The 71509-nt window shown below is 44.4% G+C and overlaps 1 protein-coding gene and 1 pseudogene across 1 annotated transcript; one reads left to right on the top strand and one right to left on the bottom strand.

Annotated features, from left to right (window-relative positions):
* The first annotated feature begins 15320 nt into the window (after window positions 1-15320).
* COG2 (component of oligomeric golgi complex 2) lies at window positions 15321-70400 on the top strand. The gene is made up of 18 exons (XM_059170501.1): window positions 15321-15611; window positions 36485-36646; window positions 37989-38054; window positions 40268-40348; window positions 41965-42068; window positions 44410-44518; window positions 45369-45548; window positions 47175-47299; window positions 51460-51586; window positions 53484-53623; window positions 59846-59907; window positions 61617-61768; window positions 63387-63584; window positions 64486-64558; window positions 64851-64993; window positions 66497-66636; window positions 68076-68259; window positions 69794-70400. Exons 1-18 carry the CDS (start codon window positions 15540-15542, stop codon window positions 69893-69895), a joined length of 2220 nt encoding a protein of 739 aa, XP_059026484.1. The 5' UTR covers window positions 15321-15539; the 3' UTR covers window positions 69896-70400.
* On the bottom strand, window positions 20069-21328 carry LOC131830023 (rRNA-processing protein FCF1 homolog; annotated as a pseudogene).
* Window positions 70401-71509: the final 1109 nt, after the last annotated feature.

Below are 71509 nucleotides of genomic sequence, written 5' to 3'. Positions count from 1 at the left end.
TACTGCTTATCTCTTGTGCCTTGTACAGTACCTGGAAATTTATTTATTTATTGCATTTCATTTATTGATATAATAATATAACATTATGATAATATTTCATATATTATATGTAGTATATCATATCATTGGCTCTCTCCTGTGTCTTCCCATAAGGGCACTAATCCCATTGTTAGGGACCCACCACCATGACCTGATAATCTCCTAAAGGCCTTATCTGTAAATGTCATTACACTGGGATTAGGGTTCCAACATAGGACTTTTTTTTAAAGATTTTATTTATTTATTTATTTATTTGATAGACAGAGATCACAAGTAGTTAGAGAGGCAGGCAGAGAGAGGGAGGGAAGCAGGCTCCCTGCTGAGCAGAAAGCCCAACTCAGGGCTTGATTCCAGGACCCTGGGATCATGACATGAGCTGAAGGCAGAGACTTAACCCACTTAGCCACCCAGGTGCCCCTCCAACATATGACTTTTGAGAGGGGACACAAACATTCAGTCTATAGCAGAGCTGTATTTTTTAAAAATTATTTTTTAAGAAAAGGGAAAAATTAACCAAAAACCATTAATGTAAAAAAATGATAAAAGTACGTTGTATTACTGTAGATTTATTTTGTAACAGCAAATGTGTAATATTCACTTAATATGATCAATCACCTGGGATGATAAAAAATGTGGACTCAGCAGCCCTGGCTGACAATTTGAGTCAGCATCTAAACTGCATCTGTGTTTTATTTTGTGCGTACATGTATTTTGTGTCTTGAGAAAAATCTGATTACAGAGATAAGTAACTGTAGATAAAGGCTGACTCATGACAATTTGCCTTAAAAATCTCAGGGCACCCCTTAATTTAACCCAAAGTCCTGAAGAAAAGATGAAAAAAAAAAGTCTTTGCTTCAAAGTTGAGTCACTACGAAGGTCAAATATGTGTTCAGATTCCTAAACAGAAACATGCACATTTTATTATGGCAGCAGAAATTTACACAGTGATGGGTTAGTCCCTCACTTGCTATTGTATAACGCTATCAGGTCCCAGAGGAAATCCCAGGGAGGAACATGAATCGAGCTATGCCCACTGGGGCAAAATAGTGCACATTCAGCATCTTCACCTCATGTTTTAAGGGTTACCAGAAGGAGACACTTTGGGCTAAAAACCAACCTGTGCTTTGCTCCCCAAGCAGTCTTCACAGCACACAGCTGCAACCATGCAAAGGAAGGTGCTTCTTTTCCTAATCCACACCCAGGCATCATACAAAGATAATAAGGCACCATACATTCATCAGTGGGAGGGGTCCTTATGTAATCAGGCATATTGTTTTGATTTTCTATGCACGGATATTCACAGGCCTGAATTTTTTTAAAGAGCAGTCAGAGTTTAAATTTTCCTGGTTAACTGTGTATTTGGAATATCTAAGATAGGCACAATAATGCAGAGAAAAAAACGTATTCAATAATCAGTATGAGGATGAATGAACAATGGCTCCATAAGTGAATGTGATGGTGGAAATTCAGGATATATAGCACACCTTGAGTTTTGTTGTCATCATTTTAATTAAAAAAATGAATAAAAATATTTTTAAGACACATGAGTAAAGACTAGCAGTGCAGTCTTATAGGCTACCCGCATCAAATGAAGTCACATATCTATTACATTGCAATTAAAATCCTTCAAGTTCTCACCCCCTTCCCTCGAAGGAATCTGAAGGTCAAACATTACTATGTTGTCACTTGGGATGCCATTGTTGGCGCTGTCACCTTGCAAGGACAGAAATATGCACTGGTTATTATGGGATCAAAAGGAAGAGACACAGAAACCTGATTTAGGGGAAGAGGGTGAAAAAAATATATCAGGAAAGAATAATTGAACTCTGTATTAGAAACTATTGATACACTCTGTGTTAACTAATTGAATTTAAATTTAAAAAGTTTAAAAAGAAAAAAAAAACATCAGGGGAAACGAGTAACCATGTCCTTTATTTTCCATATTTTTGATACTTTGACCATCATGAGTGCTTGCTGAAGCTGGAAGGACTGCCCCTCCAGGGTTGGTCAGCTCCTAGAGAGAGTTACCCCTCAGCTGGGAGTGAGGTTCTTAAATGCAAATCAATGAATCTAGAGTCTGAATTCCTGACCACCTTCTCTGTGGAACTCTTTCTCAGGGTCCAAATCACCCCAGGGCCAAGTACCAGACAACCAGGGACAGCCGTTATACCCCAGCTCCTGCTGAAAGTGTCCAAATCAGCCAGTCCCAACCTACCATCCCTACTTCCCCCATTCCTTCCTGCAGAAACCACAATAAAGGCTCTTACCCTCAGTCCCATCCTGACAGACACTGGTGCTCCCCTTTGTCCTCCCACACCCCTCCCTGGTGGCTGCACCAGCCCCCTCCTTCCGGGATCTGTGAGTAACCAATTGTATTTTCAACGGCAGTGATCTACTGGTCTGTTGGCCTTACTCTCCCTATAATAATAAAAGCCCTAAGTCCAAACAAAGACTTCCTGGAGGAGGTGATGTATGAGGTGTACAATGTGTGAAGAAGGTCTGGAAGTATTATCTTTGTATAACAAGCCAGCAAATCGGGTTTTAGGCACAGAGAGCAGCAGGTGTGGCCAGATGCAGGTAAGAGAAAGCCAAAGCCATCCAAGAATTCACAGGGGCTCACTGTGGCTCAAGCACAGAATCTGCGGAAGGAGCAGGGAAAAGTGGAATCGAAGAGATCATGTAAATGGTGGAAACTGTGGGCTATGTGTTGTGCCTGACCACTGTGCTTTCTCTTCTTCCTCTTTCTAGGTACAGAACGCCGTTCACTCTGGGTAATTTCCCCTGTGCTTCTCTGGAAAACAGTATGGAGGTTCCTCAAAGAGGAAAATAGAGCTACCCTAGGACCCAGCAATCCCACTGCTGGGTATTTACTCCAAAGATACAAATGTTGTGATCCAAAGGGGCATGTGAACCTGAATGTTTATAGCAGCAATGTTCACAATAGCCAAACTATGGAAAGAACCTAGATGTCCATCAACAGAAGAATGGATAAAGAAGATGTGATACACACACACACACACACACACACACACAATGGAATACTATTCAGCCATCAAAAATGAAATCTTGCCATTTGAAATGACTTGGATGGAACTAGAGGGTATTATGCTAAGTGAAATAAGTCAATCAGAGAAAGGCAATTATCATATGATCTCTCTGATATGAGGAATTTGAAAGGCAGGGTAGGAGGTCATGGGAGTAGGGAGGGAGAAAATGAAACAAGATGGGATCAGGAGAGAAACAAAGCATAACAGACTTAATCTCACAAAACAAACTGAGGATTGCGGGGGTGGAGGGGGTATGGAGGTGGTTGGGTTATGGACATTGTGGAGGGTATGTGATATGGTGAGTTCTGTGAAATGTGTAACACAGATGAATCACGAACCTGCACCCTTGGTGCAAATAATACATTATATGTTAATTAAAATTTTTTTTTTCGCCTGTGTTTTATGCAGTCTGGGGGATGATGGTCACACATATAAACCCACACAGTGATTGGTCCACTTGACACCAATAGGACCAATCAGAGTCTCCCTGGGATTGATATGTAAATGACAGGAAGGCGAGGTTCTCTCTTTAGGCGAGTGACTGTCCTTGCTGGATGGGATTCAGGAGCTGGCAATGGCCATCTTCCCGGACACTTGAAGAGTCTCTGACCACAGAAGAAAGTAGCCATATGGAGACGAGTAAACATGAGACATGGACAAAAAGAAAAGTGTTTTGCCGGTTTCCAGTCCCTAGTTCTTGATTCTGAAATTTTAGTTCTGCAGCTCTTCTTTTGATTTTTTAAAAATATTCTTTCTTTATTTATTTGACAGACAGAGATCTCAAGTAGGCAGAGAGGCAGACAGAGAGAGAAGGAAGCAGGCTCCCTGATGAGCAGAAAGTCCGATGCGGGGCTGGATCCCAGGACCCTGGAATCATGACGGGAGCCGAAGGCAGAAGCTTAACCCACTGAGCCACCCAGGCACCCCATCTTCTTTCCCTACAGGAACCTGGACATTCCTTTGTTTTTTTGTTTGTTTGTTTGTTTGTTTGCTTTTCCCTTTTGGTTCCGTCCAGTTTTCTTTGGATTGCTGCCACTTACAAGCAAAGGGTCTTGTAAAAATACCACACCAAGGAAATTCACACGTCCTTAGGAGCTATTGAGTAAGTTTCTGTAGAGGAAGGACATAATGAGATGCACATTTTAGAGTGATCATCTTGGAATAAGTTTAGAGGATGAATTGGTGTGAGGAGGGGAGGGAAAGGGGCATATTCTTGAAGATGAGATGACAGGTTGGAAGGCTGTTATGGTGATTCTGGCAAAGTATGGTGAGTGCCTGAAACAGAAGAGAAAAAGGGGCCAGGAAAGATTAAACTTACACAAGGTGAGAAGACTAATGAGACTTTATGAAATCTGAATTTGTGAAATCCGAAATTGCTAGGCTTTTTAACACACTTACTTTGGGATCTAATCTTTAAAAAAAATTATATATCTCTGGTGGTGATGACACCATCATCTTTCCGGTGATTAAGAACTCTGAAATCTTAATCTGGCCTGGGCTGTAGAATGTCAGCTGTGGCTTGAGCACAACGAAAAGCTGTTGAAGGGTTTTACACTGGTAGGTGGAGGGTGGTCATGGGATTCCTTTTGCATTTTTAAAATGTCATTTTTGGCTGCCATGTAAAGAATGGATAGAGAAAAGTTGAAAATAGAAACAAATCATTCTCCAATACTAATGGTACATCTATGTGTCAGGTACTGCTCTAAACCCTAAAGACAGAATAGTTAACAAGAGACAAAATAAATTTGATGTCCTCTTGGAGTTTTCATTTTAGTTGTTGAGTGAGAAATGAAGCAAATAAATATACATACATATCGGGGGTTGATACGAGGTAGGAAGGAAACTAAGCTGAGTGAGTGGACATGGAGTGTGGGGGTTTAGGGAAGCAGGTTGGTATTTTCTATGGGGCTATGTCAGGGGAGTCTCCCTCATTTGAGGAAAGATCTGGAGGAAATTAAGGAACAAGCAGTTGTGCTGTTTGGAGAAGAGCATCCCACACAAAGTAAACAGTAAGCCCAAGGTGGGAGCACATCTCCCACCTTGTGTGTTAAAAGGTGTGTTAAGAGAAGTTAGGGTGTGTTAACACACCTTTACAAGGTGTGTTAAAAGAATGACATGGAGATCAGTAATGCTGGACAAAAAGTGAGCAAGAGGGCAAGTGGTAGGAGGTAGGTAAGGAAGGTAGTGGGGTCAGATCACATAAAGTCTTGAAGGCCATTGTAAAGATTTGCCTTTAACATTGTGCCAGATGAGAAGACCTTGGATGGTTTTGAAGAGACTTGACTTGATTTGGATTAGGAAAGGATCAGGGCGCCTGGGTGGCTCAGTGGGTTAAGCCTCTGCCTTCAGCTCAGGTCATGGTCTCAGGGTCCTGCGATTGAGCCCCGCATCAAGCTTTCCACTCAGCAGGGAGTCTGCTTCCCCGTCCCCCTCTGCCTGCCTCTCTGCCTACATGAGATCAATATCTCTCTCTCTTTCTCTCTCTGTCAAATAAATAAATAAAATCTTGTTAAAAAAGAAAAGAAAGAAAGAAAAGAATCACTCAGGTTACTGTGTGCAGAACAGACTTGTGGAGTTGTGGGGTGCGGATGCTACTTGCATTAATGTAGACTGAGATTTCTATACTGCTGGCATTTAAGGCCACATTAATTTTTGCTATGGGAAGCTGTCCTGTGCACTGACCACTAGATCCCAGGAGGGCCCTTTCCCACTCCCAAGTTGTGACAACCAAAATTGTGTTCAGACCCTGTCAAAGTCCCCTGGAGGGGGGCAGGTGCACAAAACTCTCCTGGTTGAGGACCACTGATCTGGGTGAGAGGGGGTATTGGCCCAGACCAGGGCGGTAGATGCAGGGGTGGGGAGAAGGAGGGAGATTCTGGGTGTATATTGAAGGCAAAACACACAGGATTTGTAAATATATTAAGTGTGGAGTGTGCAGAAAAGACAAGAGTTGGGATGATTTTACAATTTTGGGGGCCCGAGGCCCTGGAACAGTGAAGTTGCCACTTGCTAAGATGGGAAAGACGACGGGAGAAGCAAGTTTGATGGGCAACAAGTGTTTGGTTCTGGAGATGGCGGCTGAATCCACATGGGGATGCCCAACCAGCAGCTGAACACACGAGTCTGGCATTCAGGGGTGAGGTCCAGGCTGGAGGCACAAATATGAGCACCGTTAGGACATAGGGTTCAAGCTCTGAGAAGAAGTGGGCTTACCTACGCAGTGAGTATGGACAGAGGTGTGTTTGGCAACACTATAAGGCAGCCTCATGATATCTTCCCCCTGGTGTTTGTCCTGTGAGTATGGACGGGAGTGTGTATGGGACTTAGGACTTGCTTTTAACCAGTAGAATTCGGCAAGGTAAGAAGATGTCACTATTATGATTATATTAAATGAGACCGTTTTACTGATTGGAGTGAGAGGCTGTCCTGGACTTGAAGAAGCAAAGAGCCAAGTTCGAAATCACCCGTGGAGAAATTCATATGGCAGGAAACCGTAGGCAGCCTCTGGGGGCTGAGGATGGTCTCCAGTTAATAGCCTGGAGAATCTCCCTGCCCCGCCCCAGCATGGGCTGCCCCCCAAATCACACAGCTACAAGGAAATGAGTTCTGCCAACAACCCGAGTGAGTTTGGAAGCAGAGCCTTCTGTAGCGGAACCTGCAGGTGAGAACACAGCTTGGTGGGCGCCTTCTCTCCTCCTTTGAGTAAGACCCAGAGCTGAGGACCCTGGTTAAGCTGTGCCTGGCCTCCTGACAGCTAGAGATGGTAGGATAGTAAACTGAGCTGTTTAAAGTTACTAAACTTGTTATTATTTGTTACAAAGTAACTATTAAAAACCCGAGACAAGAGGCCCAAAATGGAGTTGCTTATGCTAAGCCCCACGTCACCCAAACCAGACTTAATTATGATTTCACCTGTCCCAGAAATGGAATCTGAACCCAGGCAATCAGACACCAGCTGATCCGCACTCCCTCGGACCCCTGTCATCCCCGGCAGCCAAGTCACCTGGCCACAACCAACCTGCCTTGTTTGCCTGATGTGACTTCCTTGCTCCTCCTCCCTTCTGCCTATAAAAGCCTTTCGTTTTGTACAGCTCCTCCGAGCTCATTTCAGTCTGCAAGCTTAGATGCTACCCATTTCGTGAATCATTGAATAAAGCCAATAGGTTCTTTAAAATGTAGTCAGCTGAATTTTTTTTTTTTTTAACACAACAGAAAACTCACGCAGAAGGTCCTAGTTCCAGAGCACAGGACTGATGTCTAAAGGTGAGGAAGCTCAAGAAAACCCACCCAGGAAAGGAGCCATCATCACTGCCCAGTGTGGAAGAGGAAGGGAGAGCCAACATCACGATGAAAAAGATAGAATATTTCCAGAGAAGTGGAGGGACTTCTGTGTCTATAGGACTGACAGGTTGAGTCATTTGGATCTGAGGGTTAATCATTGGATTTGACAATTTGGCAGTGATTAGCGATCTTGTAAAATATCTGTGTAGGTGTAGTCGTGGGACCAACAACTGTTAACAGTGTCTTAAGTACAAAACAAATTTCAGGGTTTGGATTCAAATGGGAGCAGTGATCAAGTCTGACTTCTGTTTTGGAGGTCAAATTAGTTGGTTTTGCTGATGGATTAGGTACGAGATAAGGGAAAGAAATTTATCTCAGGGGCTGAGGCTTTAGCCAGTAGGAGGTGGGGATGCTGTTTACTAAGATGGGGAGACCAGGACAGGAGCAGGTTGAGGAGGGAGTGGGTTAGAAATCGTGGTGAAAATAAGATTCCTGTTACATATTCATGGAGAGATGCTGCAGGCAGCTGGCCATGTGATTCTCAGCTCCAAGGGCGGGTTAGGATTAAAGACTTCAGCTTCTACAAAGAACTTAAATCAATGATGCTGAATGGAATCAGCTAAAGCAGTGGTTTTTAAACTGGGGCTGGGAGGCAAGGGGTTTTGCTCCCAGGGCCGATTGAACAACATCCAGAGACATTTTTGGTGGTCATCACTGGGTGGGGTGGTGCTGCTGGCATCTAGTGGCTAGAGACCAGAGATGCTGCTAACTGTCCTGCAGTGCACAGGACAGCCCCAGAGCAGAGAATCACCCACCAGGTATCAATAGTGCTAGGTTGCGAAACCCTGATTGAGGGAGAGAGAGAGAGAATGCATAGCTACAGAAGACCCAGAATCAAGCTCTTCAAAGGTGCGGAGATGAGATAGAGAAGCAAATTGAGAATACATGTCCAGGATGGTAGGAAGAGAAACCACGTGAGGGTTTAAGATTAAGAGGGCACTAAGGAAGCAGGAACCTAGAGACACCAAGTACGTCCACGTTTGCTAGTGGTAGGCGTGTATGGTGCATAGACCGCCTACGAGAATTCATGCACCTTGCACATTTTTAAGTGGACATCTGAAAATTTAAATCATAAACTTTTCATCACAGTATATGTATATTTTATTAACTCGGTGTTGAAAATATTAAACATTTAAAAAATGAGATAGAGGGCACCTGGGTGGCTCAGTCACTAAGCAGCTGCCTTTGGCTCAGGTCATGATCCCAGGGGCCTGGGATGAGGGCCCACATTCCTGCTCAGCAGGAAGCCTGCTTCTCCCTCCCCGGCTCCCCCTACTTGTGTTCTCTCTCTCTCTCTCTCTCTCTCTCTCTGTATGTGTGTGTGTGTGTCTCTTTCTGCCAAATAAACAAATAAATCTTTAAAAAGAAAATGAGATAGGAAAGGATCGACTTCATTGGAATAATATTTGTCTGCTATAAGTTGATTTTTTTTTAAAGCAGAACAGTCTCGTTTTGTTATTTTATTTCCCAAACCACACTGGAAAGGAATGAAACCATTAAAATCCTTTCTTGTGCTTTTTCCTATTATGCCCCTAAAAATATATAGTTTAATTTAAATATGAAAGAATGAGTGTCACTAACCCAAACTGATTGATTTTCTGATTTCAGAGCACTTCCAACATCTGCCCAAATCCCCTTTCCAATGTTAAGCTTCACCCTTAATAAGGAGAGGAAGCCCTAAAGGCAGAGCCCCAGGACTGCCCACAGAAGGGCATTATTTGAAACAAAACTTGTATTTCAACTTTGGTGTCAGCCCAAGACCTACACTCTAATAAGATCTGAGTGGAGTGTCTTGATCTTCCAGGAAGGAGAGGAGTATCCTGATATCAGACCCAAGAATGGGCATATCACCTATCCTGCAGAGCACACATGGAGTTTGGATCTGGAAATGAACTCTCTTAAAATGATCTGCACATAAGGATTCTTTATAGAGATTTTTCAACTACCCTTGGGGTGGTACCCTACACCCACAGGTGTAGACAAATATTTTACAAGCTATGCTGGGAATGAGGTGGGGAGAGAAATATGGAGGTTGTTATAGGAAGATAGAAGGTTAAAGGAAGTCTTTGTTTTGGGTTTTTTCCTTTTGTTTTTAAGAAAAAGGTCATTTGTCTTCTGTCTGGAAGGATCCATTGGAACGAAAACTTGATATTGACCCTGGGAGTGGAGTCCTGGAGAGGGCTGGAGGGAACAAATCCCAGGCAAAAGGAAGAACAAACCCCAGCTGGGGATGTCTGCTCTTCTCAATAAACCTGCTCTGTCTTCAACTCTTTCTGTGTTTCTTGTACATTTCTCCAATTACCATGTAAATTCCATGATGCCAGGGACTTTTCTGTGTTGTTCGCCACAGATTTACAAACACTCAGGGCAGTGTGTAGCACACAGTAGGTACTGACTAAATATTTGTTGAGTAAATGTCTAAAAACAAATTAAAAATGGATACAAATGTAGGTATAGATTTGATTGGGTGGTGGTAAGATAAGGGAAATCCTGCACAAGGGGCTTTTATTTTCTTGAAGTGTGACACTAGTGATGAAGTTTTGGAACACAGGTGAGGTTCGGTGGGGTGAGGTCCGGAGCCGATGACCAAGAAAGGATTCTTGAGACATCTTAGGTGCAAATGGTGGTTTTATTAAAACACGGGGACAGGACCCAGGGACAGAAAGAGCTGCTCAGACAGAGGCGTGGTTGACTGGGAGCTGAGGAAGGTGAGGACAAAGGGGGTGTCCAGAAGGACTGTCATATGCTAAAGAAGAATTTCAGGATAAGGGAGACCTGGTTATTGTCAAGTCAAGGCTGTTTTTGCCTCTAGTGAGGGAAAGCATGAAGACAGTTGGGAGTTTCCTGGAGATATGTTACATTTCTCCTATCACACATCCTTGTCAGTGGGCTTTGGGCTTAGAAGAAATTCAGTTTTATTACACTTCCCTCCCCCTCAGTCTCCCTCAATTTTATGGAGGGGAGGGTGATGTTAGGGCTTCTGGAAACTGAGGTATGGGTCTCTGGAAGTCAGGCTATTGATGAGAAAGCTTCTTCCTTCCTTGTAAGTCGCTAGGACATTTGTAGATGGAGGGAGACTTTTGTCCTGCAGGACTGGGATCTCTATCAGTTAAGCATCGTTTTTCCTTTAGGGCAGCCGGGAGTGCATGAGGAATGTCACACATATGGCATGGGGGAAGGGTGTAGGGCGCCAGCTTCTGCTTTGTCCTCAGCTTGCCTTCTGCTCCCTCATCCCTAGGACAGGAGCTGGGAGTGAGGGGACATAGTTCAGAAGAGGTGGGGGTAGGGGTTGTTGAGGCAAGTCTTGAAGGTGTGAAATGGTCATCCATTAGAGGAAAAGCAAACCCACTGGAGAGACAAGGGAGTTTGAAGCCAGGGTTGAGTATGCACTGGAGAATTGTGCTCAAGTGTTTTAAAGTACAGCAGGTTGGCTCAGCTGTATGATTGCTTCCTGGTTTCTGGTGCATGCCGCTGGCATTGGTGGAATCATTTCCAAAGAAACAAAACAAAAGAGGATAAGCCATTCTTTCACAAACGATGATGAATCAAGTTTTGAACATGCTGGGTTTTGAGGCACAGGTGGGACATCACAGTGAAATAGCATGAGTAGGTAGTCAGTTACACAGGCCTGGTGGGTAGGAAAGAAACAGATGGTCGTGTATCAGTGGGAGAGATGTTGGCTAGGGAATGGGAGCTGAAACCAAGGGCACAGTTGATATCACTACAAGAGAGGGTAGCTTGGAAGAGAAAGGTTAACTGAACCCCCGGGGAAACCCTGATGGGAAAGTCACGTGCATTTCTCAGGCATGCCAATGTTGACACAGATTATTGTAACTCCTGGGGGCCAGAAGCCCCATCTTCAAGCTTCATTCATTCTCTGCCTCTGGCATAGCGTGGGCCACACTGAAAGTAATTCTAAAATTCATTTGTCATGGTTTGCTAGTATATCATCTTCTCGAAAAGATTAAATAAGGACCATTTTACAAATATGAGATGAATGCCTGAAGGGATTTTGTTTAATTCATTCATTAGCTCGAGAACCACTAAGACCTTACCACCACTTCAAGCAAGAATCTCAAGGCAGACACATATACAATCAGTAATACTTAAACGAATTTGCTTTCATAGATGCAAATAGATATGCAAATAGAATGCAAAACTGCCTCCTACCAAAGGAAAGGGGGTCAACTGTACTTCCAGTGGACAAAATTCATTTACATATCACTAGACAAGATCATCTGCATCCATATCAATTATGTACAATCTATAGAGTTGCAAAATAGCTCAAAGACAAGAAAGGCACAGAATATCCCATAGAATTGGTCAGCCCAGAAGGATACATGAGACAACACCTGTTTTCCCTTGGAAGACACTATAATCTTTTAGGTTCATTTCAATGTCTTTCATGATTTTGCCTATGCTTTAAAAAAAAAAAAAACGTACCCTTATCATTCTTATTAGTTTGAAAAAAACTAATAAAATACTAGTCTGTTATAAAATACACATGGAAGAATGTTCTGGCACTATCATATCCAATTTGGGGTACTAACTGATTAGGAAGATGAGGCAGAATTTGGGAGCCCCTAGAGTCTGTTTCTGGTTGGAATGGGAAATATTTAAGAATTAAACTAAATGATCTCAAATCCACTTTGGAATGAAACAAGGTATAAGGAAAATACAGAAGATGTTGAAATGGCCCTGTTGGCTCATTGTGAGCTTTCCTCACAATGAGGAATGGAGGTCAAATGGACACCTCTACCATGATGCTTGTCCTCCATGTCCCACCCGCCCCATACTGGGGTGGGGTGCTATCCTGGCACCAAAGGGCCACCAGACTTTAAGCTCAGTCTGCAGTTCCAAATGGAAACCCTCTATTCCCACAGTAGTGGACAGGATGACTCTGGTTGCTGGTGGAAGCATCAGCTGCTTTAGTCCAATAGTTCAAGAGAGGATCAGAAGAGCATAAGGACGATATTGGAAAAAATACTCGTACGAATTTCCAGAACACAATATTTCTCTTTGCAATTTTTGAGTGTTCTGTAGCCAACCTGCCAAAAAAATGTGAAAACTATAAATAGAGAGGAGTGGGAAGGAGAAATGAAGACCTGTCACAGTGCCAGCAAAAATAGGGAACTGAGAATCTTCCAGAGATTCAGAGTCAAAGGGGGTTAATATTTATTTAGAAAAGAAGTCGTGAGCACAAGCTCTAGGATGAAATGAAGGCAAGAGAGGCAAGTTAGGGAATAGAGAGAGAGAAAGACTTGAAGATAAAAAAAATTCAACTTAAAGTCTAGTTCCTCATTAAGGAAAGTACAGATCAGAGAAGAGGGGAGAGACAGGGATATAGTTGATCACCGATTGTGTCTGGCTCTGATTAGAAGCTTTGTATCCACTTTTTAATTTCATCTTCTAGCCTGTTTCCTGGATTCCAGCTCCTATTTCCTATGAAATAGGTACCATCACCAAAGATGAAAGTCAAACATGTAACAGTAGGCAAATCTTTAACAGCGCGGACAACTAACTAACCAAAAGCTGGCCGGCCCGAGGACCCCTGCAGAGAAACGTGTTATGCTTCCAGTGCCTGGATCCCGAGGCCATGGTAGGGATCTTGGGAAGGGTTCAGGGTAGGGAGACACACAGCAGGCTCTGGCCAGAGGCTAGTCACCAAACTTTGTGTGGCTGAAGGGGTGTGTACCAGCTGAATGTCAGCTCCCAGGTGAAACTGAGGGCAATGTCCTTTGGGAAGGTTTCCGCTGACTCTGCCTTTTCTTCGTCCTTCCCAGGGTGTTCCATTAGCATCTGGGGTCTTGCCTGTTGCTCCTGGCTTTGGTGGGCCACGCCACAACCACAGCCGGGGCTCCAAGTGGCAGCGCACTGTATGGGGTCTTGACTCTTCCCTCCTGACTCTCGGAAGGAGAACAGGCAGCAGGGATTTTCATTCTTTGTTGGCACCTACTCTCTTCAGCATCCCCAAGATCAGTACCCCAGGCTGCACAAGCTCAGGTTCATGTCTTTACCAAAGGCCTGGCAATAATTTCAGAAAGGAATGACAATGAAGGTAAAAAACAGTTCAACTACTCGCTCATCTGGACTTCTAGGGCAGGTGGGGTTCCCAGACACCTTTGTTCCGTCAGTCTGGCACCCTTGCCCCCCCCTCTCGGTGCCTTGGTGATGAGTGTGGGCCTTGCTGTTTGCGCTGCCTGGATTTGCCCTTGTCGCTTATTAGCACTGTGGCCCTAGGCTAAAAGTCATGCCTCTCAGAGCCAATCGGAATAGCTTATTAGACCTATTGATTCTGGCATTGTGGGCCTGTGCGGAAATCTCTCTTCTTCATCCCTCCTCCTTCTCAGTCTTCCCCTCCTCCACCTCTTCCTCCTCCTTCTTTGATGTGTAAACCAAGGTATTTGGGGAGCAGGGAATGATGTGATGTTTGGGATTTACTTTAAAATATATTCCAGACCTCCCCCTCCCCAAAAAACAAAAATACAGGCACTTCGGGGGCAGTAGGAGGAGGAGGGCCAATGAAAAGGTTGGGGAAGCAGAGTGATAAGTACTCGGAAGGGCCGGGATCCTTCCGCTTTACACACTTTGGTGTATGTTTGAGAATTTTCATAATAAGAGTAAACAAAGAAAGACCAAATAACGAGGCTTTCATTCCCTATATCCAAATGACCACAACAGGGCATAGAATGCACTTTCATAGTTGCTCCCCTGGCAATTTATTCTGATTCTCCAAATAAGATTCCAGCACTCATCCTACCTGTCATAGTCTCTGGATTTTGACTGGGAACATTTTCCTCAACAAGGCCTTGCCAGGCCCACTGCTAGGGAATGTATTGTTTCAGATTCTGTACTCACGTTTTTTAAAAAAGTGACCAGTTTCCCATTTGGAGTGACTCGAATGCAAGACTCACTGTAAGCCGTTGTCTTGCTGTGTCCCATCCCTTTCTAAGGACTGCTCCTGCTATCTCTGGGAGATCACAGCATTGGGAGGGGCAGCCCAGGCCTGGGCTATTACAACAAAGCTGCAGCCTGAAGGGCGCGCGTGAGATCTGTGGTTTGAGCTGTCAGAATCTCACGGAGAAAAAAAAGAGAAATGAATCATCATTTGACCATGACATTCCCACTAAAGGGGAGGACAGTGGGAGAAAGAGCAAGGGAAGAGGAAAGAAAAATCTTAAAATAAATGTGGGGAGGATGGCAGGAGGAGGGGGGGGTCTCGGAAATTGGGGGCAGGTGTGGCGATCGAACTAACGCTAGCCGCCACAAACACACGAGTCCGCCCATTCTAGAGCGGACTGGACATAAACATGCTCGCACATCTACCTGTGTTTTGTCGGCCGGTAGCGAGGTGATCCTTTAAGAGCTCTGAGAACCCAAACTTGTGGCCTCCCCGCAGCTGAGCCGAAGTGGAGCTGGGAGCTGCCCAGAGGACCCGAGGCTGCCAGCTGACCACCTTCCTCCCTACAGATCGCTGGAGCCAAGCTCGGCGGGGGAGAAGCCACGCTCGCGGGTGGGCGCGGGGGCTAAGGGCGGAAACCGGGTTCCCACAGAGGCCTCCGCGCCCAGGCGGCTGCAGCGGCGGCGCCCGGGGACCGGACGCCTGACACCGGGACGCGCCCCCCTCTCTGGACAACCGGCGCAGAAGTAAAGGGCCAGCATCCCGCCACGACTATGCTTCCCGCGGGACAATCTCGGGAGAAGGTCCTGGAAGAGGCTCGCAGGCCGTTTCTCTGAGGGAAACGGTGAGGTTGGGAGGGAGCGCCCTTGACCCTCCCCGCCCTCCCCTCTCCCGCTCACCTGGCATCACCAGCGGCCGGGCTGCCCCACAGGAACGTACGCGATGTTGTAGTGCCGCCATCCGCCGCATGGGGGCAGCATCACCTGCTGGCTCGGAGGCGGCGGTCCCTGCGCTTCTCTTGGCGACGGCAGGCGGAGGCGGGCCCGCAGCGTCCTCGTTCATTGGCCCCGGCGCGGGCGCTGCCATGTTGGCGGAAGCGGTGCCTTCTGTGCGGTGGAAACTCTGTGGCTGCACCCGCAGGGTCGGGGCGCGCAGCCTCCTACCTTTCCTCCTCGCTCGAGTGTCGGCGCTGAGAGGCGGCGGCCGGCGGGATGGAGAGAAGTAGGATGAACCTGCCCAAGGGGCCGGACTCGCTCTGCTTCGACAAGGAGGAGTTCATGAAGGTGCGCGCCAGGGCTCTGCTCCCCGGAGCCGGGCCGTGGGTGGCCTGCCCTCCTTGGCCCTCCGGGGCCTCTCCTCGGGCTTCTCCTGCGGGCTTCCTGGGCCGTCCCCGCCCCTGACGGGTCCTCGGCGGGGCCCTCGCTGCACTTCGCAGTGAGTCTCAACCCGAGGGGGTTGGCTAGGTGCAGCCTGGAGAAAGCACTCCTGTGAAATCGTGCACATTGAATGAAAAGGCCTGAAAGTTCAGGGCAGGTGGTTTTGAGCTAATCGTAAAAGCCCCGGACCCGTAGGACCCGCCTCTGGTACCGTGCGGCACAGTCAGACCGCCGCTCCTCCGGCCTGACAGAAGCCTCCCAGTGCCTTGTGCCTAGAAGCTGAGCGACTGTGCGTTGAACACATCTCTGAACGCACGTACTTACCAGGAATCGGGTCAAAAAGGCACTTAACCTAACGTTTATGCCTGACTTTCGTCTTAAGCTCCCGGAATGAGATATCTTAAAGACTGTACTGTCCTTACTGGTTCTGGTCCAGTACTACAAAGCATACCAAGCTCCTTTTCTAAAGTTGCCCTACTTCTCTTGGTGAGGTCAGCCTGAAGCTGGCAGCAGATAACTGTAGGACATAAACTTACAGAATAGAAATTTAAACTGAAAAGACTTTACTGACAGGAAAGGTTCATCAGACATAGCCTTGAAAATATCCCAAGGTTTGAATCAGAGCCAGGAGGAGCTTTATCTGTTTTCTGTATCCCCTGGGTCTGTACTTAAACTATCGAAACGTATATGTTTAATTTCTAAGGATTGGGATTTAGTAGCTGGTTTCAGTGTTAAAAAGTTTTGGCTCTGTAGGTACCTAAAATTCTGAAAAGAGTTTGAATTTCTTACTTTTTTATGGCTTCAAGTCATAATATGTTTTCTTCTTTTTTGGGTTAACCAGCTAGTTCCTTTTTGATACTTGCATTCAGATCACATCTCCCAAACTCTGGCTTTAAAAGTGCTTGTGTCTGGATCCTCTGCAGTGTGGCCATATCATTTTTAATATGTAGGGGTGTCTAGACGAAGGTATATTGTACTCTTGTTCTTGTATGGTGATGCTAAACCACTGTAATAAAAGGTGTAAATTGGAGTTTCTGAAGGAGAGCACAGAGTGAATTCTCTGATCCAGAAACCTTTTGTTAACGAAGGACATGTGATGAGGAGAGAGGTCATTGGAAGAAGAAAAGGCACACACAGAGAGACTTAAAGAATCTCAAAGCACTGAAGTCTCTTTAGCTTGTCTGTCTTTGGACTTCGTCAGGCTTTCTTTGGGCCTAACACTAGCATTTTCTCACACTTCCTAGCCCCGCCATCTTTCTCACTCTGAGCTGACAGAATGCCTTTGGTCAAAGCAGCTTCGGAAAATAGAAATCTCAAAATAGCAGTTTTTTTTTTTTTTTTTAAGATTTTATTTACTCATTTGACAGAGAGAGATACACTCAGAGAGAGAATGAGCAGAGGGCGAAGCAGGCTCCCCAATGAGCCAGGAGCCTGACATGGGGCTCGATCCCAGGACTCCGGGATCATGACCTGAGCTGAAGGCAGACTTTAATCATCTGAACCACCCAGGTGCCCCTCAAAATAGCAGTTCTAAAGTAGGACTTAGAGGTAGGAAGAGAGCAAACTGGGAAAGTGGCTAGAATGCCAGCAATTCCATATTCTTTCAAGGCTCTGACATTTCTGAATATAATGTACAATTTGTAGTGTTAATGAACGTGACCCCTTCATACATAGAAGGAAAATACATGGAACAGCTGTTCTGTGTAAAGTGGTATTGATCTTCTATGTGGGAGCTGGAGATAAAGGTTATTTGCAATTTGTGTTTCCGTCAGAGAGATGTTTTGTAAGTTACAGTTCCAAGGCAGAAATGAGTGGAAAGCTTGCTTTCGGGGTTGTATTTCTACATAGGTGTATTGTTTGGCACATTTTGGAATGAGACTGGGATAGTAGAAAAGGAGATGGGGTGGGGCTGCGGGTTGCACCTTGGACACTGCATACATTGAGGGGTCCACGTTGATGCAGTCTTCACGGTAGAGCTGCAGTCAGGTTTACAGCAGGAAGTTGCATGGTCATATCTGTTGAGTTCGAGCTGACTGGTGGCAGGAGACTACTTAAAAAGTCATGTTTATGAGATCTAATGAGAAATAGAAGGGGAAAGGTATGCAAAAGAGGTAGGTGATCAAAGTGCAGGAATGGCAGATGGGGAAGGGTCACCTGGGGCAGAGGGACTGGTAACATCATACTTTGTCAGCTTAGAAATACGAAAATCCTTTGGGTTGACAGCCAACTAATAGATGAGCAGGACATAAGGTATTGGTAGTAGGGGGAGAAAGTGGCATAACAGATAAATTAGACCATTTACATGGGTGTGCTATTGACATCACACGTAGCCTTCCTCTTCCATCTCAACATATGACTTCATCTCCAGTCATACAGAAAAATTAGCAGCCATTCCACGGGACCTCCTCCATCCTGCTGATCATGATCCCATTCTTATACTTGCCCCCTTCTCCTCCTCGCCTGGTACGGGGAGGGGCTCTCCTTCCTCCTCGGGTTCGGTCTCCTCTCTGGCTCGAAGTCCATGCCCTCCTGCCCTTCCAGGAGCCTGCGAGGATCCTCTCCCCTGCACTCCTTCCCATCACGCGCTCCTGTTTGATTCTCTCCCACTTGACTGCCCCACCTCTAGGTATTGCCCTGTCACTGTCGCGCATCGCAGCTGGTGCTCAGGGGTTGACTTGACTTTCTCACCTTCCACCCTTCAGGCCCTATCGTTCCACTAAAGAGTTCTTACCAAAGCTGTTTGTAAGTCAGCGCACCTGACCTTTCTCTGTCTCCTTACTCGATGTTGCAGTAGACCAAATGCTCTGCATTGCTTCCTGTCTTTCTTCTACCTCTCTGATGTGTCTCCTGTACAAAGTCATGCTCCTGGTAGCCACTGAATGCTGATTATGGGCTCAGCCCCGTGTTCCCTCCTTTCCCTAGATAACCTATCATGCAGCTTCATGACCACCTATCGACAGGTAAGGCAGATTCCTATCTCTGGCCCACACGCCTTCTGAGTATCGGACTGTCTGACCTTTCTTCTCTGTGGCCCCTCAGACTCATCAGGTTCAAGACGGAATTCATGAGCACCTCCTCCACTGAAAACCACTTTCTTATTCTATTGCCTCTCTCAGTAAACACTTCATCCATTTAGCTGAGAGTCGGGAAACCAGAAATCAACTCCTACTCTGTCATCTTTCCAAAATCTAGTCTGTCACACCAAGTCCTGTGGATTTCGCTTCCTAAACCTCTTAAGTCCATATACTTCTCTCCATCTCTTCTCGTACCTTTGCAGTGCGCCCTTGCCATCACACCGTAGAAGCTTCTCACCCAGTTTTTTGCACCTTCCTTGTCTTTTTCTGGCCCCTGGTCTACACTGCAGGCAGGCCACTCTTGTCAGAATGCGGATGTGATCTTGTATGTACCAGGTAACTAGTCAGTCCACCGGCTCTTGAAAAACCATTTTCCCACACACTCGAACTTATTTCAAAGAGAATCAGTCCCCCGTGGGGTAGTTTTCCTTGGTAGACAGTTTGTTTCTGCACTGAGCCAGTCTGCCTCCTTCGAACTTCTCTGTGTTAGTTCCTCTCTGGAACCTGTGGCTTTGTTGGCACCCCGGGTAGGCACATGAAGACCTTTTCCATGAGAAGTGAAGGCAGGAGCCCTCTGGATGGTGAATGTATGTACCGTCATGTTCCATAGGTAAAAGAACCGTGTGTGTGTGGTGGGGGGTAAGTCCTTGAGGCTCCTCCCTGTTCTAAATGGGTGAACTGGGAATTTTGAGACAGGAAGCAGGTCCTGTGTGTCCTTGTTTGCAGGGAGCATGCATTCTGATGGACAAAATGGAAAAGGGGAAGAACGAGCAGCTGCTCAGATCTGTTTGTGCTGTGCTGGCTGATTAGCTGTGACCTGCAGATGTGGGTAACATCCTCGGCTCTGCCCTCTGCCTGCTTATGTCTGACTTGGGGCAAATCACTTGCCTCTGGCCTTCTGTTTGCTTGTTAGTATAATGAGGTGGTGCTTATCTATGTGATCTTTGCCAGCTCCTCTGAAAAGACTCTAGTCCATCCTGGCTTTCAGGTAAGGAAACTGAGGCCTGAGGTGTGATGACTTCCTTTAAAGCCACACAGCTATTTGGGGCTAATCACAGGCCGGATCTCCTGACCCCCACGCATCAGTCCTTGGAAATCCTACTGTAATATGTTCCTTTCCAGAGGCCACAGGTGGGAACTGAGGGAAGTGGGACAATCAGAACATTAAGAATAGCGCAGAAGATGGCACAATGTCCGCACGCCTTGGCGCCTGCATTTCACCAATAGGGCCACCTCTTACCTTAGAAGAAGTTCCCACAGGGCTGGTGATCTGGATTCCTGGCCTGGAGCTTAGCTACAGTAAACAGGACCAAAGGGAAGTGATGGCTGTTTGTGGTGGACTTTGTTGACGGCGGCTGGAAATAGCAGCTGACAGAGGAGGAAGAGGGAAGAGTGACAGACGGCAGATAGCCGCAGGCCCGCAGGTCAGCCACTGTTGCCCAGGGTCCCCCATCCCCAGGAGCCATCTTCGTGTCACAGGAGCTGAGTGCTTACCCCGTGGGTTCTTAGTTTGATGTCACGTCTTGATGACAAGATTCCATTCTCTTCCGCATCAATTTGAGACAGACATAGTAATAAAATTCTAATTAGCCAAATATGGAATGTAAGCCTGGAACTCATAGAGAAATTTTCTTATGTGAACTACTTTCCCTGATGATAGAGGAGATGTGACGATGTAACATCAGATAAAGTTGATCTGATTGGCACTTGGTAAGAAGGGTTCCCGGCAAAAAAAGTGTTTTGTTGTTGTTGTCCTCCCTTTTGATCTTTCCTTTCCTTTTTTCCTTTTGTGAGCGGTCATCTGATTTATAAAAAGATGCAACAAAATGTAAAATGGTACAAGATAATCAGTTTCAAAACATAAAAAAGTGAGTGTCTTTAGCCATAGCTCAGAACAGAGGAACTGGGTAAGGAGAATTGCTTGTATGAACTGGCAACAGGAAACGTTGGTAAAGGAGAGCTGAGGAACTCTGTTAAGAAATAGGAGCGAGGGGCTGCATCATCATCTGGCATTCGCTCAGTGTCGTCCTACGGTTAGAGATGTCCATGATGGGAACTCCAGCAATCTTCTGGGTCTGGGTCAGCTGATGCCACAGTGTAACACTCTGAATTACTTCCGTACTGAGCAGTCATCTGCGTAGTTTGTCTTGTGTGTACGTGGTAATCGTTTGAATCTTGGCTCTTTCGCAATCCTTAGAGCCACTTGATACTTTCACCCCAGTTTCTCAGTTTCAGCCATTACACAGTCAGTTGTACAACTGGTACACTTGGCACACAGCCCGTCCATCATTGACTGTACCCAGTCAAGTTTGGCTTAAATTAAAAAGTTGATAAAGTCAGTACCAACCATGATGTAGTAAGGCGGCCCAGCTGTGTGTTTATACAGGAAAAAGCAGGAGGGATGTTGGGGCACTTCTCTTTTCTGGAGTGCACAGGATATTTCTTTTCTTTCTTTTTAGGTTTTAATCTGTCCTTCTCTCGGAGAAGGATCTCGGAGCTAAGCATTCGCTTCATGGTCACATACTTTCTTGCTTTCTCTTGCTTCCCCATGTTCACACCATGCCCATTTCTCTTTGCTTTTGATTTTCTAATTCACTCTTTGTAGTATCATAAAACTTATTTAAATAAAATGTTGGCCTACTAAGTTATTGATTATTAGTAAGTTCTTTGTTCAAAATTTGAGACCAAGAAGTATTATGTAAATATATCTTTTTGTTATTTAACTAGTCTTACAACATTTAGCATCAGATTTCTTGAAACATTTAAACAAATTAATCACAAACTGGGGCTTGGGCTTTTTCTTTTTTTTTTTTTTTTTTAAGTAATCTCTATACCCAACATGGGACTTGAACTCACAACCCTGAGATCAAGACCTGCACGCTCCAGTGACTGCATGCTCCAGCCAGGTGCCCTTAGGGCTTTTTAAGTTCCTCAGGTGAGGGGGTGCCTTAGTGGCTCAGAGGGTTAAGCTTCTGCCTTCAGCTCAGGTCATGGTCTCAGGGTCCTGGGATCGAGCCCTGCATGGGACACTCTGCTCAGCATGGAGCATGATTCCCTCCCTCTCTGCCTACTTGTGATCTCTCTCTGTGTGTCAAATAAATAAATAAAATCTTAAAAAAAAAAAAAAAGTTCCTTAAGTGATTCTAATGTGTGACCAGTGATGAGAACTCTAGCACTAGATAATTCCTTTAAATAGCTCAAGAAATTAAGTTCAAGAAGCGAACTAAAAGCCTACATAGATTATGATTGGTGCTAAATTGAGGGGTAAAGAGATAAAGAGAAGAAATCAGCTGGAACAGAGTGTAATTAGGTACTTAAATATTTGTTAGATGGATGAATACATTTATGGAATGTAGGCTTGTTGTTTTTTTGTGTGTGTGTCTTCATAAATATGTCAAACAGGTATATAAATTCAACAAAGGAGTTTGATATAAAATTGATTAAAATGTTGAACAGAAATTCCTTAGAATTTCGGTGTTACTATTTCATAATGCTTTTAAGATGATCTCTCTGTAGATGGTGGGAAGATCTTGTTAGCATATGTTTTTAATTTCTCAAGCTTGAATAATTTAGTCACCGAACAAAGATTTAGAATGAGTTTTGGGAGACACAAGTCCTAGATTATATCCCCACCCAGCTGGGTCAGAGATTTGAGAGCAGGGGCTGGAGGGAAGAGCTCCAAGGACATTTTTGTACACATGCTGAACACTCTTGTGCGGGAACACTCTTCCCACACTTGCAACTCATTGTTCTATATTTTCTGGTTCATCCAAGTTAAAGTACATCCCATTTGTCACTCAAACCTTTACGGTGTCCTGTTTTCTTTTTAGCTGTAATCACTATTCATTAATCACTATTTGATCACTCTTTATTAATATCATGTTTGTTTGTTTACATGTTTATTTTCTCATTTCTGCATTAGAATATATGTTCCTTAAAAGCAGAGACCTTGTCTTTTCATGACTGTGTCCCCAGGTCTTAGAGCAGAGCCAGAGTTGCATGATAAATATTTAAGGAATATTTATGGGATGTACAGGGGCATTTATTCGTCTCTGTTGTCCATTGTTTTCAAGAATGGTTGGAAACACACACATACATGAGCTCACACAAACTTTCTCTGTCTTTCAACCCCTATGTAGTGTGCAGATTAGTGCTTAACTATTTTGTTTTTTTGTCTCGATGAAATGGGACGTGTTTCAGGGCAGAAATCATAAATTTCATGTGCCCTCTTAGTACTTCTCATCATTACAAAGTGATAGTTCTGGGGGATTCTGCTTCTCGTGGAGATAGTACATAGTGATTTTATAAGTCCATGTGTCCGGGAAGGAGTGTTTTACTTCTTGGCAGCTTATAGAATTTCAATCTTTCCAAATTCTGTGTTATTTTCATAGCATTAAAGCTACTAATTTTGGATTTTTGGTAAGTTTTAAATGATTAATTCCCAGGTTACTTCGAATTAGTCTTTGTTTGCCATCCCTGATTGCAGCTAGTTAGTAAAGTAGCTAAACTTTTAAACTCTACTTGGTTTTAATTTTGAGTGATGTCACTGCTTCTCTAATGGTTAATGGTTCTTAATTGCCTGCAACTTGTCTGGTTTGTTCATTTCTTTTCCTGTGTTCCAACACCTCTTGTGATCTCCCAACCTCTGACCTTTTGGGGGATTTGTACTTTACCTGGGTTCAGATAGGAAATACCCCTGAGTACAAAGAGAAGCTATTTTTCTTCTAATTTCACTATCTCCTATTATTAATGCCTTGCTTTGTTGTGGTACATGTGTTACAACTGATGAACCAGCATTGATACAGTATTAACTAAAGTCCATGGTTTACATTAGGGTTTACTCCTCTTTCTATAGTTCTGTGGGTTTTGACAAATGTATAATGTTATTTACCTAGTGTTGGTATCTTACAGCCTAGTTTCATTGCCTTGAAACCCCTGTACCTCATCTATTTGTTTCCTCTCCTCTGTTTGCACACTCCTCCCTCACCCCTGCAGCCTGGGATGTTTTTACTGTCTAGAGTTTTTCCTTTTCAGAGGCACCTGGCTGGCTCAGTCATTAGGACATCTGACTCTTGATCTCGGGGTTGTGAGTTCCAGCCACGGCATTGGGTATAGAGATGACCTAAAAAATAAATAAAAAATAAAAATGTTGGTTAATTTTTACCTTTTCCAGAATGCCATAGAGTTGGAAGCATATAGTATTTAGCCTTTCAAACTGGTCTTTCACTTAGCAATACGCATTTAAGGTTCTTCCAAGTCTTGTGGCTTAATAATTTATCTTTTTAATTGCCAAATAATCCATTGTGTGGGTGTGGTACAGTGTACCTGTTCACCTACTGAAGGAGATTTGGATTGCTTCCAAGTTTTGGCACTTCAGAGAATAAAGCTGCTGTAAACATCCGTGTGCAGGTTTTTGTGTGGACACTAGTTTTAAGCTCTTTTGGGTAAATATAAAGGAGTACAATTACTGATTTTATAATGAGAGTGTGTTTAGTTCTGTGAGAAACTGCCAAGCTGTCTCACACAGTGTCTCCCATTTTGCATTCTGACCCAACAGTGAATGAGAGTTCGGTTGTCCCACATCCTTGCTAGCATTTGGTATTACTAGTGCTTTGGATTTTTTATATTCTACGTGATATGTAATAGTACCTTGTTTAAATTTGCATTTTCCTAATGACATACAATGTTGAGCATCTTTTCAGATCCTTTTTTTTTAAAGATTCTATTTATTTATTAACAGCAAAAGCACACGGAGAGGTAGCAGCCGGCAGTGGGAGAGGGAAAAGCAGGCTTCTCCCTGGGCAGGGGGCCCAGTGTGGGGTTCAATCCCAGGACCTGAGCCAAAGGCAGATGCTTAACCGACTGGACCTCCCAGCCACTGCTCTTTTCACATTTTTAAATTAGGTTTGATTTCTTACTGCTACTAAGACATCCTTATATTATATTTTTCGTTTTAAGTCCTTTACCATGGATGTGTTTTGCAGATATTTTCTCTACTCTGTGACTGGTCTTTTCATTCTCTTAACAGTGTCTTTTACAGAGAAGTTTAATTTTAACAAAGTCCCTCTCATCAGTTTTTCTTTCGTAGATCATGCTTTTGGTTTTATATCTGAAAAATCATTGCCAAATCCAAGGATGTCTACATTTTTTCTTATGTCATCTTTAAGAAGTTTTGCATTTTACATTTAGGTTTTGTGAAAGGTGTGAAAAGTTTGTTTTTATTCTTTTCTTTTATTTTTTTTCTTATCGATGTCCCATTGTTTTTTCTTATCGATGTCCCATTGTGGTTTTGTGGTTCCATTTGTTGAGACTGTCCTTGCCATTGAGTTGCCTTTGCCTGTGTGTGTGGATGTTTTTCTGGGCTCTCCACTCTGTTCCAAACACCTGTCTCTTGCCAACCACCTTCTGTCTTAATCACTATAGCTTTAATAGTAAGTCTTGAGATTGGGTGGTGGCAATCCTCAATTTCCTTTTTTTCCCCCCCTTTAATATTTTGTTGACTACTCTGGGACTCTTGGTTTTCCAGTTTTCCATCCAGATTTTACAGTCAACATGTTGGTATCCACAAAACAACTTCCTGGCATTTTGATTGGGATTGCTTTGAGTCTGTCGATCAGTTTGGGAAGAACTGACCTCTTAACAGTATTGAGTGTTCTTACCCAAGATTATGGACTTTCCACTTCACATCTTACCTTGCTTGTTATCTTTCATCAGAATTTTATACTTTTTCTCACATAGATCTTGTGCATATTTCGTTAGATCTGCCCCTAAGTATTAATTTTTTTTTGTCTGCTAATGTAAGTGGTCTTGTGTTTTTAACTTCAAATTCCACTTGTACATTGCTGGTATATACGAAAGCAATCGACTTTTTAAATTTTTTTTATTTAAATTCAATTTCGGGGGGCACAAGATGGCAGGGGAGTAGGAGGAGGCACCTTTTCAGCCGGTACCCCAAAGTGAGCTGATTACCTACCAAAGAACTCCGATCACCCATGAAATCAGCCTGAGATCAGAATTATACACGTCTGGATCTCTACAGGGGCAGAAGACGCCAGTGGGCAGGTAAAGCGGAATGGGAACAGCAGACTGATATCGGAAGATAAACAAAAGGGGGAGGGAGCCACCAGAGGCGACCAGTTGGAAAGTAATACCCCAATACGAGCGAGAGTGCCCTGCGTCTGGGGACCAACATTAACTTGGAGACTGGTTGAAAGCACTCCAAAAGAGCAAAGGATCATGGGGGCGGGGGGATTGTGGGAATCAGGGTGGCTAGGGAGAGGGGCTTAAGTCCCCGGTCCCAGTACAGCCTCCCCGGCACTGAGGCAGAAAGAGTGCGGCGGAGAAACCAGCTCTTGGTCCCTAAGCCACCAGCGTGCCCGAGAATGCGTGGGTTCTAGCTCCTGTGAGGGGATTGGAGCCACGCCAGTGGGCAGAACGCACAAGCCCTACCACAAAGCTTGAGATATGCACGCTTGTCCCTCCTGCTCCCCAGAGTTACAAAGGCCCGGCCGGCACTCTTTGACCCGCGCCATTGTTTCAAAGCCTAAGCCACGCACCCCAAACTCTCCCCTGACAGAGGTGTGCAAAAGCCCAGCCTGATGCTTACAAACCAGCGCACACGGAGAGGTAGCAGCAGGCAGCGGGATAGGGAAGAGCAGGCTCCTCGCTGAGCAGGGGGCCCAGTGTGGGGTTCAGCCCCAGGACCTGAGCCAAAGGCAGATGCTTAACTGACTGGGCTTCCCAGCCACCGCTCTTTTCACATTTTTAAATTAGGTTTGATTTCTTATTGCTACTAAGACTTCTTTATATTTTATTTTTGGTTTTAAGTCCTTTACCATAGATGTGTTTTGCAGATATTTTCTCTACTCTGTGACTGGTCTTTTCATTCTCTTACAGAGAAGTTTTGTTTTAACAAAGTCCCTCTCATCAATTTTTTCTTTTGTAGATCATGCTTTTGGTTTTATATCTGGAAAGTCATTGCCAAATCCAAGGATCCCTGCATTTTTTCTTATGTCATCTTTAAGAAGTTTTGCATTTTACGTTTAGGTTTTGTGAAAGGTGTGAAAAGTTTGTTTTTATTCTTTTCATTTTTTTGTTTTTTCTTATCGATTTCCCATTGTTTGGTTCCATTTGTTGAAGACTGTCCTTGCCATTGAGTTGCCTTTGCCTGTGTGTGTGGATGTTTTTCTGGGCTCTCCACTCTGTTCCAAGCACCTTTCTCTTTTGCCAAGCACCTAATAGTAAGTCTTGAGATTGGGTGGTGGCAATCCTCAATTTCCTTTTTTCCCCCTCTTTAATATTTTGTTGAATACTCTGGGACTCTTGGTTTTCCAGTTTTCCATCCAAGTTTTAGAGTCAACATGTTGGTATCCACAAAATAACTTACTGGCATTTTGATTGGGATTGCATGGAGTCTGTCGATCAGTTTGGGAAGAACTGACCTCTTAACAGTATTGAGTGTTCTTACCCAAGATTATGGACTTTCTTTCCACTTCACATCTTACCTTGCTTGTTATCTTTCATCAGAATTTTATACTTTTTCTCACATAGATCTTGTGCATATTTCGTTAGATTTGCACCTACGTGTTAATTTTTTTTGTCTGCTAATGTAAATGGTCTTGTGTTTTTAGCTTCAAATTCCACTTGTACATTGTTGGTATATGCGAAAGCAATTGACTTTTTAAATTTTCTTTATTTAAATTCAATTTCGTTAACATATAGTGTACTTTTAGTTTCATGGTTAGAATTTCGTGATTCATTGTTTGCATACAACACCCAGAGCTCATCCCAACAAGTGCCCTCCTTAATACCCCTCACCCAGTTACCCCAACCTTCCCCTCTCCTCCAGTAACCCTCTGTTTGTTTCCTGTAGTTAGAGTCTCTTGTGATTTGCCTCCCTGTCTGTTTCTATTTTTCCTTCCCTTCCCCTATTTTCATCTGTTGTTTCTTAAGTTCCACATGTGACTGAAACTATATGGTATTTGTCTTTCTTCCTCTAGTTCCATCCATGTCCTTGCAAATGGCAAGATTTTGTCTTTTTTGATGGTTGAGTAATGTGTGTGTGTGTGTGTGTGTGTACATACCACATCTTCTTTATCCATTCATATGTTGATGGACATCTAGGCTCTTTCCATAGTTTAACTATAAACTTTGGGGTGCTTTTGCCCCTTCAAATCACTATGTTTGTGTACTTTGGATAAACATCTAATAGTGCAATTGCTAAGTCGTTGGGTTGTTACATTTTTAAGTTTTTGAGGAGCCTCCGTACTGTTTTCCAGAGTGGCTACACCAGCTTGCATTCCCACCAACAGTGTAGGAGGATTCCCCTTTCTCCGCATCCTCGCCAACATCTGTCGTTTCCTGACTTGTTAATTTTAGCCATTCTGACTGATGAAAGGTGGTATCTCATTGTGGTTTTGATTTGTATGTCCCTGATGCTGAGTAATATGGAGCCCTTTTTCATGTGTCTGTTGGCCATTTGGATGTCTTCTTTGGTCTGTTCATGTCTTCTGTCCATTTCTTGACTGGATTTTTTTGTTTTTTGGGATGTTGAGTTTGATAAATTCTTTATAAATTTTGAATACTGGCCCTTTGTCTGATACATCATTGGAAAGCAATTGACTTTTGTATTTTAACTGTGTATCATGCAGTCTTGCTATAATCACTTGACTAGTTTTAGGAGGGTGTGGGTGTGGGTGTGGGGTGTGAAGTCTTTGTATTTTCTGTAGACAGTCATGTCATCTGTGAACAAAGTTCTATTCTTTCCCAGGTTGTATACCTTTTATTTTCTTTTGTTATCTTATTTCATTAGTTTGGCCTTCCAGTACAGTGTTGAATAGTAGTAGTAAGAGGGACATCCTTGCCTTGATTCCTTGTCTTCTATTTTCTCAGTATTAATATCATGTTAGCTGTGGATTTTTGGAGACATTCTTTATCAAGTTGAGGAAGTCCTCCTATTCCTAGTTTCCTGAGGGTTAATAATGAAGAGGTGTGGATTTTGTTAAATGTTTTTTTCCTTCCTTCGTTGATATGATCATGTGATTTTTTTTTTCTGTTGATGTGATGGATCACATTGATTTTCTAACGTTGAACCAGACTTGCATACCTGGAATAAATCCTACATGATCCTGGTGTATAATTTTTTAATATACTGTTTGCTTTTATTTGCTAATTTTTGTTGAAGATTTTTGTGTCTGTGTTCATGAGAGATACTAGTTTGTAGTTTCTTTTCTTGCAGTATCGGTTTTGGTGTCAGGGTAATGATGATCTCCTAGAATGATTTAGGACATATTCCTTCTAGTTTTACTTTCTGGAAGAGATTTTACAGAATCACGTAGTATTTCTTCCATAAGTGTTTGCTTGAATTTACAGTGATTGGGATTGTTAGCAGTAGCCCTCCCTTCTTTCATCTGATATTAGTAATTTATGTCTTCTACCTTTTTTTCTTAAAGATTTTATTTATTCGACAGACAGAGATCACAAGTAGGCAGAGAGGCAGGCAGAGAGAGAAGAAGGGAAGCAGGCTCCCTGCTGAGCAGAGAGCCCGATGTGGGGCTTGATCCCAGGACCCTGGGATCATGACCTGAGTGGAAGGCAGAGGCTTTAACCCACTGAGCCACCCAGGCGCCCCATTCTACCTTTTTTTCTTTGTTTGCCTGGCTAAGGGTTTATCTGTTTTATTGATGTTTTCAAAGAAACAGACTTGGGGTTTATTGATTTAAAAAAAAAATTCCTGGTTTTAATTACATTGATTTCTGCTCTAATTTTTGTTTTTTTCTACTTCCTTTAGATTTTTTTTTTTTTAAGATTTTATTTGACACAGAGAGAGTTCGTGAGAGAGGGAATACAGGCCAGAGGAGTAGGAGAGGGAGAAGCAGCCTCCCTGAGCAGGAAGCCTGATGCAGGGCTCTGTCCCAGGACCCTGGGACCATGTCCTGAGACAAAGGCAGATGCTTAACCAGCTGAACCACCCAGGCGCCCCTCCTTACTTTAGATATGATTTTGTTGTTGTTACCTAAAGTGGAAGCTTAGATCATTGACTTTAATCCTTTTTTTCTAATATTGGCTTTCAATACTGTATTTTCCCTTTAAGCAGCATCCCACACATTTTGCTACATTATATTTTGTTGAGACTTGTCTCCTGTGTCATTTAATCTCCATGTATTTTGGACTTCTTCAGCTATCTTTCTGTTACTGATTTTTAATTCCATTGTGGTCTGAGAACATACTTGGTGTAATTTTTATTTTTAAAATTTTGTTGCGTTTTATGGCCCAGAATTACTCTGTCTTGATGGGTGTTCCATATGAGCTTAAGAAGGATGTGTGTCGCGCTATTACTGGGCAAAGTTGTCTGTGGTCGTCTGTTGTACGGTTATTAATGGTGGTGTTCAGTGCGCCATGTCTGGACTGAATGGCTGCATCTGTCAGATCCTTGTTACCCTGCTGCTCGATCGGCCCATTACTGATGGAGAAGTGTTGAAGTCACCAGCTGTGATACTGGAGTTGTTTATTTCTCCCTGCATTCTGTTAGGTTGTGTCTCACCTGTGTTGATCAGGCACACATACGTTAAGGATAATTGTGTTTTCTTGGTCAGTTGATTTCTTTATCCTTATGTAATGCTGCTCTTTATGCCTGATAATTTTCCTTGCTATGAAATCTGCTTTGTCTGAAATTCATGTAGCTACTCCATTGTTCCTGTGATTAGTGTTACTTTGGATTTTTTTTTAATGTATCCTAGCATTTAACTTGTTGATATTTAAGTTGTTTCATTTTTCATCAAAATATAATTCACAAAGCATAATAGTTGCCATTTTAAAGTGTACTCTTCTCTGTGTATGTGGTACATACATCACTACTGTCTAATTCCAGAACACTTCCATCACCTGAAAAATAAACCTCTTAGTTCCAATTCTCCCCTCCCCTTATTCCCTGGCAATCATGAATCTACTTTCTGTTTTTATGGATTTGCATCTTCTGGAACATCTCATATCAGTGGAGTCATTTAAATACGTGACCTTTTGTGTCTGGCTTCCTTTAACCTGAGAGTAGAATGTTTTCAGACTTCACTCCTGTTGTAGCATGTAACAGTTTATTCCTTTTTATGGTTGTGTAAGAGGCTCTTCCACATTTTATGTATCCATTCATCAGTTGATGGACGTTGGGTATATACTCTTCTGGCTGTTACGAGCAGCGCTGCTGTGCACATGCATGTACATGTTGTGGCAGGAACATCTGTTGCCAGTTCTGTCGGTGTCATACCCCTAGACTTAGAATCGCTGGGTAATTGTACATGTAACTTCTTGAGGATCTACCGAGCTGTTTGCTGCCTTTGCCACACTATTTTACATTCTCACCGGCAATGCAGGAAGATTCCAGCTTCTCTGCCTTCTTGCCAGCACTTTTCTTCTTCTTCTTTTCTTTTTCTTTTTCTTATTTTACCATAGTTGTCCTAGTGGGTGTGACATGGCATCTCCTTGTGCTTTTGATTTGCATTTTCCCAATGACTAAGGATGTCGAACATCCTGATGTGTGCTCTTGACCGTCTGTGTATCATCTTTGGAGAAATGTCTATTCAAAAGTCTTTGGCTTGTTTTTAAATTAGGTTATTTGTCTTTTTGTTGTTGAGTTGTAAGACTGTATTTGCATATTCTGCATATTCTGGTTATTAGGTCCTTGTCAGACAAATGATTTGCAGATACTCTCTCCCATTCTGTGGGTTGTCTTTTCACATTCTCCGTAGTATCCTTTGACACATGAAAGTTTTTATTTTGATCAAGTTCAGCTTATCTAATATTTTTTATTGCTTTGTGCATCATGTCTAAGAAAGCTTTGCCCGATCCAAAGTCATACAGATTTTCACCTGTTTTCTCTGAGAGTGTTATAGTTTTTACTCTTACATTTAAATCTTTGATCCATTTTGAGTTATATTTTTGTGTATGTGTGAAGTTGCTGTTCCAAATTCATTCTTTTTCACTTGTCCCAGTAGTAGGCACTCAAAAAGACTGTTTTTCCCCCATTAAATGGTCTTGGCATCCTTGTGAAAAATCAGTTGACCATAAATGTATGGGTTGTAAATACTTTCTTTTTAAATACTTGGGAAATCTACACTACAAAGTAAAACCATTTACTATAAAGTAAAACCATTTACTATAAAGTAAAAACATGCTTGGTAAGTGAAATGGGTCTCTATTATGGTACTCTGTGTTTGGGTTTGCTTTTCACATCAAAAGCTGCCTAACCCAGTAATTACAGATGTTCCGAGTTATTTGTTACGGAACTTTTGTTTATCTGAGAACAAATACATAAATGGTAAGTTGAGTACTAATATTACCTAATAACATTTGTTCATTGAGGCTAAGTTATATGATTTATTTATTTATTCATTTATTTAAGATTTTATTTGAAAGTGAGTGAGTGTGGGAATAGGAGGGAGGGACAGAGGGAGAAGCAGCAGGCTTCTTGCTCAGCAGAGAGCCTGATGTGGGACTCGAACCCAAGAGACTGGGATCATGACCTGAGCCAACTGAGCCACACAGGCACCCCAGTTATACAATTTAGAATGCTATCATGAAGTTCAGAACTTCAACAATGTGTAACTGAGGCAGAGAAAGTGATCGACCTAAAGGTATACAGTTGGTGAGTAGGATGGCCAGGATTATGAACCAAGACCCCCTCCCGTGATGTATTACATAACTATGATGTAAGGTCTGAGATGGTCTCAGGAGAGAAAGGTCCAGGCTAATTTGGGCCCCAGTTTAAGAAGCAGGTGGCTTTCAGTAGATGACTGTGAAATTACGGTTTGGTATGAAGTCCTCCTCTCCGACACTATCAGGGTCAGTCTTTGGTTGATTAACTAAGAAAGTCAGTTTAAACAAGTACTCTTAGGGAATGGTACATGTAGTTTTTAGCATTTTATTTGGAAAAAATATATGTACATTTATTCTCCATTGAAGCAGTGCCAGGTCTTTTTTCTCTGGAAACTGGCCTGCTGATTAGATTTCTAAGTTGTCACGGCACTTGGGTCGCTCAATAGGTTAGGCATCTACCTTCGGTTCAGGTCATGACCTCGGGGTCCTGGGATGGAGTCCTGCATTGGGCTCCCTGTTCAGCAGGAAATCTCCTTCTCCCATTGCCCCTTTCCCTGCTCATACTCTCTGTCTGTGTCTCAAATAAATAAAAAGAATCTTTTTTTAAAAAGCTTTCTATGCTGTCTTTTTTGCATTCAGTTTCAGTTTCTTTAACTGAATTGAGTGAGAATCCTGTGATCACCCCCTCCCTACCTGGTACCTGGTCATCTCACCCATACCTAACTTAGCAAAAATTTTCTTATTGATTTCTTTGTATCAAATCTTTCCAAAGTAGCTGTCTTAGTTTTCAAAAGAACAGTGATTTTTTTTTTTGCAGTCATATTTTGTTGGTTTACATAGTGTTTAATGCAGCTGTATAATTACGAAGTAAGTGTAGGTGTCCTTAACTAGTTTGGGAATCATCACATTTGATTCTTGCTGACTAAACAGGTCAGTGAGTAGCAGAGTCACAGGGGAAATAGATAGTAATTTATTGCCTCTAAGCATATAAGCCTACCAGGGCATCACAGTATTGTAAAGGGTAAACACAGCATAGCTAATCCTGTGAGACCAATACTTGAAAATAGGTTATGAAAGATTTGGAACATCTGTTCAATGGGACACTCAGCATCCACATAAAATATTAATAGAAATGTATGTGTTTTATGAAAAGACATTGAAGTTATATTTTTAGATGGGAAAAAAATTTTTTATAGAATGGGTTTTTATTTTTTTATTCTTTTTTTAAGATTTCATTTATTTGACAGAGAGAGATCACAAGGAGGCAGAGAGAGGGGGGAAAGTAGGCTCCCCGCTGAGCAGAGAGCCCAATGCGGGGCTCGATCCCAGGACCCTGAGATATGACCTGAGCTGAAGGCAAAGGCTTAACCCACTGAGCCACCCAGGTGCCCCTAGATGGGAAATAGTTTAGAAGAGCATGAGTATTTGTGTGTGTGTGTGTGTGTGTGTGTACACATATGTGTGTGTACACACATACATAGAGAAGGTCTGGGGTTTCCGTTCAAGATGGTAGCATAGGAGGATCTTGAACTCATCTCTTCTATCAAATACACACTGAATCTATAGCTCCATATGAAAAAATTTCCTGTGGAAAAAACCCTACAACTAGCTGAGTGACTTGTACACATTAGGTGAGTAAGAAAAAAAACCTATGTTGAAGTAAGAATCAGTCTTGCCATAAACCCCACCCCTGGTACAGCGACCTGGGATTTGGGAGGGTACTCAACACCCCAGGCTTCTCCCTGAGGAGCAAAGGGTTTGATCCCCACTTCTGGCACCCTAACTTTTAAGACCTACATCTAAGAGACAAGACCCCAAAACATCCAGCTTTGAAAGCCATCAGAGCTTGCACCCATGAGACCCACAAGGCTAGAGCAAACTGAGAAACAGTTCTTAAAGCAGTTATGTGAGTAGACTCATCCACCCTGGAACTCAGCACAGAAGCAGCAGACTGAAATGCGTTCAGATTTCTGTGAAAGAGGCTCATTTGCTTATCTTAGGGCCCTGAGGGGCAGGCATCTAATTTAACATGGATCTGGGGGCCTAGTAAGGTATTCCCCAAAGATGGAGCTGACAGGTGCCATCTTTGCGCTGTCCCTCTGCCTCGCTTCTGCTTTCTGGTATCTCCCAGAAAGGAGCTTGAATGCTCGTATGATGCCCCGAGGTTTGCAGTTGCTACCCAGGGAATACCTCTAGATCACCTGGCTCTAGTGGCCAGCAAGACTCACACTCCCGGTAGTGAGTATCCCAGTATTTACAACAACCAAGACTTGGAAATAACTAAAGTGTCCACCGACGGGTGAATAGATAAAGAAAATGTGTGTGTATATGATGGAATATTACTCAACCATAAAAAGAAGGAAGTCTTGCCATTTGCAACAATATGGATGGACCTTGAGGATATTGTGCTGAGTGAAATAAGTCAGACAGAGAAAGAGAAAAACTGTATGATCTCCCTCACATGTGGAACCTAAAAAACAAAACAAAATGAAGTCACAGAGAACAGATTGGTAGTTGCCAGAGGCGATGGGGTTGTGGAGGAAATAGATGAAGGGGCCCAGTGGTATAAACTTCCAGTTAATAAGATGGCCCTGGGGATGTAATGTACATCATGGTGACTGTAGTAAATAATACTGTGTATTATTGTATATTTATTTTATTATTTTTTATTCGAAATATAATGTATTTTTAGCCCCAGGGTTACAGGTCTGTGAATTGTCAGGCTTACACACTTCCCAGCACTCACCATAGTACATAACCCTCCCCAATGTCCACCACTCTCTCCCTACACCCCTCCCCCCAGCAACCTTCAGTTTGTTTTGTGAGATTAAGAGTCTTTTATGGTTTGTCTCCCTCCCAATCCAGTCTTGTTTCATTTTTTTTCCTTCCCTACCCTCAGACCCCCCACTTTGCTTCTCAAATTCCTCATATCAGGGAGATTGTATGATAATTGTCTTTCTCTGATTGACTTATTTCACTCAGCATAATACCCTCTAGTTCCATCCACATCATTGCACATGGCAAGATTTCCTTTCTTTCGATGTCTGCATAGTATATTATTATATATTTAAATTTGCTAAAGCTTAAGAGTTCTCAGCACAAGAAAAAAATGTATATGTTTGGTGATGGATGTTAACTAGTCTTAGGGTGATCATTTCACAACAGATAAAAATATGGAATTTTTATGTTGTACGCCTGAAACTAACGTGTCCATTATATGTCAGTTTCTTTAAAAAGTAATTGATATTTTATTTTTTTAAATATTTTATTTATTTATTTGACAGACAGAGACCACAAGTAGGCAGAGAGGCAGGCAGAGAGAGAGACAGGGGAAGCAGGCTCCCTGCTGAGCAGAGAGCCCAATGCTGGGCTTGATCCCAGAACCCTGGGATCATGACCTGAGCTGAAGACAGAGGCCTTAACCCACTGAGCCACCCAGGTGCCCCAAAAGTAGTTTATATTTTAAAGAGAAAGACTAGGGCACCTGGGTGGCTCAGTCAGTTAAGCGTCTGCCTTTGGTTGAGGTCATGATTTTAGGGAGCCTGCTTCTCCCTCTGCCCCTCCTCCCACTCATTCTCTCAGTCTCTCTCAAATAAATAAAAATCTTAAAAAAAAAAAAAAAAAGTAAAGAGAAAGACCAAAACAAAATCTGGAAGGATGTGAATCGCAGTGTTAAATAGTGAAGAAAAATAAACAAACATTAACAGTGCTTAACTGCAGAGCATAAGAGAGTGGGTGATTTTTTTTTTTTTTTTTTTACTCTCATATAAGTATTTCTTTGCTGGTTGAAAGTTTGACAGTGAACATTTGTTACTTTTAAAATTAAGAAGAAAAATCTGTTTCTATTTTGAGAAGAGCCTCTTTGAAATGTATAATTAAAGAAAGAAAATGCCTGTAGAGTTAGGCAACAGGAGAGAATGGTCTTGGCGAGGGGCCCCCTTTCCCACAGTCTTAGGAAGTGAGCAGACCCCCTGATGTCCCTGTGTGTGCTCCCCTGCAGTAATACGGCCTCTTAAATGAACAGAATGGTGTTTCTCTCTTATTCTTTCTCTGAATTTATTTTTATATGTAAAATGTGGTATCAGTGCAATCATTTTTTCTTTCTGGTTTGATTTTCAGGAAGATTTCGACGTCGATCATTTTGTGTCTGACTGTAGGAAGCGTGTCCAGCTGGAGGAACTAAGAGCGGATCTGGAACTCTACTATAAACTTCTTAAAACAGCCATGGTCGAGCTCATTAACAAGGATTATGCAGATTTTGTCAACCTTTCCACAAACCTGGTAAACCTGAAATTTGCAAGTCCTATAAACACACACACACACTTTCTCTCTCCTTCATATTTATTAAAAGGGCAGAGTTTTTAGATACCTTTCAGTTGATTACCCCACCAACCCTACCAGAAACTTGAAGAAATTACCAGTTTCATTAATAAAAGAACTAAACTTTTTGGAATACATTTTTTTGTTTGTTTTAGTTTTTATTCATTTAAGGCTGCTCTAGTTTGATTATGTTTCAAATTCATTAGTCAACAGTGAAAAGTAAAGGATAATAATACCCAAGGGGTTGTTTTGTTAGTTGCTAAGTGATTACCCTGAAGTCTTCCTTGATTTAGACTAATTTATTTGTAGGAGCAGATATCCACCACTCTTACAGAAATGTTTAATTTACTCCCAGGTGTATCTGTTAGCCAGAGCTAGGTTGAGGGAACATTGGCCAATATTGATATTTAAAAAGTTTGGTTTTATAAAAATATAAGAATGATTTGCAGTGAGCTTATCAGTTGTTTGTAAAAGCTGTTTAGAAATGTTTTTTGTGGGGTGCCTGGGTGGCTCGGTGGGTTAAAGCCCCTGCCTTCTTGGGTCATGATCCCAGGGTCCTGGGATTGAGCCCCACATCAGGCTCTCTGCTCAGTGGGGAGCCTGCTTCCTCCTCTCTCTCTGCCTACTTGTGATCTCTGTCTGTCAAATAAATAAATAAAATTTAAAAATTTTAAAAAAAAATGTTTTTGTTACTTGGCAGAAAATCTCCTTGTTGATGTTTCATTTTGATTTAAATCTGTTTGTCCAGAGAAGCACAGAAAGTTGCAGCTCCATGGGAGTTTCAAGAAGCATTAAAATTAATGATGCACATTTGCTTTTGGGAAATATACCACTAAGATAAATGTCCCAATAGGATTAGAAACCTAGAAAATTTTACTTCTGTTATGTTTAATTTCTGTTTTTCTCAAGGGTTATAATAATGTTTAAGAGAGATGTAGCCCATCAGACTTCACTTCACATCAGCTGGCTGAGTATCATCTTACAGACAGAGAACTGTTCACCTTCTGTGAAAATTTTTCACATTCATTTAAAATGTCATCTAAAGGCAAATTGTTCCTAAGGAAACTTCTGTTTCTCATGACTTCCCTTATTTTTATAGTTTCATGTATTTCAACAGATTTTTTCATATTCTATGAGCAACATTAATGGCCAAATAACACTTCTGTTATTTAGCTAGTTACGTAGCAAAATACGGTTGTGCCAAAAAAATAACTTAAATCTGGTACTACTTTGATCATTAAATAGATATGTCACTATTACTCCTTATTGTGATGTGTTTGTGCCAACCTGGTTTTGCCTTTAGGTTGGCATGGACAAAGCCCTCAATCAGCTTTCTGTGCCTTTGGGACAGTTACGAGAAGAAGTTCTGGTAAGTCCCCAACTAATGAAAACAGTCTACTGTGACACATGTTGTCCTTGTCGGCTTTTCTCTAAGAATTCTTTTCATCTGTTAGTTTGGTGGTACTGGTGGTTGTATTTTAATGATTCTGATTATAATATTCACTTCAAAAGAGTTGTAAATGATTTTGTTTTTGCATATGCTAAAAACCTCAAAAAAAACATGTTCGATTTGAAGAAAATATATTCTCAGAGTAGACAGCCTTAAAATGTTAGGGGAGAGGAAGCATATTTCCTAATTCAACTTATTAATGCCACTTTGGTCATATGTAAGTGGTTTATAACTTACAAATGACTTGTATTTTAACAGTTTATAATCTTATAAATATCCCCCCCCCCCCCATGTAATCTACGTGTGGTTAAGTTCCTGGGCTGATCTACAAAAGCTATGTAATCCCTAATGGAACTGAAGGATAATATAAATAAAATGTAGTACTTAATAAATGTTACATTTGAATGTTCTCTCAGAAAAATCTCTGTTGTGGGAATGGGACTCCCCACCTCTAAGCCATTGGGAATAGGAACTCCACCTGGGTGAACAGTGGAGGGGAAGTTGTGGCATCACATCTAACAGAATACTGTGCTGCCCTGTCCCCCCCCCCCCCCCCCCCCGTCTGTGTCTGGTGCCCTGAACTTACAGCCTCTGTCCGTTCTGATGCCCTGTCGTAAACTTGTCATAAACGACACCATCCTTCCTTGTGTGTCTCCTCTAGCTTGAGTGGCCTTGTGCATCCCTCCCCTAAGACAGTGCCTGCATCCTAGAGAGAATATAAGGAGAACATAATTTAAGGGAAGACACAGTACACGGTTAGAACCAAGAAAAATGCAGAGTAACGGAAATATCAGTGCTGAGAAGCCTAGGGGAAGGGCAGGCAGGAAAGAGTTCGTGAAAGAGGTAAAAATCTTGAGTTGTGTCTTGAGCTAGCCAATACTTTCCATGGCTTATGTCTCATTTGAATTTTACAAAATCTTGTTAAAGATACTTTTCCTTGGAATGGAAGGGATTTTCATGGTCCGCTGTTGGATTCCACACCAGCCGCTGTGTGGCTCTCCCGCCACCTCCTTGGTGTGCCTCTTCCTCCCGGGGCCTCATAGTGGTGTTGTTTCCCAAGCCTAGCCTTCCTTTGGCCTCCAACTCTTCTCTCAAACCCCCTCCCTGGAGGCAGATGTGCTCTACTGGAACAGGCTCCCATCCCGCCTCACCCCCTGCCATCACCGTATCCCCTCCCTTTTCCATGGCCCGTCTTTATGGCCACTTTGGTCCTGCTCAGCCACAGGCCTGACCTCCCTTTCTGGTCCCAACTCTGAAGCTGTTCTGTGAGATTCTCAGACCACTGAGGGATACGACTATATCTGTCTTCATTGTATCCCTGTGGGCTTCCACAATACTGACGTCCAGGAGGGGTTTCATAATGTTGATTGAGTGAATTAATTCACCTTCCTGTGGAATTTTTGTGATATGCCTACTTTATTCTAGTTGTTACTGTTAACCTTGGTTTTGGCCCTAATTCCTAATTATCTCTTTATTCATTAGCTTCTGGACAAGTTTCTCCACCTCTGCGCTCTGCCTTTTTCTGGTCTTCTGTTCTTCATTCTTGATTCCTGGTATTTCCATACCCACATTTCATCATCATGCATCAGTGCTTTGACATTCTCTCGTTCTCCAAAATGTGCACAATCTAAAGACCTCATCTCAGTGAAGTTGGCCCTCCCTTCCTATTTCTGCTGCTCTCCAGAAGGAAGCCTGCAGTGCACACGGCTGTGTACCTGTCTGACCCTGCCCCTGAGTGTGTCTGCACTTACATCTGCTCCCCATCCCCTCCCCACCTCGGCAGCTGTGTACACATGGCTTTCAGAGTCCGATTCGAGCCCCGTCACATTTCCAGACTGGCCTGTACTTTGCTTCATATTATCTGTTCTCCATTCTAAGCCCCCTCATCCCCATAACTTTCACTGTATATGTGTCATTCTTCTTCTGGCCATGCGACCCTGCCTTCATGTCATTATGCCCCCAGATCATGAGTCCCCTCAACAGTAACTGTGTCTGGTATATCATGTTTTTGTCAATATCTGCATAGTACTGGTGCGCAGGTATTAAGTTCTGTGGAATTGAATGAGATGTAGGAACTTGATAACGTGACAAAACAATGTCTGTAATACGTTTTCTTTCTTATTCTTTTAAAGAGTCTCAGGTCATCTGTCAGTGAAGGAATTCAGGCAGTAGATGAACGAATGTGTAAACAAGAGGACATAAGGAAGAAAAAGGTACCCTCCAGTAGATTTCTTATGCTGCATGCCAGTTGAAGCCCTCTCCTCTTATCCCCACGTACTTGTCAGCACTATTCAGCTTTTTTTCAAAGCTCTTATGCATGTGCACTTTACACATTATGTCATGTTATCTACTTGAAATAATGAGACTGAATTTTAGAGGTACCCACACGATCTCAAGATCACCTACTTTTTCCAGAACAAGAAACAGTGATAACTGTTGTCGGTGCAGCGCTTGACAGTTAACGACTGTAAAAAATTGTCAGCGGCCCTATAAAGAAAATAGGCCTATATTAGAGACTAGGGGAGAAGTGGGCTTTCCAAAGCAAACTCAGGATTCTGCCGCAGGTTTGTTGTTATTTTTTGATTCTGCATTCTTTATGTTCTAGTGTTCACTATAATTTTTTCGATTCCCAGTATTTAGCATGCAGTGTTGGCTTACTTTCAGGTGTGCGAGACAGGCAACGGCTCCGTACATCCGAGGGCTCACCCCGGGAGTGCACCCCTTAGTGTTGTCTCCAGTTTCAAGTGTCCCCGATGTCATTCATGATCATAACGATGTAGGGGCACAGCGGGCATTGGGAGTCTGGGCTTCTGACTCTCGCCTGCTGCTCTGTACAATGTTTTCTATGTGTATTATTAGCATATTTGTTAAAATCTCAGTGGGGAGAAGCCTGTTTGAGGGACCTTCTGTTTAATTCGCCTCTAGATCTCCTCACAGCTTTTGTCCAAAGAATGCTTGTCGTGCGCTTCCAGACAAAACAGTAAGCTTTGTGAGAGCAGGGTGTTTTTCTTGCCTTATTTTCTTGTGTCCCCCTCCCCACCGACCCCCATCAGGGCGAATGTCAAGCTCCCAGGGGTGTTCAGTAACTATTTATTGAATGGATGACTTTGTATTTTTTTGTTCTTTAAGGATGAGAGTTTTCATAATGTCCCTCAACCCCTTTGATAACATTTGTAGTATAAAAGGTCTTTAATGAATTGGTGCTTGGGCATATAGGTATATGCACATGTAAACTGAGAGGGTCAGTATGATCGGAAGCCAAAGTTAAAACATGAATAAAGAAAGGGCCATAAGAAAACAAATGGAGGGGCACCTGGTGGCTCAGTTGGTTAAACGTCCGACTTTTGATTTTGGCTCAGGTCATGATCTCAGGGTCATGAGATTGAGCCCCGCATTGAGATCTGTGCTCAGCAGGATGTCGCTCGAGATTCTCTCTCTCCCTCTGCCCCTCCCCTGTACGCATACATGCAGTCTCTCTCTTTCTCTCTCAAATAAACAAATCTTTTTTTAAAAAAATAGGAAAGAAAAGCCCATAGAAAGATTCAGGATGGGAAAGAGAAGAAATAAGAGTATAGAATATGAGAAAGCAAAGTCTAGGGTTTTTGTTTTCTATAAACTTGCAATAGAATATTGAAGTATGCTTATTCTAGAACTAAGATTTGCATTCTTGACAATTCTGTGTTTCATAGAAATATTCAAAATATAGCATGTCCTATATATTTGAAGTTGCCTTTTGGTCTTATATTTTCTTGCATTTAGCATGGGAAATAAAGATGATTAAAAGTAAAGATGGTGACTTTTTTTGTTTGCTTAATTTTTATTTTTATAGATGTGTGTGTTGAGGCTTATACAAGTTATTCGATCAGTTGAAAAAATTGAAAAAATCTTAAATTCACAAAGTTCTAAAGAAACCTCTGCACTAGAAGCAAGCAGGTAAGCATTTTTTTTTTAAACTAAGTAGCACATAAATTAATACTTCACATCCAGCCTAATTAGGCGGGGAGGGCTTATTTAGAATTCATTTCTGAACAAGAAAAAATCCAGGTTTGTGGCTTAGTGTTTTTGAATGTAGCTCCAGGAAAGTGGAGAGCATGAAATGGTGAAGTCTATAACACATTCCTATAAACCCTTTGGTTAGAGACCACAGTTCCAACACGTCAGTATGCTTCCAGTGGAAAAGTTTTATATTTGGAATCACCTTCCCTGAGTACTAGCAAAATCCTGTTGATCTTTAAGGCATACCTACCATTCATCTTGTTTTTTTTCCATCTCATTTTTTCCCCTAGACATGCCCAGAGTATTACCATTGATGTATTTTGCACCAGCATTATATTATTATGAAACAGTATAGGACACATCCAGTTGAAATTTACAAACAGGAAATAAAAAGCTTATGAAGTAGAAAAAAGATGATGGCTCTCTTTGTTATACTGTGATTGTCTTGTTCCCTTCCTAGTGTGAATTTTCAATCAGCCAGGGTGAATGAGTGACTCAGAAAATGAGTAGTTAGGTCCTGTCAGCACCGTGAGACGCACAGTAGTAGTGCAGTGGTCCTGCACATACCAGCTGGGCTGCCCGCATCAAGGTCACCTGGTGCCCTGCATGCTCTGTCCTGTGAGGCTAACAGTCCTTCCTCCTGCAGGCGGAGTTAGGTTTCTAAATTTTAGGAATTAAGGTTTTAGATTTTGGAAGGAACTTGAGAGACCATATGCTCCACATGTCTCATGATAGAGATTAAGAACGGACACATCCCAAAGGAAGTGATTCTCTGGTCCAGGGTCTCTGACCCCTTTCACATCAAGGCGTTCAACTAAGTGGTCAGCCCCCACTGTGCTTGTGTCTCTAGCCCGTTGCACTCATGCTTCTGCCCCCATTCATCCGCACTTAGCAGACACTAGGTGTGCGGCCCTTCTGCAGCCCATGTGTCTCCAGCGGCTCCGCTTCGCTGCAGCCCTCGGCAGCACCTGCAGCCCCTCCAGCCACGTCCACGTTCGGCCCCTGGGGAGCTGGCCCTCCAGTGTTCTTCCTGTCTTTGCCGTTGCCGCTGTGCTCCTCAGATAGAAACACCTCAGTGAGCTCTATGTCTACAATCCTGTCCCTTTGCAACGCTGTCCTTGATAAAGAGACATTGTGCGCTTTCTTGCTCAGCATTACATTGGAGGACTTTTTTTCTTGAGAAGAGCAGCTCTGAGCTCTAGAGTCAGGAAAGCCAGAGCAGCGTTGGCGCACGGTAAATCCATCCTGCTGGCCAGGCCCAGAAACGCTGAGATAAGGATAAATAGGAAATGCGCATGGGATCAGTCAGTAGAGGTTGGGATTAGGCTTCAGCAGCATTGGTCTTGCCGAGCGCTTACCTTCCCTCCACATTAGTTCTGATGCTCCGGGACTGGGCACACCACGGCGGGTCTCCAGACATTTTGGGTTTCCTTACAGTGTGTTTCCTCACTACCTGACTGCCCATCCTCAGATGTGGGATGCCTCATAGAGCCCAGCAGGGGCTTTGGGGCCTTTATTTATTTATTTTATTTTCTTTCTCTGTTCGGCTTCCTTTTGAATGGGGTTGATGCTTTCTAATGGGGGGGGGGGGCAGGAGGGAAGTGTATCCAGTCCACTTGATGGCAGATGCACTGTGAGTGATTTCTCACCAGCTCCCAGAGCACCGAGCTTGCTCTTTCTACAGTTGGGTAAATGTAAACTTGGAGTCCGCTGCTCTGAGGGATTTCCCAGGTTGCTGCTAGGCAGTCAGTTTTAGCTGATTGAGGAGATAGCAGTAGTTGGTACTGGGGAGGTACTGGGGAGGGAGAATGAGGCAGGCGGAGGGGGATTCGGGTATGAATGGTAGGACAGGGCAAGAGAGAGGAGGGGGTTAGAGAATGGGAGAAGAAGGGAGAAGAAGGGCACGAATGGGAGAGCCCAAGGAACGTAGTGGAAACACGCAGTTGTACCCACACTGACCTAAAATAGCTCCATCCCCTTGCCTGGGCCCTGTGACCCCGGGCCAGGCTGCGTCGGTGGCTTCTATGACATCTCCGCTCCTCACCCCCCACACCTGGGGCCTGCTGCACAGTTTGTCCTGAAAATTGGTGGCATGCAGGTGCAGGTGCCTGAGCGCTGTAAGGCATGGGAGGTGGTGGGGGGGGGGGGGCAGATTGTGGCTGGGAACACACTGGGAAGAAAGAGCACAAGGGGCGCCAAAGTCGGCATTGCTGACCAGGTGATGTGGTCGCTCAGAAATTAACTTTGGGAATTACACTTCTCTAATTGTCTCTACTAGCCCTCTCTGGACTGGACAGATTTTGGAGAGAATTGCCACAGAATTTAACCAGTTACAGTTTCATGCTGTTCAGAGCAAAGGCATGCCTCTTCTGGACAAAGTAAGACCAGTAAGTGTTGGTTTCAATTTTCAATTTGCTGTTTGTGAATTTCCTGGATGATTTTGGTTTGACCTAGCGTTGCTCCCTGATAATTGCTACAGGATTTTGAAGCTAGCTTTGAATTTTTTCTTTCAGTGTCTGCTGCTTGGGACCCTGCTTCCATTGTGTCACACTAGATAGATTTTGTGTAAAGACACGAGCGTAGTCTCCAAACTATGCGAGTGAGAAATCACTCACAGTGATTTACTATGCGAGTAAAATGAATTCTGAATTTCATGTAACTTGACACATCATATGATGTAGTCAGAGTTCATTTATCCAAAGCCCTTGACCGGGTTTAAATGCACGCTTGTCCAACTAACTCTGTAGCTTAAGAGGCAAATAACTTTTTGTCGTTCAGTAATTGTCTAAACTTCCCTTTGATGAAGCCGACTTACTTTCAAAGAAATCATAGGGAGGGGACACCTCGGTGACTCAGTCGGTTAAGCCACTGCCTCTGGCTTAGGTCATGATCCCAGGGTCCTGGGATCATGTCCCACCTTGGGCTCCTTCCTTGGCAGGAAGCCTGCTTCTCTCTCTGCCTGTGCCTCCTTGTGTGCTTGTGCTCTCTCTCGACAAATAAATAAATAAAAATCTTTAAAAAAAAAAACAAAAAGAAAGAAAGAAAGAAATCATGGGGAGAAGAGATTCATTGTTATTCTCTAGGAAATATTGGGATTTTAATCTTACATATATTCTGGTAGAATTAGAGGCTTGCTTTATATATATAACACATATGTATATAAATTATACATATATTTTTGAGTTTTTAGAAACTGTTGTGCCTGGACCTTCTTTCCTGGTCTCTCTGTTCTTGCAGCGTATAGCTGGCATTACGGCCATGCTGCAGCAGTCCCTGGAAGGCCTGCTGCTAGAAGGGCTTCAGACTTCCAATGTGGACATCATAAGGCACTGCCTACGGACTTACGCTACAATTGACAAGACACGGGACGCAGAGGCATTGGTCGGTCAAGTACTGGTGAAACCGTACATGGATGAGGTTTGTGCCCCCATGCACCTCATTCTGCAAACACAGAACATCTACTCTGGCTTCGATTCTTGACTGGGTGTGAGAGAGCTCAGGGCTCTTCCTTGAAGATTCTCCTAGTTACTGCTCTTCTGGTTGTAAGAAAGGGTTGGTCCCGGTTGGTGCCCATCAGCATGGCAGGAATCAGGCATGTACTCTGGTCTCTTCCAGTGATGCCATAGCTCAGGGATCATCTTAATTTAGTAGGGATGAAGGACTTGCCTAGGAAGAAGGTACGGATCAGAACATTTTCGGGTCAATTTCAATTTCCGTAAGTTATACGTTAATGAAGTTGCTGAAAAGCGTGACCCCACCAAGGCGCCCGTGCCTGCTGGAGGAGCTGGAAGACAGCTCTGTGCGCAGGGAAAGTCCGTGAGGGGAGGCGTCTTCGCAGAATTGATGTGGCCTAAGTCTTGAAGACCATGGGAGAGTTTGCGAGGCCAGGAAGGTGGGAGGGAGGGAATATTCAAAGATAAAGGGCTTTTATGGGCGAGTTAGCGGGGTAACACCTTAAGTCCGGAACTTGGTTACCCAGTGTCCTTGACCTATGTGGATACAGTTAAATACAGGGAGTCAGTGTATCCTGCCTCTGAGCGGCCAGAGCACGGGCTGCACCATGTGAGGCCGCCAGCAATCAGCAGTTTCCCACTTAGAGAGCATCGGTTTCATCTAGTTCAGGCTGACAGAAGTCATGAAGCCAGTCTCAGCATTTGAGGGCTTTCTTCCCGTCACCTGCCAGTGTGAGTGTTCTTTCTGTCCAGTAAGTATAAAGCTACCCACCATGACTTCAGGATGAAAGGCTTCCAGTTTTAAAATAGGACAGTATCCCATTGATAGAAATGAAATTGAAGGATTTATTTCATTAATCTTCTCAGCTTCATTAGGACTACTAAAAATAAATGATCTGTCAGTTCTTTGTATGTATCCTATTATAGTTCATAGCCCTCTCTGTGGGGGTGAAAAAGATCATGTTATTCTTTGTCAATAAGTGAAAATATTTTAGTTATTTAATTATGCCCTTTTCGTTGAACTGAATCTAATATGCTAAATTAGGGAAGCACTTTACGTTTCCGTGTCGTTAAATGAACTGTGGCCACGTTTGTACTTTAAGTTTATATGCTTGTCATTCACCTCCTGCAACTCAGCCTCACCACAAAAAGTAAAATACTAAAGCAAAATAAGATGTGTTTTCTTCCATCGCTTTCTGTCTCAGCCCTTTCCCTGTTCTGGAGATGGTAGAAGACAAGGCCAGGGTGAAGATGGTACAGAGCTATTGTCCGGAGATACAGTATTTCGCTTTTAAGCTCAGAAGGGAAGCAGATGAGTGTGTGTGATGTTTTAGCTTCAGGCCAGTCTCTGTCCCCCAGCCTCTGTGTCCCCCGGGGTTGGAACAGTGTTCCCAAATCCTGGGACCTAGATTTTCGTGCCGCTGTTACTTACCTCCTGTTTAGAAAGCATGTTGAGTGGGATGGAGGAAGGACGAAGTGCATTTTTAAGGTTTACTTGATTCTTTTCTGTGTAGTGTATAGTTCATACTTCTCTTTTAGGTGCTTTAAAAACAACAACAACAACAACAAAAACCACTCTTCCTTCTGCTAGGTGATCGTAGAGCAGATCGTTGAGTCTCATCCGGACGGCCTGCAGATCATGTATGCTAAGCTCCTGGAGTTCGTTCCTCACCACTGCTGCCTTCTTCGAGAGGTCACAGGAGGAGCCATCTCAAGGTGACGTAAACTGCTGTGCATGCACCTGAGCTCAGTTTAGTGGCCACCTGTCACCTCCTCATGGGCCGCTGATCCCTGGCTGTCCTGTCTGACCCGGGAACGTGTGCGCTTCCCTATTTGTTACCAGTGCTGTGAGGCAGGTGTCCCTCGCCTGGGTTTACAGGGAAGGGAATGAAGAGTGGGGGCGAATCTCGATGGTGACATTTGTGTGACTCCAGAGCTTCTGCTTTTCTCTTGTCTATACTTTCTCCTTAACCAGGTTCAAAATCAAAATTGGTTTCTTTCCATTATTGTGATGTCATCATCTGTCTAGAAATACCAATTCAGTTTAATTCAACACATTTTATACTGATGGCGATTAAAGTCATGTTCGGTTTTCCCTCCCTCTCTCATTTCATTTCCATGGCTTTCCAGTTCTGTTTCATGAATATCCCATTACCTTCCACCATCTCCGTCATCCCAGTCCAGACCTTTGTCGCCTTTTGTTCAAGGGTAGCGGGCTCTCCCCACCTGGTCTCCCAGCTCCACCTGTCCCTCTTCATTGCAGCCCTCGGCTGTCCCACCTGCCCAGAGCTCTGCGGCCTTCCAGAGTCACTTGTGGCAACTCATCGCCCACAGAGGAGCATCCAGTCTTCCTGGCGCAACCTGTGAGGCCCTTGGTGCTTGAGTCCTAGCGGTTCTCCACTGTAGAACTTCCTACTGTGGAACTTTCCCTCATACCACTATGGTTCCTGGCCAGACAGGAGCACTTGACCTTCCCTAATACACCTGGTACAGAAGATCTCTGACTTCACATTGGTTCAGTTTATGGTTTTTTGACTTTTTATAATAGTGCAGAAGTGATATGTGTTTAGTTTGGATCTTTTCCCAGGCTGGCGATCTACAGTAGGATCCTCTTTTGTAATGCTGGGCAGGGGCAGCGAGCATAGCCCCCAGGCAAACCACGTGATCATGAGGGTCAGCAACCAACACACTTGAACCGTCCTGTTCTGGCTTTCAGTGCAGTGTTCAGTAAGTTACATGAGATACCAGACACTTTATTGTGAAATAGGCTTTTTGTTAGAGGATTTTGCCCAACTGTGCAATACTCTAAGTGTTCTCAGCACAGGCAGGGCTGAGCTCTGATGTTCAGTCGCTTTTTCAACTAAAAAGATTTCCAGCTGAACAATGGGTTTATTAGGAGCCGAGGCCGTCATAAGCCGAGGAACATCTATCTGTACTGTGCGCTTCCGTGTTTTCCCTCATTGCTTCCTGTCTCATTCCCTTTGTCTTTCTGTTGACCTGTCCCTCCGCATGAAGCTCCAGTCAAATACAAATTCTTTTTTTTTTTTTTAGATTATTTATTTATTTACTTATTAGAGAAACCATAAGCAGAGGGGGAGGCAAAGAGAGAAGCAGGCTCCCCACTGAGCGGGGAGCCCTATGTGGGACTCAATCCCAGGACCCTGAGATCATGACCTGAGCCGAAGGCAGAGGCTTAACCAACTGAGCCACCCAAGCATGCCTGAGATACCACTTCTTTCAAGAGACCATCTTTTATCCCGTTGTTCAGCATTAGGCACATCCTCTGGATTCCATTTGGCTTTTAATCTGTTGAGAACTGATGTCCGTAGGCTTAGCACGTGCTCCCTTCCATGCTGCCCGCACCTTCCTGCCCACACCTGGCACAGCATCTTAAAGCTAAAACTACCCTGTGTCTGCAAAATGAAAGAATGAATCTGTAGGCTAAGGAGGTCCCTAATCTTTATGAAGTAAGCAAGCAATGTAGTTTGTCTTGAATTTGTGTTCTGTGGGAAGAAAAACCTGGAGTAATAAATACACCACTTGACCATTGAAATACCCTATTTTCACTACATGAATTTAGAGAAAGCCTGGTTTTGCCACTTGCAGTTAGTAATCATGAAGATTTAACTGGATTTAGATTTCACATTAAGAATTTAGAAGTCATGATGTAGAGATACCTGGGTGGTTGGCGGTTGAGCTCTGCCTTTCTGCTCAGGTCATGATCTCAGGGTTCTAGGATTGAGCCCCATGTTGGCTCCCTCTTCCCTCTGCCCTGACCCCTGGCTTGTGCTGTCTTGCTCTCAAATAAAATTAAAAAAGAAGAAGAAGACGGAAAGTCATGATGTAAAACTAAAGAAGCCACAGTTAGGAAACAGCCAGCCAGTCATTAGATTTGACAAGGCTAGTCTTGGTCCTGAAATATCAAGTTTCAAAGCTTTGCAAGTTCTCCCACCATTTTCAGTGTGGCCGAATTCACGGAGAAGCCTCAGAAATTTGGGGAATCTATGGTTTTTTATTTAAAGATTTTATTTACTTATTTATGTAAGAGGGAGGAGGGGAGAGAGAGAGAGAAAACACATGAGCCCAGGAGGAGCAGAGGAAGAGGAAGAAGCAGACTCCTCCCTGAGTGGGAGCCCAGTGCAGGGCTTGGTCCCAGGACCCGATATCATGACCCAAACGAAGGCAGATGCTTAACTGACTGAGCCACCCAGGTGTCCCATTGAGGAATCTAAATTGTACCTCGGTAGGTCGTCATTTGCCTCAAGCATCCTGATTGTGCTGCCCCTGACCACCCCCTGCTTAGCTCCTGCCTCCAGGTTTCCACACGCTCAGCTCAGCGCTTTCCTTGTCCGCCCTTCAATTGTTCCATGTGTCTCGTCTGCACATGCCCTTTATAACCTGGCAGCACCGATGGCATGTGGGATTTATCTTCCGAGGAATAAGGATTCACTTTCCTCATTTGCCATCTGTTTCAGCTGTTAATCTTGAGGATGTAAATTTTCTCTTTGGGGCTTTAAGTAGATATTTACCTTGAGGATGTGGAGCTCTTGTTATTTAATGTTGCTTATACTCTGTGCATCTGTAGTTTTAAAACCCTTAATGTTATTCTTTCTTTTTTGCCATCCCCAGCCCTCCTTTTTTTTTTCCCCTCCCAACCCTCCTCCAACCCACTGGTGATTTCTTATCAATACCAAACTATAGTAAGATTATTTGGTATCCCTTTCTGGAAGTGAAGCGTAGCTTCCGTTATAACCTGTGTGTCCTGATCATTTTTGCTAAGCAGGAAGATTATGAAAGCATTTTCTGTTGATTTTTAATGCCAGCATAGTAAAATCCCAATTTGCTATCACAGCTTAGCTATAGAACTCCCACTTTTGCTTAAAGAACGTGTACTGTATTGCCGACCATTGTTCAAGAAAATTTTCTTAAAAGTACAGCATGTCACACAGTATACAGCAGTCAGAGCGGGTGGTCATCGCAGTGGTATTTGCCTCAAATATTTATGTATCTTTAAATTCAGAAGAAACTTAACGAATCTGCTGTATTTACTTATGTATGAAACCATTGCTAACATAGCATTTACTGTACGCAGCCTAAATGCTTGGTAGACGTTAACCCGTAGGATGATCCTGTGACCCATATCCTGTCATGTCCATCTAAAGATGAAGACAACAAAACATAGAAAGTAAAGGGCCCACGATTTGAGCGCAGGCACTCTGGCTCCCAAGTGAATGCTTCATGTCTGTGTTGCCTCTGCCTCTCATCGAATTCTAGAACTTGAAATCCAGAGCCCAGCCTTTTGCTAAAAAATGCAAAATAAAGTATGGACACACACAAAAACATTAATGTGATAGGTGTTCTGTATCGGGATTTGTGGTCAAGATTTTACACGGAGCAGTCCTACAGCTGTAGAACTGAAGGTGACCTCAGAGAGGGCGGCGTCTTCGCACAGCTGTTAGTAATTGGTAAATTAGTGTCATTTACAACACCTCGGAGCTTAGCGGTATTAAGATTGAATGCGAAGATAACTCTTCTTGTGTTATTAGACTGCTTCTTATCCAAGGTAGAGTGTAAATACGGTGACCTAATTAGGGGAGGAATCGTGCCAAGGCAGTCTGATACCAACTTGCTCTCCTGTGTGATAGATAAAAGAGTCAGGCCACAGAGGACACACCTGCTTCCAGGTGATTCTGGGATCAAAGAGTAACATAGAAGTGTTGGCCCTAAACCAGCCCATTGACAAAGAGAGTTGTTCGTAAAGGTCAAAATAAGTATTAGGCTGAGGAACTTCTAGTAAAAGCAGCACAGCAGAATTTCGCCCTTTGTAAATAGAAGAGCACAGTGTATCTGACTGAGATTTTGCTCTTGTCCTACAGTGAAAAAGGCAATACTGTTCCTGGATATGACTTTTTGGTGAACTCTGTGTGGCCAGAAATAGTACGAGGATTAGAAGAAAAATTGCCTTCTCTTTTTAATCCCGGGAATCCTGATGCATTTCACGAGGTACCTTTTTCTGCAGAGTCTTGGTTCTGTGGTGTTTTTTTTTTTGTTTGTTTGTTTGTTTTTTTAATAAATTTGAGCTCATGAGTGAGCATGTACTTAAAAATCATTTCATCCAAGTAATAGTCCCTGATACTTTGGGGAATACGTATTTTAATTTGACAATGTTTAGTAAAATCCAGTCTAAACACAGTTGTGACTAGATGCGTTTATTATTTTCTCACTTTTAAAAAAGATCCTAAAAACCATTAAAAGCCAATCTCGTTACAATTGTTTTCCATGAAAAAGTAGGTTTGCAGATCTGTACTGTATAATTTTTGAGGAAAACAAAAGGTATCGATGGGATTGTAAAATCCTTGTTAATTCTTAAAGCGTAGAGAGGCAGGCAGTAAGTGTGGTGAGCTGGGGAGCTGGTGGACTTCAAAAACAGGTAAGACAACAAATTTGGAGCGTTATTATTCCAGAAATACCACTGACCTATTCTCGTGATTCATTGTGTGATGTTAACAGTATGTTGAACAATACGATCACTTGGTGTCACTTTCAGTAAATTGTGTGACAGTGATTTTTGTGATTTTGAAAATTAGGGCTTTCAAAAATAGACACTGTAAGCAGAATGAAATAGTGGTTTAGGCAGGAACCATTTAAGACCTTTTACATTTTGCTGTACTCTAGAGAATTGTATGGATCATGTTAGGCTCAGGAGATGTTTCAGCTCGGAAATGACACTTTCTCACAGCGCTTTGATTTTGGAATTCTAAACCAGTGCTTAATGTTGGTGGGTATATTTCAAGCAAGCATAGCATCTGTCAGTTTCTCTCAAAAAATGCTTTCAGCTTTCCGCATTGCTGTGACATGCTTCTTGTGAAGAAAGAAACATCTTTGTATTCCTTTAGCATCCTGTCCTATGCAGAAGTAGAATACATTTTATCCCAAAAGGATAAATAATACTTTTGTCTCAATGCCACATGCCTAGAACTCACACTCAGGGGATCTGTTGCTCAGAACCAACTGAAAGAAATTAAAAACGTGTAGTATTCAGGGCACTGTAATTCGGGCCTAAGCGCAGACTTCAGCAAATTTAGGTGAATGGTTTGGTGAGCCAGAATTGAGCCCATCTTAATTAAGAAGTCCGTGGAAGGTCCACACACATTCTCCTAACAGCCTGGGCACTTGGGGGCCTGGAGTTCCCACAAGGGAGTCTGCATTTCACCACATCTGCGGTTTTGCTCTGCTGGCTGACCCCGGTTCTGTGTTCTCTGTTAGCTTCGTCTGGGAGTAAATTCTCTCGGAGCCTAAGCAGAAGAGGAAATGTCATCCTTAAAGTACAAGCAGTAGTTACTGGTAGGTTAGTTTTGTGGGCGAAATTAAGTGGTACATTAAGCACAACACACAGGTGGTGAATGCTGGGTGAGTTTCAGCTGTTGCTCTTCACGGTGGTATGGCCCCCCCATAAACCCCCCCCCCACACCCTCCCTCCCCCATCTGTTTTCATGCTCTTCCGTCTGTAGAAAGGACTGGACTGCTCCCCTGGTTTGATTCTTGTCCTGCTGCTTCTTCTGGAGCAGCAGTGAAAGCAAGACCACTTAATTTCCGGTCTTGTCTCGTTCCAGTGGGCTAGATTAGGGGTACCCTAGAACATGAGAGCTGTCCTTTGCAGAGCACTGGGTTTCCAGATGGGCTTGTCACGTAAGCTCGTGAGCCGGTCACCGGACCACTTGGGCATTATAGGATCTTCAAGTCGGGACCCGGGAAGGACGATCTCTTGAGGTCCCTGTCAGCTCTGGGAATGGAGTCCGAGGGCTCCCCTTCTCTCTCTGGATTACAGCTTTCCATGCATGTTCCTGTTTCTGGTTAGTGTGCTTACAGTGAAATGCCCACCTGTGTGTTCTTCTTTTAGAAATACACCATAAGTATGGATTTTGTGAGAGCGTTTGAACAGCAGTGTGGATCCCAGGCCAGTGTGAGGAGACTAAGAGCTCATCCTGCCTATCACAGCTTCAATAATAAGTGGAATTTACCTGTTTATTTTCAAATAAGGTCAGTAATTTATTCCCTCCCCCCACCTCCAGTCTTCTAAGAGGGAATTCGAATACCAATGCAGAGGTTGCCCCACTTACCGGCCTTTTCTTTGAGATCATTGTACTGTTCCATGGGAAGCAAAACCTAAAATGGAAATGTGCGGGTGTCTGGATTACCAAGGTCCTGACTCACATGAGAGAAAAATAATTTTGTGATTAGAGGGCTGCGTACACCAGCCTCGAATTGAGGTGGCCTCCGGGCCCAGCTCCGTCCCCCGAGATGACACTTCCACAGCCATCACACGAGACGGGCAGGAGGGGCTCTGGAGCGGCACACTCTTCTTTTCCCTTTTCTTCTTCTCACCACCTGTCTACTGTCAAACAGCGGCCCCGGCCGACATCTGTTGTCAGCTTCTCTGGACAGTTCTTTCCCTCAGAGAGAGTGGGGAGAGGCACAGCCTTAAGTATCCTTTGCATCTGGTTCCTTCGATCAGTTACAAGAATCCTAGTTATTATTTTGGCTTTTCTTTATAATCTCTGACATTTGTTCTCTCTGTTCTGGAAAATGGTGACGCTTCTAACAGATGTCCTGATGATGACTCATATGTAAATAAGTGCTTCTATAAACCATTGGGGAAATTTAGGATAAACTCTTGGCAAAGTGTGTTCTGCTAGAAAAATCGATGAGATCAGGCAATTTTGCAGAGTCTCTTGATTGAGGTCATGGTAAGTTCCTTCATAGAATGACATTAACTAGAGTGTTTTAGAACGGTCTGTAGAGGGTCATAGGCTTTTTGTTTACATCGCTGAGTACTTTCATTACAATGCAATCCTTTTCCCTAGAGTTCTGAGGGAAAGTCACAGGGAAATATATTACGGATTAGGTACCTTGATTGTAATTGCTTGCCATGATTGCAAATGTATGTAATCATCTTCAGATAATGAAATCACGGTTATCAGAACATTAGGGAGATGCCCTTCTCATACTACTCCAAGTTTTATGCTTAATTTGACAAGGTCCCATCACCACGTAGCTTGTCTCTGAGTAGGAAATTAAGGATTTGTTCATCTACGGTATTCATGGACCACATTGGAAGTAGTTGTTACAGGATAATCAAGATCAAGACAGGGTAAGAAGCCCTTTTGATTCAGGAGCAGAATTTAAAATAGTGGAGCATTATGTCACAGTATAAGGCTACATAGAGAAGAGATGTCTGCATTTAACCATTTCTTCCGTAGTCGGTGGTGAGATAGCTTTAGATGCCTGGTACTATCACATCACGTCCTGGCTGCTACCTCCAAACTCTTATTTCCAGTTGTTCCCCCAGATCCCATGACCCCATGCTTGGACATCTTGTACTGTCCCCCCCACCTCCTGGACCCACCCTCCTAGAGCTCCAGCGGGCTGTTTTGAGCCAGAGCTCGGGGTGGGCCAGGCGGAGCCTCACAGCAACAGCACAGCCTCGCTTCAGTTGGTTTTCACAGGCTGGCAGATGAGCCTTAAACTAGGTTGAAAGCCAGCCAGTTCCCTGAAAGATTTTACCTTTGCCAGATCTTCAAAACTAAGCATTCAAAGGGATTGGTTAACTTTTCTTTGTAATCTCTCTCAAAATTTGTGAAATTCTTAAAAATGACGTTTGAGTTACAAAGTGTGGAACTTGTATTCGATATGTTTGTTTTTCCATTTTAAAAATAAATTCAAGTAATCCTTTGTAGGACTGTCCTGTTGATTTTTACCAGGTGTTGAATTGTTTACTCTGGGGGAATGACAGTAAGTTCCACAAACATGACAAGGGTCAGAGTTGTATTGTTATCTGATTCATTTCAGGGTCACCTGAAGGAAGCCAAAAGCCAGTGGAGTGGTATGCTTTGACATATTTATAGGGAGAAATACTCATATTGCACTCTTGGGAACAGGTTTACACTCCTGGTCTGACCGTAGGCCTGCATCCCCATCCTCTTAGGAGAAAAGGGAGCATTCCGAGCTAGCACCTTCTGGAGCACACTGTTCCTGATACCCTGCTGGGTCTGCATTTCCCATGTTCTTACAGGCATGTTGCAAAGTAGCTTTAGGACTTGGTTTCTCATAGGAAGGAAAGTAAATGCAGGTAGGACCGAAACCGTGTCAAATTGTCACAAGCCAGTGGCTACCTAGAAACTGGTGTTAGTCTCTTCAAAGCCAAAGGCTAAGTTGTAGGTCTTTTTAATTGAAATCTTTCTAGAACCTTACTTTCTAGAACCTTACATACTCCTAGAACGTTCACGGTATATGCTTTATTCGGTACATGCTGAACGTAGTAGGTCTCCTCGTTAATGATGTGGCATGTCTGCAGTATCGACGCACTCTCCCTTTGCCCCAAGTGTGCATGTACACGAGGTAGAGGTGTGTAGAGACGCGGCCTCCGACAGTTCTGATCCTGCCGTGCAGAGGGGGTGTCTCGCTGCCGCGCCGATTCTGTACGAGCACTTTCGGAAGCTCGCAGACCTGAAGCCTGCCTGGAGGAATTTATCCGGAGACCTTCCCCAAACCCAGATTTAAGAATTGAGAAAGGTTTTATTTGGAGTTTGCCCTCGCTACAAGTACTCTGGACAAGAGCAGATTGGCATCACACATTCACGTGCCAACGACTGCTCGCTTCTCAAGCTTCAACAGAGTCGCCTCTCATTTGCTGCTGTTTTGCATAAAGAACGATAACCTGTCACTTCTGTCCTGGAAGTCGGCTGCCCAGCAAAGCTGAGTGAGGGGCTGGTGCTGGGCCCCGGGCTGGGGAGGCACAGCTCTGTCAGGTGACACAGGCAGGTGTGCTTTCATGGCTCTTCCCCTGTGGTCGCACGGCAAAGGGCCGTGTGAAGGCAGCAAGGTACCAGGGATCCTGCTGCTTTTGGTTCTGGTAACTTCTCACATGTGCGTTCTTGTCGTTAGCATAAATGTCTGCATAATTTTGTGTCCTGTGTCTTCCTTACTGGTAAGTTATACATGCTCTGACTGCTGTGTAGCTTCAAGCCAACCTCTTCCAATACTACATTCTAGAATGAATGTGCCATGCATTACGTAACCATTTCCTTACTTGGGGCCGTGTAGCTCGCTCCAGGTTTCCCCAGCTATATGCAGAGCCACGCTAGCTCTCAGGCCTTTTCCCTGTCAGAGCTTACTCTGTATTTTGTATAGATTTTGGAAAAAGTGATGTGAGGGGCCTGAGGCTGAGACCTGGGGCCAGTACGCTCTCCCCGCTGTAGAGCTCCCCTTCCCCCATCTCTTCCTGAGGTACAGAGTCATACCACCCCCTTTTGCTGCTATTCTTGGGCTTATCTCCTGGGCTCCCTTCTCTAACCCCGCCTTTCGGCTTGTCACTTGTTTTCCCCCATACCTCTTGTCTGCAGCTTAGGGAGACAAGCCTTCCACAGGCTTCCCTGGGCAGTAGATGTGAAGGTTCCTTCCACTTAGCCTCCAGGAAACTCTGGTAACCAGGCCGGTCCCAGCAGTGCAGGGCAGCCTTGGGGTCTTGGGCTCTGGGCTGTGTTGCACATTGGCGGACGGCACAGCTGCTGCTCGCTCTCTGATGTGCTGTTCTTTTCACCCTTCAGACAGTTTCCTTCAGCTCTGTCCCTGGACTGCTTTTAAAAAGCACACATGTACTATAAAAAAAACAAGCTGCCTTTGGAGATGTTTCTTAAAAGAAGTTGCTGTGGCCCATGTCGAAGGGGTTACTGCCTATGTTCTGCTCTAGCATTTTGATGGATTCCTGTCTCACAATTGAGGTCTTTTATCCATTTCGAGTTTATCTTTGTATATGGTGTAAGAGAATGGTCAAGTGTCATTCTTCTGTATATAGCTGTCCAGTTTTCCCAGCACCATTTACTGAAGAGACTCTCTTTTTTTCCATTGGCTCTTTTTTCCTGCTTTGTCGAAGATTAGCTGACCGTAGAGTTGAGGGTCTGTATCTGGACTCTCTATTCTGTTCCATTGATCTGTGTTTCTGTTTTTGTGCCAGTACTCTGCTGTCTTGGTGATCACAGCTTTGTAATAAACCTGAAATCAGGCAACATGATGCCCCCAGCTTTGTAGTTCTTTCTTAACATTTCCTTGGCCTTTTCTGGTTCCATACAATTTTCAGATTGTTTGTTCCATCACTTTGAAAAATACCATTGCTATTTTGATTGGGGTGGCATTCAAAGTATAGATCGCTCTGGTCAGCATAGACATTTTAATTTTAACAATGTTTATTCAAGACACGTCTCCAAAGGCAAGGGAAACAAAAGAGAACATGAACTTTTGGCACTTCATCAAGATAAAAAGCTTCTGCACAGCAAAGGAAACAGTCAACAAAACAAAGAGGCAACCCACGGAATGGGAGAAGATATTCACAAATGACACTGCAGATAAAGGGCTGATACCCAAGATCTATAAAGAACTTCTACTCTAAAAACAAGTAATCAAGTCAAAAAATGGGCAGAAGACATGAACAGACACTTCTCTAAAGAAGACATATAGATGGCTACAGACACATGAAGAACACACGAAGAAATGTTCATTGTTAGCCATCAGGGAAATTCAAATCAAAACCACTACCACCTTAAACGAGTTAGAATGGCAAAAATTGACAAGATAAGAAACAAGAAGTGTTGGAGAGGATGTGGAGAAAGGGGAACCCTCTTAACACTTGATGGGAACACGAGCTGGTATGGCTACTTTGGAAAACAGCATGGAGGTTCCTCAAAAAGTTATAAAAATAGAGCTACCCTACAACCCAGCAATCACACTACTGGGTATTTACCCCAAAGATACAAATGTGAAAAGAAGGGGCACATGTACCTCATCATTCATAGCAGCAGTGGCCACAGTTGCCAAACTGTGGAAAGAGCCAAAATGCCCTTGAGCAGACGAATGGATAAGGAAGATGTGGTCCATATATACTATGGAGTACTATGCCTCCATCAGAAAGGATGAATACCCGACTCTTATAGCAACATGGACGGGACTGGAAGAGATTATGCTGAGTGAAAAAAGTCAAGCAGAGAGAGTAAATTATCATATGGTTTCACTTACTTGTGAAGCATAAGAAATAACACGGAGGACATTAGGAGAAGGAAGGGAAAAATGAAGGGGGTATGGAATCAGGAGGAGACGAACCACAAGAGACTGTAGACTCCAGGAAAGGAACTGAAGGTTTGGGGTGGGGGGGGAGATGGGTGAGCCCAGGGATGGGTGTTAAGGAGGAAACACATTGCATGGAGCACTGGGTGTTATACGCAAACAATGAATCATGGAACACTGCACCAAAAACTAATAACATGCTATATGGTGACTAACAAAACAATTTAAAAAATAATAAAATAGGTAAAATAATTTTAAAAAACCAAACTGCTCAATTAGGTAAATTAATCTTGAGCATGTGTCAGAATTGATTGCCGTAAGGGAACTGGCAGGTGACAGGAGCGTGCTGGGGAGGGTATGGTGGGGGATGTTTACATAGTCGGCAAACAGAATGCTACCTGAGCACCTAGTTTAAAAAATACACACGTTCATGTCACAAAGTCCTAAACACATGCCCTCATCAGTTATTAAAACAGAAATCGGCGACAGGAGGTCACAATGGATGGTGGGCCAGCTGAGACACAGGCAAAGTGACCGGAAGCAGTGGCGCAGATGCCGCTGGCTGTGCCAACAGGGCAGGCACCAGGGAGCATGAGGGGCTCCACGGAAGTGTGCAGAGCATGGGCCACCAGCCCCTGTGCTCACTGGCTACCTGCAGTGGCTTTTCTCAAGCTTGCAAACAAAGATACAGAATACAGCCTCCCCGTTCCTTAGTTTGAGGACATGTACTCTGCTGTGATCGTGCAAAGCAAGACGGATTGAAGATACCTGCAGTCTCGTGGCCGCGAGGGGATGGAAACTCGGGTTTCACGAGGCAGGTGGGACTTTGCAGGCATGGCTTCTTGACGGCGGCTTAACGGGCAGTTTGTTCAGTTTGAAAAGTGTGGGGAGTCATGATTCCAGTCAGCTGCAAATAACAGAGAAACCCTACCCAATCGTGCCCGAATCTAGAGAAATGTATTCCTTGTTCAGTTAAGAAAACATTTGGGAGAATAGGCATTCTGGGGCTGGTTGGACACTGATAAGAGCATCAGACCGAGGGACAAGCCAGTGGAGGCAGTGGCTGGTCCCCAGGAAGGAGGGAGAACAGGGAGAGGCATCTGGCAGCTGCATTAACCCTCATCTGTGCTCTTGTTTTTATCTCAGGTTCAGAGAGATCGCAGGATCCTTAGAAGCAGCACTCACAGGTGTGCTGGCGGACGCCCCAGGTAACTTACTGAAAGTGATCAGTGGCAGGGTGTCATTCCGTGAGTGAGGGAAGCTCAGCCAGTCACCTAGACCTTGCCATTCTGAGGTTACTTGCACCTTGTCCTGTCATGCCGTAGTTAGACCTTAAAAACATAACTCAGGCTCTCTTTTTTTCTAAAGAGGCTAAAGAAATCAGATTTTTTTGGTTTATAGAGCATTCTCGGTAAAAAGAATGGGAAATTGTTTCAGCAGTGAAGGAGGAGGAAATCTTGTCATGTGCAAGGACGTGAGGGACCTAGAGTGCATTATGCTAAGTGAACTGAGTCAGAGAAAGACACACCATCTGATTTCACTTGTGGAATTTAAGGAACAAAACAAGTGAGCAAAGGGAACAAAAGAAACAAACCAAGAAACAGGCTCTTAACTATGGACAGCAAACTGGGAGTCACCAGAGGGAGGGGGAAACGGGTGACGGGGATTAAGAGGACATTCACCATGATGAGCACTGAGGAATGTACAGAATCACTGAGTCACTGTATTGTATGCCTGAAACCAGTACAACACTGTATGTTAACTACGCTGGAATTAAGATTTTATTTCTTAAAGATTGATTTTTCAGAGAAAGAGAGAGTGAGCACAAGCGGGGGGAGAGGCAGGCAGAGGGAAAAGCAGGCTTCTTGCTGAGCAAGGAGCCTGACTTAGGCCTTGATCCCAGGACCCCAGGATCATGACCGGAGCTGAAGGCAGACTTAAACAACTGGGCCACCCAGGCATCCCTAAAGTGAAATTAAAATAGACAAACAAAAAACACTGTAAGAATATAGGAAGCACTCTGAAGTGTGCAAGCCTGACGATTCACAGACCTGTATCCCTGGGGCAAATAATACATTATATGTTAATAAAAATAATTAATTAAAAAGAATATAGGAAGCAGGCATTATTTTTGTTTCTGAATATAACATGGCAAGGGGATTAGCCCCTGGTGATCAGCTCTTTGTATAGCAAACTGGCTCACATCTGCTTTCATCCCAGGCCCATGTAAAGCATCAGGTTGGCCCTTCCCTTCTGGGGGTGATTCACAACTGGGGTTCCCGCCCCAGGCCTCCAGAGCCCTGGCCCCCATCCTGGGATAGTGAGTAGGTGACAGTGGTTGGTGGGTTCCAGACATACTTGCTTTCCATAGCATCTCACTAATCCCGTGTCCTGTAGTCATTCCCAGTGGCCACTCATACACTGTCCAGCTACTTCTGTAGTCACGTGGGTCTCTAGGCTGCCCCGCTGAGACTCCTCATGTCTGTGTGGCCAGGTCAGCCTGGACCGCGTGGTTTTAGCCTCAAAGTCGGTCTTCACCTGTTTTTGCTGAACACGGTCATATATCCCTGACTTCTGTACATGAGCAGTGGGTTCAGGGAGAGGAACGAAGGAGCAGACAAATGCAACAGGACAGACTCGGCACCAAAGTCGAAACCCTTGCAAGGACCGCCCCTCCTGCTTGTGTTTATTGAGGTGGTATAAGATGCCTCAAAACAGATGATTTCTGAATGCTGTGTGTTTAACATTTCCCCAGCACCTGGGAGGGGGACCTGTGTAAAATTAGCGCATTGCCACGAAAGATGGGGTAGCATGGATGGGTTAGGGCCATTTTCCCCATTCCTGAGTTACACGTTGAGAATGTTCAAGTTGAGCCTGGAGTTGGTGGTGATTCTTGACGTGTCTGTTTCCTCTCCAGCCAGCAGTCCCTTTTGCCTCCTGGCTTCTCACAGGACGTGGAGCGGCCTGCAGCAGTGCTGGTCGGCTGAGATGTTCCTCCCAGGGCTGACACATCGGCTGTGGAGGCTCACACTGCAGCTCTTGGCTCGGTACTCGGGCTTCGTCCACGAGGTGAGGGCCAGCCACGCTGCCGCTCCAGAACCACTGCTGTCAGGGATTCCGGTTTTACAAGGCCCTGTGGTCACTAGAGATTAATCTGGAGGACGACAGTAGGCGCCCTTCTCAAGTTTGTAGCCAGTGTGTGTTTCCCTTTCCCTTTCGGCTCCATGGCCTTTGTGGGTGTCTGGTGGGAAAGCTTCACGCTGACGAGCTTGTGTTCCCTCCTCCAAGCCAGAATCTTTGAGGTGCCCCCAGATTAAAACAGAGATGCTCATTTTAATGAAAAGGTATAGAAATAAAAATAGACGTTTTAATCATATTTCTAAGTTTAAAAAAAAATCATAACGATCGTCGAGATTAAAAGGTAGGGAAATTAATTAACCTTCCCTTCATTTCAGAATATCCTACTTTTTTCCTTGTCAGGTAGTTGACTATATTAAATAGCCACATGCCCACGAAGATTTGTTAGGTTCTGTGCGTAAAGCATCCGTTCAGCTCAGCGCGCAGGCAGGCCCCGCACCAGCATCTGTCTGAGAGAGGCCCTGCCTCCTGGACAGTCTCCAGAGACAGACAGACACGCAGCTGGTTCATTGTGTGTGATGACAATGAAAAGAGGCCGGAAGCGTGTGTTTGCTCTCAAGAAGGATGACATAAAGAAGCCTCCTCTGTGGGAAGAAGTCCTAGTTGGCATCAGAGATGAGCACGTCACCGTGTCACTGAGTGTTCTAGCGGAAGGAGCGCAGGCTTCAGTCAGAACCAAACCGAGGTTCTGCACGTCATGTTTTGTGGCCTTGGGAAGATTAGCTCTGGAGTCCCAAATTCTTCATCTGTAAAATGGGAAAACAGCTTCTATATGTGGTTGTGAGGAGTAAAGAGATAATTTGTTGACCAACAAATTGTTGATGGAAGTACCTGGCAGATCCCGGGAGCTCAGTGGAAGCCAGTTGTTGTTTTTTTCCCTTTTGTCTTCTTCTGCTCAGAAGGGTCTTAGCAGACCATCAGGCTGTTTCTGAAGACCACTGTGCGGTCAGTTCTGGGGACATAGGGGCCATGAGATTCTTCAGTTCAGTCTGAGTTGGCGGCGGATGCATTCTGACCAGCCAGTAATTCTGACGTCTCTAATAAATTATCTTGCCCCAAACATTCATTTTTCCATTTTTTTCCTGATTCCAGGGTAATTCTCTCTGGTTTTTCCCTTGTAACGATACATGATTCAAGTAACACTTTTGTTTGTACTATTTGAAGCATAATGAGGCTTGGATTTTGATTTTTTTTTTATCCTTACTAATTACAATGATAAATTTACCAAACACACTAGGTAAATGATTTTACCCAGTAGAGTCAATGATTTTTTTTTTTATTGTGATGTTCCAGAAACTAATTTTCATTCTGTTTAGGAACCTATTTTATTTTTGCCAGTTACTTTTTATCACTGAAATTAGACACAGGTTTAAGGAAGATTAAATGTACGTGGGGTTGTCGCTTGACCTCGTTTCTCCTTGTTGTGCTTCCGTTAGTGAACTTGTAATACTTCGTAGATAGCTGTCACTTTATGTGAGTCACTGACCCACAAAAATGAAAGCTCAGAGATGTTGCTAGTGGAAAAATAATCATTGCAATGGTTTTCCAGCTTTTACTCAGGCCCATCTCTAATGAAAGTGCCAAGGATATCAAAAAGACTTTGGTAACTGGTAGCAAAGACCCTTCAGTTACCCAAGGAAATGGTGAAGACCAAGGAAGTGGCCCTTCAGAAACAAAGCCCACAGTCTCCATTTCCAGTACGCAGCTCGTGTATGTGGTCGCAGACCTGGACAAACTTCAGGAGCAGGTAGGCCTGTGTCCCGGAAGAATCCCAGGTGCTTGCTTCGGTATGGCCACAGAAAGCAGTGTGTGTGCAAAGACCTGACACCATTTGGCCTCACAGGGCTTAGAACCATGGGGCCCAAGGGCACCTCAAGGGAATGTGTTCATCTGCCCTCCAAGGTGTCTTTCCAAACCCTGCGCCCACCACCAGTGGGCTGTCTGCATCCTTGCTCATCAGTCTGGTCGCAAACTGTGTGAACCTGGGGCCTCCACTTCCTCTCCCGTAGCACTGTCACAAGCCCCAAGAGAGCCCGCTCCCATCTGCCCATTAGTTCCGCTCACCCTGTGCAGCATGATCGCTAACAGGTTGGGGCTTCATTGTCTCTACCCCACTTGACCTGACCATATCATTTCCTGGCAACTTTAGATTGTCAGCTCTACTTTGAAAGTGCTCAACTGTTAAAACTTCTGCCTCTTTTTCCCCTGGATAGGGCCCCATATTTGGGGGCCTTTATCATTACTTAAGAGGGCTTTGTGGGCCGAATTTGGGTGCGAGTGCTCTGGTACATAAATCTGCTTTCCTCCGGTTTAAATATGTTGTGGTGCTCGAACAAATCACATGTTTTGAGTAAAAACATGGTCTTCATTGTAAGCTTGTTTTGGGACCGGAGAGAACCACAGGACAGGAAATGGTTTTCATAGTCCCTGGCCTGTTGCTAGCCAAGCACTGCCGTTTCATGTGATGTTTCTCTTATATTGTGAAAGCGTTAGAAATTCTCCTTTCTTCTGACAAAAATGACAGAAAGTCCTGAGTTTTGTTTCATCGTTCATTAACAATATTTTAGAGTTTATAGATGCAAATAGAATTGCCTCTTCCTTTGATTTCTGAAAAGTAACTGAATATATAAAGTGCATATTTATTTCAGCTTCCAGAACTCTTGGAAACAATCAAGCCAAAACTTGAAATGATTGGCTTTAAGAATTTTTCTTCTATCTCAGGTAAAAAAAATGAACCTTTAGACCCAGCAAATCTTTGAATAAGAAATAATTTAAAATAAAACTTTAGAGACTATAGGATATATTTACCATTTTCTTCTCTCGTTGTAAATCCTTGGTTGTTTCTATATTCTGTTCTGTGATTTTAACTTCTCTAAATGAGATACTTTGTTTAATTCTAATGATTTGATTTTATTTACTGTCATATACTCTCTAAATACCATGACACTGTCTAAATTAAGATTCACATCTGGGCCTGAGTAAGTGGTTACATTTAATCTTTATGTCTCTACAGCAGCCCTGGAGGACTCCCAGATGTCTCTGTCAGCCTGTGTTCCTGCCTTGAGTAACAGAATCATCCAAGACTTAAGTGAGTCTTGTTTCAGTTACCTGAAAAGTGCCCTGGAGGTCCCCAGGCTTTACCGGAGAACCAATAAGGTTAGCAGCACTCACTGAAAAGAATTCCAAGCTGGGGAAATACAGAGCAGGAAAGCCACCAAGGGAGGGAGTGGTTGAGCAAGACCCAGGACAGCCCAAGACAGACCTAATCGGCCTCATCCAAAGAGTCTTTATTTGCGTGAGGGGGACCACACAGGTGAATGGTTACGGTCAGCTGCTTTGAGAATTGGACTCAGACTATACAGACTTTTTCTGGATGCCTTTGGCCTTAAGGAAAGATAAAGAAAAGATAAAGATAAAAGAAAAGCTAAAGAAAGATTTCAAAAGAAAGCATTTTAAGAAAATATCTTTAACTCCTATACTCTTTTGGTCTTTGAATCTTTTATTTGAAAAACTTTGAATTTACCTTGTTCCCTTCATACTGTCCTAGCAAGTACCAGCTTCCTCCGGTTCTTTAACTTAATAAGATTTGAAAAGCTGTGTTAAGAACATGGAAAGCATTTATGAGATGGAAAAGCGTGCACGCACGCTGGTGTTCAAAGTCAAATTCTCCTGTTGTCACGTTTTATAGAATGGCGACTTGGGGACTTCTTTTGGACCAGTGGTCTTAGTTTCCCCTCCTGAATTCTTGTTTTCAGGCATTTCTCATCTCATTCTGGCTACGTGTCACTTAATTTTCCATCGAGTTTCTTTTTTCACAATTGTAGAGTTGGATGTTAGGCTAAAATTTAAGAACTATGACAATTTCCTAAGATGCTGTGCTGTTTTGGAGTGTCCCTGGGGCAGCCTCTGCATGTGCTAATCGTGGGTCTTGTCCCGTTCGTGCTGGCCTTCCTGTTCGACTCGGTGTTCCAGAGGCAGAGAGGGCTGAACCGAGCTGGGGTGAATCTCCTTTGTGGTGCTTTTTCTTCTCCTTTTAAAATCTGGGGTGTGCGTTAGGATTGCCGCTTCCAACAAGAGTACTTTCTCACCTGGCTTCCTCTTTCTGGTCTGACTTGAAGCTCCCACTTCAAAGTGGGGGAGAGACCTACTTTATGTTCCAAATACATTAATTTCCTTTTAGTAAGCTACCGGCTTTCCCCGTCTGTTCAGTACGACGTTATGTATTTACCAGGTGCAGGTGGGTCAGATACTGTCATTTGTTCTAATATAAAGTGAATGCCAGTGGCCTTGTCTGCCCCTGAAGAAGCTAAAACTAAGGAAAGTCAAATTAGGAACCCTAGATCCGTGCTCCTCTGGCTGCCCACCGGCGGTGTTAGCGCCACCTGGTGGGAGCCAAGCCCCCCCGCATCATCCCCATCCATCCCCGTACATGTTTCTCTCTCCGTCTCTGGCTGGAAACGTGACTTTTCCCTTGCTTTACCGGACCCCCTCCATTCTCCAGGTGTCTTTCTGTAGACAACACTAGTGTGCCTTCTGGAGAGGGAGGGACTTTGTACCTGTCTCAAAACTGGTCGGTCAGTAGCCCCTCTGTGAAGTTTGAGTAACTTACTCTTTTTTTTTTCCTGTGTACTTTTGTATCCCCCACCGTCGTTATTCCAGGAGGTGCCCACAGCAGCCTCCTCGTACGTGGACAGTGCTCTGAAGCCCTTTCACCAGCTTCAGAGCGGGCACAAGGATAAGCTCAAACAGGCAATAATTCGGCAGTGGCTGGAAGGCGCCCTTTCTGAGAGCACTCATAAGTAAGTACCCGAGGAGCAGGCGATTCCAGACTTTCTTAGAAAAGCTCTGAGTCAGAGACCACGGAGGCCCTGGGGGGTTGCATGTGGACAAGGTGGGGAGCCCATCTAGTCAGCGGGTCGCTGGACAAGCCAGGTGCGGGTGCTCAGTCCTTCCGTCTGTGTTGATGGCTCAGCCGCGCTCTCGCCGCTCACCCTGCACCAGAGCGCGTCAGGCCACCTGCCTCCCGGCCTCCCTGGGGCTCACATGGGCCCTGCACCTCCCTGGGCACGCCCAGGCCTTGCTGTCCATGATGCGCCTCATGCGGGCCTCTTTGTGCAAGTCCAGGCTTACTTTTCCTTTCAAGATCCTCTCTCTCCTCAGCTGTGTCTGAAATGGCTCTGATAATCCAAGGCTCCTACCTTCGAGGCCACTGCAGTCTACACGAGAAAACAGACATTCGGAACTGTCATTACAACGGAGAAATGCTCCGTGCCTCCAACCCCGCAGTCCTTGAAAATACAAGGAGGTCTTTAGCATCCCTGTGATTGTCTCCTCATTTCTCCCTTAATCAGCTCTTCCCCCGATGCCAGCCTTGGCTTATGTCAAAAGAATATTATTCACTTTTATTATTGAATTTTGTTTAATTATTTTGCACTAATACTTGATTTATTTCAGTCTCATCTGAATTAAGTGAAATCTGTGTGTTAATTTAGGACATAACAGTGAGTTACAATATTGCTTTTGTGGGCAAATACATTCCAAGTGCCAAGTAACCAACTTGTAAACAAAGTTTTGAAAAGCAATTCATTTATAATTGGCTAATTATATTGAGACTACTGTGAAGGTAATTCATTTTATTTAGAAATTTGAAATCCTTCCATTCTTTAAAAGATGGACTCTTCCAAGAACTGACTAAATGAATCTGTTACTTGCACTTGGGGAATGAACTCCAGCTACTCACTCTTCAAGTAGGAAAGACCATTTGGCCCACAGTTTCCTCTTAGCGTTCGGGGGTAAAATTGTACACAAGTCCACGTACATATTTCTTCAGTTCTGAGGGAATGCAGTGTTAGAGAGTCAAGACCTGGGTGGCTCAGTTAAGCATTTGCCTACGGCTCAGGTCAGGCTCAGGTCACGATCCCCAGGTTCTGGCTCGAGCCCCGCATCAGTCCCCCCGCTGAGCGAGGAGCCTGCTTCTCCCCCTCGCTCTGCGCCTCCCACTTTGTGCACTCTCTGTCTCGCTCTTTCAAATAAATAACATCTTTTAGAAAAAAAACAAAAAACTATTTTTTTTCAGTCTTAAGAAACATTGATAAATCTACCATGGCAGATTTTTTTTAAATTGGAAATGAATTTTTAATCCTAAAAATCTCTTGTTTTGGTCCACAAAGCCAGTTCCCCTGTTTGGGGAGGCACACGAGCACCTCGGCCTCACCAGTGAGTGTGTCCTGTGCTCCAGGTATTACGAAACTGTGTCAGACGTCCTGAGCTCGGTGAGGAAAATGGAGGAGAGCCTGAAAAGACTGAAACAAGCCAGGAAAAGCACTCCCACCAACCCCGTCGGTCCCAGCGGCGGTGGCATGAGCGACGATGACAAAATCCGGCTGCAGTTGGCCTTGGATGTGGAGTACCTGGGAGAGCAGGTAAGGCCCAAGCCGTCGTCCGCATGATGCCTCTGATGAGGGCCCCTCGGTGTCTTGGGGGCTTGCCTGAGCCCACACGTGCTGCCTGGGGGAGGTGGGAGTGTCCACCTCTGGGGCTAGAAGAGTAGGTCAGGTCCCCAAAATACTTGAAGGAAAAGGATGTGCACAAGCAGATACTAAAAATTGACAGTCGCAGTCCTACCACCTCTGTTCAGCTCGGGCGCTCATGAGTGTGAGCGTGAGTATGAGTGTGAGTATGAGCTCACAGATGGAGATGCTGTCCTATTTTTCTGCCTCCTAGAAAATGCCCAAGACGCAGTCAGGTGGTTAGAATAACGAGAAAAGCATGAGCCCATGGATTTCTCAGTGTGGCCCTTGAGAAATTCTCTGAGCCTGACCTCTTTGCATCCCTGGCTGAGTTCTCTGTTTCCATCGAACCCGGGCTTTAGGGTCACGTGGGTAGATGAGCAATACTATACCTAACGTCTCTTAGGAGGCAGATCCAGGTTCTGTGCAAGGCCTCTGTTCACACTGAGATGACTTGCTCAAGGATCAAGAAACTTCTCATCCTTGAGAAGCTGGCCTTCTAAACGATTTAGGCTCATGGAATGGCACAGGTCCTCTGGGAAGGTCTTTTGCCGGAGGAAAAGAGGTGAGATCCTGAAATCTCCATCAGGAGATGGTTGGCTTTCTAGCTCATTGAGGACTCCTGCAGAGCTAAATTTTGCTGCTTTGAGGTGAATTTAAAGATAGGTCTATTCTGGCAGAAGTCCATTGTCCCGTTTTTTTATTTCACAAGAGAAACTTAGAGTCTTTTTACAAGTAAGACAATTTGTTACAGCAACACGAAGAACAAAGAAGCCAAAGAAAGAAGGGGAGGAGTGGGAGGGGTAGCAGCAGGGGGACAAAAGGAAATGGGAGTCATTGGTCCCGGTCCCCAGAGGAGTAGCAGCATGCCAGCAGATTCTTTATACTTGGTGCAGATTTTTCCAGACTTTCCTGTGCATGTGTGCGTGTGGTGTTTGTAGCTGCCGTTCACAAAAGCGGGGACATGGTGTGCCACGACTTGGTTGCCACGGTAATCCATGGTGTTCGCCCCACCACAGCAGCTGCAATTCATCAGATTCTGAGGAGGGGTTGGTGGTGGCGTGTGAAGAAACGAAGAGCTCAGGCCAATGCTTTTTTGAAAACTCTCCATTTTAAAAAGATAGTTCGCTTTATTATTCTTTTTGTGTGAATTTTCTTTCACAGTCCACAAAAGAGGCTCTCAGGCTGGTAAGAGCCCGGTGTGACCGACTAAGATAAATGAACATGCTGGCTTCTGAGAATGCCAAGTGTTCAACCCCAAAAGTGAAGCTTGATGATGAGTCAGCCCTTTGCTGTGAGGGAGAAATACTCCAGCAGTCATTGGGGAGTGCCCTTTTTCTGGATTCCTGGGGGCTGGGGGGGGGGGGGGCTGTTCTGTGTGTCCTTTCATAAGGGGCTTTTGTTTGCATTCAGACGGAGGCCTCATTCACTCTTGTGGCCTTTGCAGATTCAAAAGATGGGCCTGGTGACAAAGGACATAAAGAGCTTCTCTGCCCTCACCGAGCTGGTCGCTGCGGCCAAAGACCAGGCAACAGCAGAACAGTCCTGAGCATTTGGGAAGAGCCCACAGGGAGGGGAGAGCAGGCCGTGGAGCCCAAGGGGAGGAAAGCGGCTCTGTCTCCTCCCCAAGTCTCCGTGGCCCAGAAGTGGTGCACCGGGTCTCCAGCCACACGCCACCACCAACACCACTGCTCTCCGCACATCGGGTGTCCTGTCACCCGAGCAGAACACAGAAGCCTTTTTCCGTTGTATGGAAGATCGTTTTTAAGACACTTAAAACTTTCTACTATAGTTTACAGAGCAAATTATTTTATTTTTATTGTAAATCTTAGCATGGAAGAGCCGATTTCTAAAACGGGACTCCAGTACGTAGAGCCGCGGGGGGCTGCGGAAAGTTGGCCCCAGGACCGGCCGCGGGGAGCGCCCGCCTGCAGGGGGACCGCGCGCAGGGGACGATCCTCTGAGGGAGGCGGAAAGCCGCACTCCTCCGTCTGCCGGCGCAAAGCAGGAGGAGAGACGCGTTTCCTGAATAAAAGACGTGTCTGCCGAAAGCACATGCGGTTTGGGGTTGTGGGTGAGCGCGGGTGAGGTGGCGTCCCCAGCAGAGGGAGAGGCTACAGGGCGTCGGGAAGACGGGGGGCCACTGCCCACCCACCTACCGAGGCGCCGCTCCTCCCTCTAGCGAGATTTCCTCGCATCTCAGAGTCCCTTGGTTCATAGGCCGCTTGGAGCGGGAGGAAAGCAGGGCTTGGAGCCGTCAGCAGTTACTCTGCTGTTCGTTTTCAGCCATGATGAGGCTGAGCTGGGGAACGGGGGCATGAGAGGAGCCCCAGTAGGGGCGGCAGGAGCTCCAGTGCGGTCGTGCAGCTTCCGCTGTGTTCTGGGGCCTGGAGAGCACTGGTCACAGCCCTGCGCGCCCTGCCCCGGCTGGAGAGGCTCTCACCTGCCGGGACCAGGGTCCGGTGGACCGCGGCCCGGTGCTGGAAGCAGAAGGGACTCAGTGTCACGGTGGGCGCTTGCACAGCCCCGGGAGCCGGCTCAGCCGTCTACACAAGCTGTTGCCTCTGCGGGTGCTGGGCCTGTAGGCCACGGGGGCGGTCGGGACGGCGCACTGGAGGGGACGGAAGTGAGAGCGATCAAGGCTGACCTGGAGCCAGTAGAGATAAGCCCGCACCCACGTTCATCTCCTGCTGCCCCCATACCCCAAGCTCTATAAAGGGGTCTACGGAAGTCGTGCTTTCTCGAAGCTGCGCATGCCCCTGGCCCAGGATTTGCGGGGGCCCTGCCACCCGGTGCCAGCAGGCGGTCCTGCAGCCCCACAGGACCTGTGTGAGCTACCACAGGGGCCGGCCCAGCACTCACCTCTGCGGGTACACTTGGGCCCTCGTGGGTAACGCCAGCCTCCTGCCATGCTGGCCAGGGCCCTCCGGAGCCGAGACCCAACGCCACCGGCTGCGGCTGCACAGATCCGCCCACCGGCCCACGGTCTGCTCAGTCACCACGGGGCTGAGCACCTGTCGCCAGCCCAGCACTAGTCAAGGCCAGCCTCATTGTGTCCCCTCGGCCTGGTTGCTTTGCCTTTCTCCTTTGTCTCAAAACAGGGTTGACAGGGATCCAATATATTTAGCCCTTCCAACCCCCCATTGTCCCCCTATGCAGATGA

The sequence above is a fragment of the Mustela lutreola genome, chromosome 4 (genome assembly GCF_030435805.1).
Source record: "Mustela lutreola isolate mMusLut2 chromosome 4, mMusLut2.pri, whole genome shotgun sequence".
Lineage (NCBI taxonomy): Eukaryota > Metazoa > Chordata > Mammalia > Carnivora > Mustelidae > Mustela > Mustela lutreola.
This window is presented reverse-complemented; position numbering and strand designations above follow the sequence as displayed.

Excerpts from the sequence above, each read along its gene's own strand:
- COG2 (XM_059170501.1), top strand. The coding sequence starts at position 15,540 with ATGGAGAGAAGTAGGATGAACCTGCCCAAGGGGCCGGACTCGCTCTGC. Across the intron at positions 42,069-44,409 it reads TCTGCACTAGAAGCAAGCAG|CCCTCTCTGGACTGGACAGA; the intron begins GTAAGCATTTTT and ends TGTCTCTACTAG. Across the intron at positions 63,585-64,485 it reads TGGACAAACTTCAGGAGCAG|CTTCCAGAACTCTTGGAAAC; the intron begins GTAGGCCTGTGT and ends TATTTATTTCAG.